Here is a 72,089-nt window from a genome sequence, read left to right on the forward strand (position 1 = left end):
CTGAGGATCACAAATGGCACTGCTTCCTGAAGAGCTCTGCTCTACCTCATCAGAAAACTACCTTCATACAGATTTTGCATTTATCATAACTCATCTTTTTTCATGGCCAAACCTCTCCCCCAATTCAATTAGAACAGTTTCAAGTTTATAGTCATAGCTCTGTAGCTGAATTGCCATTACTTTACTTAGTTTAACTAACTCCTATAAGGATTTTTAAGCAATGTCATTTGCATTTATAATTCATTACTTCTTTCCCATCCCTTTAAAATTACTTTTCTTTCATTCTTGCTTTTTCTCCTTGCTGTATATCAAAGCACATAGGAAACGAGGTCGGTGGAAAGGAAAAATTTCTCTCAGAAATAAATCTTAATAATTAAGATCTTGCTCTTAACATCCTCTTCTGTTAAGAAGATGATCTCTTCTATGGAAAAGATCCATAGAAAAAAATACAGAAAAGAAGTCACCTTACACTCTGTAGGGTAAAACATTTGCAGAAAGCTTATTCATAGATGCTTAATTAAAATAAAGATTTCAAGAGCTGTAGTGAGCAGAACTCATGTAGATACCTACTTAATCTCTAGTATCTGTTCAGGGATTACCTTGAGTCCACAAGTTTGCATCTCAAAGCACAAAACTAAAATTTCACTTCTGTGTCCAGCTCGTTATTCCTAGTCCTCCCAAGCTATGATTGTGGTGGCAGAATCCAGGGCCGAGCTTGGATAGTGCTTCTAGCAAAAACAGTAACAATTACCAGGAACTTTGGAATCTTGAATATTAAAATTTAAATTGTGCTTCTCTGCAGATATTCACATTTTAGCAGGTATATTATAGAAGATGTATATAAAATTTAACTTTTATTATTAGGAGGCTCTTGCCCTGACTTGTTCGTTATATTAATAATTTAGTGCACCCACCTAGGAGTTGCATAATGCCAATTCTTTTTCCAGCTGTGATTCTACACATCTTATAGGGGGTATAAATAACTGTGTGCAAATGGATTAGCCCTGTTTCCTCTCTGGGTAAGCAATTTATAATAGGAAAAAAAACAATGCTGCAGGACTCTTTTTAAGCGCACACAAATGACACGCTTTATAACATGATGATCTTGCACAGTCACTGTGTGGCATTTTAAAGCCATTGACATTTACTTAAAATCTGACTAGAAATATTTGGAAGCTACACCTTACTTCCTATGTGACACCTTATCTCCGTTTCTGCAAATATAGTGACATAGATGAAGATCAACCCTGTAATCAGAGACATGCTGTTAGAACTATGCTGGAATCTGATGATAAACTATCTGTTCCATGCACAGAAATCTTTTTCATTCAGATTTTGTAATGATCAGAATTGCTCAAACTTTTTTTTTTTTTAGTTAAAAAAATTATGTGATCTATTAAAACCTAGTTTCTGTGAATTAGCGTTCTGTTTTGCTGGAACTGTTCCCTGGAATAACACTGGTGTTCATTCCTTCCCTCCCCCCCCCCTTTTTTTTTTAAACTTTCACCTCTCATATAGTCTACAATGAGCAAGATTGCACAGTAGCACCTCTTCATCTTAATAACTGATATCCAGTACCTCAGGTTCCCTGGTGTTTCTTGATTTTACCTGGACAAAGAGTAATATGCTCTGGCTTTCTACAGAACTATCTGTTCTTATATACTGATCAATCAGCAAACAGCAGAAAATGACAAACAGCTACAGAGTTGGGACAAATGGGTTAAAAGTTACTACAGGGAGTACCAGATAGACAAAAAAATGGCATTAGCTGTGTTCTCTAATAAGAGAAATAAAACTAGAGTTATTTACTGAGAGCAATAAAATGCTGCAGGGCATCGCTAGCGTGAAATTTGGCTTCATGAGTCAAGTAAGTATTGAGATGCTGCTCTGAGAGCCTGCAATAGTCAAATAGAGAGATGCAGTCATCAGAAGTCGGGAATGCCAAACAAAAAGTATAGAAGGGTCTACAGCACAGCCCATCCCTCACTGATCAATTTTCTATCCATCAGGATGATGCACACTTTGTAGGCTCTTCATTAATTATATAAGGAAGTCTGAAGGGACTGGAGATGTATCCAAGGATCAGATCTATCTTACAGGAAACACAGGCTCAAAACTTCGCAGATCTATTAATTGCAATTATTTTTGTTTTGACCTTACTTAATGCCAAGTATCCTAGAAGCTTCCAGGTGAAAAATCCAGACAATAGTTGATGCAGCTCAAAAGCAGTATTAACCCTTCTTTATGGTTGGCAATGCTCTTGGGGAAGAGGATACTGCACAGTTTCAAGGATGGGAAAAAAAAATAAAATTAAAAAAAAATCACACATGTTCAGCTGACTAGCACGATTACAGACAGAAGTCCAAATTGTATATTTTTCTGTCTGAATCTCTGTATTTAGAACATTTACTTCCATCGCAGATCTGTAGACTACAGAGTTTGAGATCAATGCACTCTGGAAGTTGGTGAACTAGTAACTTTGAGAACATTTTTTTTAGTACAATTACTGACAGGTCTTAACAATTTTGAAGGAATTAACAGGAGAGAAATAATTTTGTCTTATTTTTCACCCAAGTAAATTAAAACTAGAACATATGCATGTCATACTCTGAAATCAGAGATGTGCCTGAATTCTGGCAGCCACTATGTCACAATCAATACTCTATCATCTGAAGAATCCCGTTAAAATATTTTCACAGCAACTTGCAGCCACAGATTTCACTAGATATGACTTGCATGGGAAAATTGCGAGTGGTATCCAGACCGCTTTCTGTCTTGCAGATTTGATAGCAGCTGCAGCTCCTGTTATTCTCACCAGCTTTCCTCTAAGATAGCAGTGCATTCTTACTTAGTATACAGGGTTGAAATGGGCACACACTTTCTTTTGCTTTGAAACAGTTCCTGACACCTCATCCATATAAAAGATGGTGACAGCTTACAGCTGATGAAGAGATGCATTTTACAGGAAAGATATCAGAAAGCACACGGGGTGAGTTCAACTGAAAATCCTTAAGAGACTATTTTTTGGGGGAAAAGGATTCAAAATTATAGAACTAGGCAACGTGTACCTACATAGCTCACAAAACCTTCAGAGCAGAGAACAAGCCAGCAGCACAGCCTTTCACTCCTTGGGGAGTTCTACCTTGGACCGACCATTTCTCATTGTAACAATTGTATTTGTTCGTAAGTGTTTGGACAACAACCATATTTTAATTTTCTTTTTTAAGCTACAGATAAGTAATATCAAAAGAGAATAGAACAGAAATGAGCCTGAAAATCAGCTCATTTTACAATGGTAATAACAATTTAATGCTTTACTTAAGTATGACTCAAAAGCAGGCCAGGCAAAATCTCTTTCTGCCCTCCTTGTACCTCAGGGATGATATCATTGTTCCAACTCAGTCTCTTTCACTTGATCTAATTCTCTCCTAGCAAAGCTTTTCTTGCATGTTTGCGATTCTGCATTTCTGTGCCTGACAGTAGTAATGAAGATATGCCACAGTTAGTGACAGGGCAAGTATTTTAGAAAAACTCTACCAGAAGAGATGAAATGAAATACCAAATACTTGACATTAGTTTTTGGAGGTGATCACTAACTAGTAAGTTTGTGTCATGCTCTGTAACTTCAAGGAAAAAAAATAAATAAAACCACTAACAGTTATTTAAAGGTCACCATTAATTAAGAAATAAAATAAAATGGTGAAAAAAACTTAAAAATGCATGGGAAAAGTAACTTGCTGTTAAAAAGATAAGGATCCATAAAGACAACACGGGAAAATACAGCATGCATTTTTCTCCATTTCAGCACCCACAATAGCTGAAAAAATTGTTCAGCATTTTTTAAATCTTGAAGTTGTGCTACCCGCTGAGAATACCACATTTTTTAAAAACAAATAATTGTGTTTTCTTACATTCTCTAACAATGAATGTCTGTATATATTCTATAATCAAATTTGATGTTTCTCTTCAGTCCCCATTCAATTTCCTGAGTTTAGGCCCTTAACGTACAGAAGTACATATAAATGCCACAGTATTCATAGCTACACGCACTACTATACCGATCCCCCCATAGGTCCCTTAATATGTAGCATAGAGTACATAATATTCTCAGTGCTCCAATTTCATGGAGTCAAAAGGATAACTTGAGAGTAACTCAGTGCATTTTTTCCCCAGCTGCGTAAGCAGTCCTCATCTTCCTGTCCCTTCTGAGCATCACTTACGAATGATTTTGTCCATTTGTTTATATATCTTTATATAAGTCTAGTAACAAGAAGTGCCTTCTGAGAGACGATTTTCTAATATTATGCACTATCATGTTACTAGCATAAAATTCCCTGAACTAACTTCTCATTACATATTCTGAAACAGGCAAATGTGTTTCAGCAGCAGCAGCATCTTTTGCCTGTTACTTACATTATTTTATAATTATGGAAGTGATTGGAGCTACAGGTACAGGAAGGTCACAGAATTTGTATCTTTTTATCCTAAGAATTAATGCAAATAACGTGCGATTTACAGTAGCATACTGATCTTGATTCAGAAGCACTGAAAAACAGGTATTGTCTTCCACTGTCTTTGAATTGCATCCATTGTGTTTTAGATAAATATGCTTGAGATGTGATAGTGTAATTTGTATCAGTGTAATACTACAACAATTGCAGAAATATAATACAATAAACACTATCATTGTTTATATAATCAAGATATTCCCATCTAATAACCCAAGGATGCTTTTAACAATCTATTATATCACTTGTGCTAACATTATTACCTACTCTGGGTACACTGAAATGTAATTTAAAACAGCAACAACAGAGCGCTAGGGATAAGGAAATGCTGATCAAAACCTTAAGGATTTCTGAAGGTCACAAACACTTTTGCAGTCTGTCAGGCTGGGAACTGCTGACTGAGGAGTGCTTCCCACTTCCCCTCCAATTCCCAGTTACTAAAAAATAAAAAATAAAAACAAAATACGCACCACAAAAATAATTCTTCGAAAACGTTAAGAATCAGTACCAATTTGGATCTCCTTTCTGGAGGAGAATGGGAGATGTACAAGCTTTCTAGGATGCATCATACTTCAAATAAGAGTACTGAAATATTTAAAGGAAAAAAGACAATGACTATCCAGGCTACTGTATTAAATCATACTGAATAAATTAGTACACCTGGCAGTGATGGCTCAAAAGTCAGATAAAACCAAGTGCAAGAAAGAACTCCTACTGGTATGGACATAGGATCTGTAGAAATTATTAGTAAGATAAACAACCAAAAGGCATCAATTAAATAGAAAATAGAGCTTTTCACATCTGGATCCCCTGTTTAAATACAGGCATAGTACCAGTTCAGCAGTGGCTAGTTTGTACGTCTGCAGCATAAGTTATCCATCACTAGATTTCTAATCCTTTGAGCATTAAATATTCTAGAAAGAAACGAGCCTGCCAGTGTTCTTAATGGTGTCAGTAACCTGCTCTCTTAAGCAGACAAGCTTGCTAAAAACAGAGATGAGAGTGTTCATTAGCAAATGTTTAATTTATGAACACATTTAGTCCTAAGGAATGAAAATAAAAGTCTCACTAGAACACAGAATTGAATTTTGGGTAGAATCATTACTTTGGGGAGTGAATTCTGGGATAGGCTGAAGAGTAGCAGGGCTGTCAGGTACAATGGGAGCCGCTGCATCCTCAGCTCTCTCACTGAGAAAACATATTTAGGGCGTAACATATTTAGACTCAGTGGCATACCAAAGTTCCTTTACTGTGGGAGAAGGGAAAAGCAGATGGGCAAGACAGTGATCCACCTGCAACGTGCTCACGTTGGTCAGCTTCCATCTTTCATCACCTCTAAGCTACAAAATGCAGCACGTAGGAGAGCTGCATCTTTATGAACTGGCTTCACAGTCATGAATAAATGAGTTTTACAGATAGGACTTTATCGTAGATCATAGGCCTATAACTTCACCCAGCAGTTTCTATCACCAGTATGTGGGCTGTGAAGCCAAACTGCTGACTGACCCTTCTGTACTGAGTGTTGTATTTCTGGGACTTTTTTCTTGGATGATGAATGCTTGTTTCATTTATCTTTATTTGCTTTGTTATCACACAATATAATACAAACCAAATAATACAAACCAGAACTGTAAAATATGCTGATAATCCTGAGAGTTCTGTTAATCCCTAAGTACTACTAAGAAAAGGGAAAATACTCACAGAAACAGAATATATTGAAGATTCTGCTTTCATGTGAATGCAACTAAAGCTATTTTCTGAAGCTAATAGCTCAAGTAACGATATGAGAAAACTCACAGGCAGTGTGAGTGTGAAGGAGAGAGAGAGAGTGTTGTTTGCTCCATGTTCAATGGGCCTCGTGTAATAAGCTGGCAGTTTTGTCTGTTTCTTAGCAGACAAAAGCCTACAGTAGGAAATCCTGATTCTCCCCTCTGCTAGCTACACACCTGAAGTTCAGCAGTGAGACTAAAGGCTGAGTTACAAAAGGCAGGACTACCCTTTCAAAGCTATTTTATTTTTTTATTCTATAGACAAATATATGCACATAAATCTCATCAGTTAACTCCTTGAATATCTCCATGACTTATCAACAACCATGTTTTTCCTGAAGTATTGAGAATTATTGATAGTTCTAGAACTTTGATCTTTTAATAAGATTCACAAACTGATACAAACAGATTAATAGCATGGTTCTTGAGAGCAAATTAATGCTTTAGAGTTTTCAGTAGTTACCCTAATTTATAAGTCATAGACAAGAAATAGAAGACACAGTTTTAGTTAATTTTTTAAAAGAAATCAAGATGATTCCTACATACTGCTAGTTTATCTATAGCAAACATCACATGTACATGGCATAGCACAAACAAGTAGTGAATATGTGGTAGTTTGGTACGGCACAGCTTTTATTACCATTAACTTGAGGTGTCCAATGATTTTTTGCTTGCATAAACAATGCATTTTAAGAGCCAAGTTGATAAAACCTCTGCACACAACCACAGTTATGAATAGCTTCTAAAGAACTATTTACATTTACCAATGCCAGGAAAAAAAACCAACCAACCAACCAACCAAACAAAAAAAAAACCAGAAAACCCCAACAACAAAAAACAGTAACTCTTGCTTTGATCATGTATTTTAGCTTCATGTTGGCCAGGATAGGAGCCATTTATTGTAGCTGTAACACTTTAATATGATAGAAAGTACAGCAGTAATAGAAGAGTAGCATAAGCCTTGGCTACAGCAAACGAGAATAAGCCCTAACACAGCAACTATGGACATAAAGAAAGAAAAAATTGCTTACCTTTAGAAGGCTCCAGGCACATAGGCATTTCCAGTGAGATCCTCTCACCTTCACTGCCAACCGTTAAATGAGGGCTGCAAGGGGTGGGTGGATCCTGGTTCCACACTTCCATCACTCAGTGCATTGCACTACATGCACCTGAGCTCCTCTGAGCTGGCCCTGCCTTCCCACCAGGTGCTCCATCACTGGCTCAGGCCACGACTCAGCATTTCCACTAAATCCAGCCCTTCATGGTGTGAACCAATGATTGAGCTGGTTGAAGGTAAGCCCTTTCCATTACAGTGATCCAGTATGCTGCAATGCTTTGTACAATTTGCCCATTACAGTGTAGACTGACAAAATGTAAGAAATTGATGATTCATTCACAGTTGAGGTTCATTTCCTTTGTGGGCTGGTACTCCATGGTTCTTCTGGTGGTGCATGTTTGCTTGGACCAGGGAAGGTTCAACTCATGGCAGCACACCTTATACAGACTATGGACAACAATGTCAGTTGGCTTGGGGTGAGAGGAGGGCCAGGAGTTTGGTGTAAGTGACCAGAAGTTCCCATAACAGTAAAGGCTGCACAGTACTTTTTGGGAACTGAAGTGAGCACCAGTCCTTGAGATTGCACGTCCTTGAACAACAAGAGCAGAAAGTTGTCACAGTCGTCCTTGTAACAGCAACCCCTGGTAGACCTGGATCCCACGAGGAGCCATGATGGCTGGCATTCCTTCAGGCTGCTGTACAGCACATTTTGTCTGAAGAAAATAGGATGTAAACCAGGATGTAAACAAAAAACTCTCCAGGTTTTCCTTTAGTTATGGTCAGCCCTTAATAACAATCTCTAAATGCTATGTGTAAAGTGCTACAGATTTATGAGTCAACAAAAGGTAGTAGCAATTTTTTTTTTTAATTGCTATTTTTAATCTTAATACTTCAGTAAAGCAATACAATTTAAAATAATTCTTAATGGAAAGGCTCTTTTCACATAAGACAACTGCAAGCGGTATTTGTGTTCTTTTTCATGAGACAATTTCTGACAATTTCTCTAGTATTTTCTCTGTCTGGTGTCTAGATCTGTTCAGGTCTATCTTTTTTCTGTCCTCCAATCCTCCTTCCAGTGTACATGTGAGCCCTTTGTGCATCTGGTATTACTGATCTAATTCAGGATTTGTTTTTTTGCCCTCCATACTTTCAGGATGGAAAGCATTTTTAACATAATTGGAATGAGGGACGTGAGCATCATCGCTACCCTTACTGCTGTAAATGCATACTGCAGGAATGGTTTTAGTAGTGGGCACTGACTGTCTCTAGTTTGATTGAAAGCTGCTATTCTTGATACATCTGTTTTCCTTGACTTCAGTCAACTTAGGATTGGGCTCTTTGAGAACAGATAAAAGCTAAAAAGATTGCAGTGCCAAAACTGTGTGTAGTCAGTAGAGTAAGATGATCAAATTCATCATTACAATACTCAGCAGTTTGCAAACTCATTAACATTTGCAGAAAACATGCTGTTTTACCTGTGACCTATAGGTTCTGGAAAGCTCAGGAGAATTGCCACTCTGAGAAATGTAGATGGCAGAGATACTGGGGGGAAGTAGGATGAAACCAAGTAGTCCCATTCCATAGCATGTATGGCAATAGTTAACACAAGCCACAGGAGGAATGTCTCCTCCCAAAACTTTTACATATCTGCCCAGAGCTCTTCCTTAAGTGAACACGTTGCATAGCCAGCAGTTCATATGGGAACTTCTGCTGTTTCATATGGGTGCACGTGCTCCATTCAGTAGGTGCCAGTGATGCCTACACTGACAAACTATGCAGTATTCAGTAGGTCAAAGGGAGAGCAATTAAGCTAGAATGCAAAACTTTTGGTGTAAGGCCATGTTTGTGTTGTGTTAAGAAAGTCATCCTTCCCATATTCTGAACCATGGATGCTTCTTCAGCTCTTCCTGCAAAGCTAAGCAGAACTAAGCTTTTTGTGGCATAGAGCATGATGAGGGGGCAGTATGCCTTCCATCTGTAGCACACCCACAGGTTTGTTATTGCTCTTCTATTAACGGCATGACAGAATCATTAGCTGTGCAAATTATTTTCTTATGTAAGAAGAGAGTGTCATGCTGTGATGGCTCAGGGGGGAACAGCAGCTCTGGGATCGCTCCTGTATTGGTGTCAGTACCGCCTCTACCAGCCGGGCCCTACTGCTGCTGGCTCACCCTGCCCTCACAAGGCTTCATAATCACCCAGCTCGCACTGTTCTGCCATGAAAATTCAGTGTGTGGTGCAAACTGTCTTCTAGCAAATCCTGCACTTCTGCTGCTTTTTCCTACTTAGTTCCAGCTGTCTCAGAACCGAGACCTGACTGGTGTGTTTGCCATACACCATGCTCTCCTCTGCAACACGCTACAATTACAACAATCCACTGAAGCTCCTTTCAGCATCTCTTTACACAAAATACAAAAACAAAACTATTAGAACTACACAAGCTGTGTAGCAGGCTCATTTTTCGTAAGAACTCAGTGACCCACATGCTTCAGGTACATCCCAGAGAGCCTGTAGTTCAGGTGAGATGTGTCTTCCTGTTCTGTGGGGCTGTGGTGTCACCAGGCATCTTCAGCAATTTCACTGGCTCAGTGTGCTCATTTCAGCCCCTACCCATTTAACTTTTCCTGCCTCATTACTAAGGAGTAACAACTTCCTCCTTTCCAGCCATTACAACAGCATAGCTGCTTCATGGCTATCTTCTGAAGAGCTGTTAGGACTTTAACATGACAGAAAAAAACTGTTTCTGTAGTTTAAATCAGATGACTTTCTCTCAACTTCTAAAGTTAAGAAAACAGGGCTGGAAAACACTGGGGCAGATGGCTACAACGTGGGGCTATGAGCAAGCTGTTTTCTGGCATCCCTTCACTTGCAGCTGCAGGCAACTCATTTTCTGTAGACTAAGGTTTGTTTTCAACAATTCTGTGTCCTTCTGACAATGGAATATGAGAGAAATAAGCCTGCTAATGAGATCTGAGCCAGGAAGTGGGCACCCCTAAAGTAATGGCTTTTTTCTTCAGGACTTTTAATTCCTTTAAGGACCTCTGATTTTCTTTCTTGTTAATTTCCCAATTGCTCAAAAGTACACAAAGGAAATCCATTCACATATTTCAGTGTACCGACAAACTTGCATAGTGATAAAATAATCGTACACTAATCCTGTGTGCTTCACATATGTATACAGACATACTAAATCAGGAAATTCACCCTAGAAGAGCTAATCAAAGGTTTTAATATGACTAGTTCATTTTATGTTCATCTTGTCTGTTTTTTCAGCTTAAGACAAGTAATAAAAATTTAATCCTTCATTGTTTTAGTAATGATGACTATTTCAGTCATAGCCAAACAAAATAGTATGCCTGCTTGCCCTTGCAGGAATTTTAAATAACTGTTTCAATTCTATGCCTTTAATAAAATAGTTTATTTCCTCAACAACGAGGAACAAACAAGAGAATTGTGAGGCTTGTGCTGGCATTTTTCTCAAGTTTCTGATGTTGTCTTAGAAATCTTTCCATACAAATAATTCTTTGTACGTGCATAAATTGTCTCCTGTGATGAGGTGTTCCTGAGTCTCTGAGGAACTCTCTGAGGTATGGGAAAGGCAGGGTTATAAAATCCAAACCCACCTTGTGTTTTCTAACTGAAAACCATGAGCCCTCATCGAACTGTCAACAGAAGTGAGGTATCATTCCAAAAAGCATAAGAGGAAGAATGGGAAACAAAGTGGTGTTTCTTTCACAATCATTTTTCATTTATGACCAGCAGAGTACCAGCAATGGTAATGCAAGCCCTGCCAGGGGCAGAGGGATCTATTCTCCAGGGTGACACTTTGCCATCAGAAGTTTTCACAGAGCACAGTCAAAATAAGCAGATGTTCCCCTTGCCATGGAGCCTCTGGATGAGAAGAACTTTTTACATTGCTTCCTTTTGAAAGATGCAAACACAGTCCTTTAAAGGTGTGCATCTGTTTTTTTTGCATCTGTTTTTTGTCTTTTTTTCTCCCTTTTTTCTTTCAGCAGACAAGCAACCCTCAAAGGGACTGAGCAGTTGCAATGACCACACTGCGCAAAGCATATATACCCAGCTTTTCCATAACAATTCTATCTGAATAAAAACGAAAGGCTCCATTTCCCTTTTTCTGTCCTTTTTTCCTTTTTTTTTTCCTGTCAAACATTTCTAATGACATTTTTAAAGACACGTGTAACTTCTGAACTTCTGTTATAACACCATTCATAGCATCACCACTGTCGCCATGGAACACACCAGTGAGAGAGTACCTTCTTTCCATGCAGCTGTCCTAATAGCAAATTTCAAAAGGATATAGATTTTAATTAATTGAAAAGATTTACAGTAGAACGTTAAATAGAATCATCTGATGGATTAGAGAAAGCCCAGTAAGCCATTCATAACGTATGCCAAGAACCAGACTAATTCAAGACCTAGAGAGCTGAAGACCTCCTTCTTTGTTCTGCACATTGTCAGGCTACAAGATGAAGCACTATGACAAAAACAGAATTATAAACCTGCTGCATGTGTTGTCTGGAAAGCTGCCTGCAATTCAGATCTTTTGCCACCAACACTGACAATAAGATTGGAAATAGGAATACTCAATGACCTTGAAATGAAGTCAAGTATAATTATCCTTCAGAATCAAAAACTCCTTGCCTTGAAAAGTTTTTGAATATTTGATGCTTTTTATATATATGTAGTTACTTGATGTATTAGCTCTATAAAAAATTAAATCACTAAATATTGTACTATAATAGGTGTATACATAAATATATGTAAATCCCACGTAGGATTCAAAGATGACTTTAATTAGATTTCAGAGAAGTTACCCACCCATGATCACAACATGCCATTTTGTATGAGAATTTTCAAACTGTAGAGTAGAGTAAGGATACGGCACTTGAAAATTACATTATAATTTGTCTGTCGGAACCAGCCTGACATTGAAATGCTCTTAGAGACTCAGACTAATCCATGAGAAAATTGTCCCAACGTAGGACTGACGAAAGCACGCTTTCTGGGGTGTGCCAGGACAGTGTCACCATGCTAGAGTACTTGAGATTGCTGAGACGAAAAGAAGAAAAAAAGGAAAAAGGCATTACAGATAGCTGATCACTGCCACTATGCTTCTGCACTCCCTTCTGAAAAGCTAGAACTCTTCTTAGAACTGTATGCATGGACTGTGAATACAAGGTTTTATCATTTGAGGTGTTCTTGGTGTTCTTCTTACTAAAGACAATCCATCTCCAACTCTCTCTTTTCTGTGGATTGTCCTTGTTGCAGAAAATACCACTGATAAAATACACAGCACTGCAATCCAGGCACATCAGCTAGCTGAACAGACCGAGATCTCTAAGCGTCATGTAACAGTTTAACAGTTTTGTACAGTAGGTGCCATATAAGACAGACAGATGACCTAATGACTTAGAGGAAAAAGTCAGAAAGCTTGACTCAATTCGTAAAGTTTTATAACTGATTTCCTAGGTTCCACTAATGTTTAGCTTGTAATCCTATTGGTCAGCTCCATTTCTCATGCTTCAGTAATTTAAAGTCTTTTATTATTTCTTCCTTGAATATGTGGGTTCTGTGGGCACAGTGTCACATGCTGTCCCAGTGCTCTAAGTGGCTGTGCTACTGCAGCTGGAGATGAGAAAGTAGGTGTGTGGTCAGCACATTTCCATGAATCTGGGACCCTGGCTGCCAGAAGATTCCACAGGACTTCTGTTTGCCAACTGTAATTAACTTTAAATCTATTATCCTTTCACAAGGGGAAAAAAAACCCACAACTGTCCTAGGCTGGACCTAAGATACAGCTATATATACAAATAATGTTTGTGTGTCACTGTGTCTCCTAGAAGGGGCACAGAAACACACTGATCCGTATTTAAGCGAGAAACAGAAATTCCAGTCTAGAGCTGAAGTCAATGAAACAGTCCTTTTCAGAGTGGGAAGAATTTTCTAATTCATAGAAAAATGGTAAAATGATAATGCAGTAGCTATCTTGCATAACAATTGTGCATAATAATTACCTAAGTTAATACAACTTAAAAAAATGCTGTATTTTTCAAAGTCTTCATGCACACACAGTGCACTACATATTAAACAATACTGAGAATCAAAATCTAGGATGCAAGGGAAGTTCAGAGGATGTCCATCCCAACCCTGTGCTCAAACTAGGTCTAAATAGATGAGGATGTGCAGGGCCACATCCAACTAAGTCTTGGATAGCTCAGTGAATTCTGTAACCCCACTGGGAAACCTGCTGGACTATTTAACCACTTTTCTGCACATCAGCACGCTTACTGCTTGCACTGATGCATGGGAGCCCTTTGTGTATGTATGAACTCTCACTTTCTCTTGTAGAACTTCATGAAGTTCTGTTCAGCCCATTTTCTCAGCCTGCCCAAGGTGCCCCGAGTAGCAGCCGTGCCCTCCAGCACAATGAACATTCTCTTCAGCCCAGTGTGGGTCAGAAACTTGCAGCAAGTGTGCTTCATACCATGGGTAGTTCAGGCAATTGTTCATGACATTCACCCACCTTGTCTGCCTACTAATTTGGTGATGAGGAGACTATGGCAGAGTGGGCCAAAGGCTGTTCTAAAAATCAAACATCCATTGTCTCTCTCTTTTCTACAGCACGGTCTATCCAAGAAAGCAGTGAGGCTAGAGAGACATCACTTGTCCATTTTAAATTCCTGCTGGCTGCTCACAATCACTTTCTTGTCTTTCACGTGTTCAGAAATGGCTTTTACAGAGATTTGCTCCATAACCTCACCAAGGTCCGTGGCAAGGCTGATCGTGAATTTTATTACAATAAATGGTGCCCTCTTGCATTCATATAAAATGTATAAAAAAAGTCTGACACTGAATAAATTACTACAAAAATGCATACTAAGTTTTCAACAGAAAATCTGGCACTGCAAGTCTGTGGTTTCAAATATGGGAATAAACTATAAGCCAGGCTGTAGTAAGAAACATCTCAAAAACTGAAGAGGGATGGAAGAAGCACATCACCAAGTTCAAGAGATAGCCATGAGTCAGTTAATTTCACAAACTGCTATAATGGAGTTGTTTTGCTGCTACTGTGCAAAAGTTATTGAGGTACTTTATTAAAGGCAGATAAATAGCATCTCATTTCTTTTCTGAGGAAGTACAAATAAGAAACTCAGTTACTAAACGGACCTTACACCACTGTTTGTCTTTGGGACTCATCCATTAGAGTGCTGAGCAAACACTTTCTTTGTCTTAACTGAATAAAAGTCTAATTAGAGTAATTGAGCTTTGATAACTGCTATGTCATTAAATATAAACTGGCTTTAAACTAATTGTGTTTGCACTATACTATGATTTCCATTAATGAATGTATTAATGCTTATATTCTACAAACACCTTTGAAGTTGAACATTAAAATCTATGCTGCTTAATTTGAAATAAAATGTCCTGTGAAGACAAACCAGGCAAAGCACTACTGTAATGGTCCTGCAAAGGAGTACGGTCCACACCCTCACTGTCTGTGACAAACAGCAGGGTAGAGGTGACTGTCAGCTCTTCAGACTTCTGTTCTGGAGGAGGGAGCTCTGTATTGGTTTCTGTGATGTAAAGCAGAGCTTGGTGTGGATTTCTCTAATTTGGGCCAGCTGCTATCAATCCTGCAAAGTCTATGACACAGCCTTGCTAAACTGCTTGCTGTAATTGTACTTCTTGTCCCAAAAGCCAAGAGCAGAATGTGACTTATGTATTTTGGATATTATGAAACAGCATCTCTCTGTAAGTTAGAAAAACTTCTAACCTGCCTGTTTGCTCTGGGAATTCAACTGCGCAGACAGATCTTCCTTTTGTACTCTTGGTCTTGCCTCATTTTGTTTCAGCTGCTATCAGCAGACAATAATTAACAAATAATCTTCAGAATTTTTTGCGTAGTTGGACTCATAAACGCCAAGTTTGTTTTGCTGTTATATGTATGTCGCATATCTTACCTCTATTCAATTTCCACTATAAAGCACAATACAAAGTGGGAAAAAAAAGTACTAATCCTAACAATCTTATTCACTGGCATTTATGCAGAAGGCAAAACACTGAGAAATGAAAAAGGAAAAAAAACTTTAAAAATTCACATGAATATATATCTATGAACAGCTGGGTGCTATTTTATTGTTATTGCTGCAGTAGGAAAATGGTGCACGTAATGCAAGGTAGAGTTCAAAGTAATAAAAGTATTGGGAAAAAACTGAGTTTATAATCTGCTGCTTTTCCATGCAAAGTCTATTTGCCTAAAACTTATTTTCAAGAGTTTGCATTTACAATTTAAAGTAGAACAAAACAAAATAATCGATTAATTACATGTCAGCTGACCAATAATGTTTTTCATAATCACTAATTTTCTGATACAAACATGTTGAATATTCAGTGCTGTCACAGTTCTGGAATGGGAGGCAAGGGCAAAAAGACGACTTTTTATCCTAATAATTTTGAACTGCTGGAAATCTGAAACTGTGTTTGTCAAAAGCACTAGCATATTTCTGATAACTTACACTAGTTTGCATACTATGGATCAGATCCTGTTTCTGTCCTTAATAATTGCTGGTGTTCAATTCTGAGACAGTATTTCTGCTAAGCCTTCTGAGGTTATCCAAGTTTAAGTCACTGACTGACAGCAGACTAGTACTGATATTTGGGCTTTTAGAAATTTTGAGTCTTTTTACTTAAGCATCTATTTTACATAACAGGCGTAGCTGCACTGTAAACTTAGACCAAAAATAACTTCCCATACAAAATGAGCTTTATCTCCACGCTATGGGTCAAAGCTGAACTTCTCCAGGGCTCAGTGCTTGCAGGGAGGCCACATATTTGTAACACGCACTTGACCTGCACAGTGTGAGTAACCCTCAGTACTTCTCAGTTTTGTGTTTTTGGTGGCTTTACAATGAAGTTTAACTCATTCAAGTCACTGCATGATATGGTGTCCAAATGAGGGGCATCCACTCCCCCAGCTCCCTGCAAGGAATGATGCATCACGCTTCAGGCATGCAGATAGTTCTCCTGGAAACCTCAGGTGAAAGGCAAAGATGGAGACACTGCGTAGCGTGTCCAAGGCTCTTACAATATGCTGCACTCACAGTGCAACTTCTGCTCATGGCCCCGCTTTTATCTTAGCATCATTAGACTTACTGTGTGACATCTCCTACTTGACTGCCAGAGATCTGAAAATCCTGGATGATATAATAAATTACTCTTTTCCTGCTTAGATAACAGTTTTCAGCATCTTCATGGAAACAGTGGTATAGGAGTTCTAAAATCTCCAGGTGGATGTTAACATATAAAGCAGTGGTACAAGTGAATTCTTCACACCTAATGAAAAGTCAGGTGGTCTCCATAGGAAGACTTTTCCAGAATTATGCTGTCCGTTCTACTAGAAAACTTTGCATAACTGCATATTATCGACTCTTCTACGTAAATTCAAAACCATGTAAACAAAAGTAATACTGTAGTTGAACAGGTTATTTCTATTTTTTCTATGTGCAGCATCTGTTCTGAAGTGCTGTCTGTCTGCATCAATGCCCAGAAGTTCATTTTCAAATGAGCATCTGCATCTGCAAGTCAGAAACCAAGTGTGGCTTACTTAGTTTGCTGAAGTGCTGTATGGATGTCTCCTTAAGTGATCCTTCAGGTGTTCTTCAGGTCTGCAAACAGCATAATCCTTGTTTTTAAAGAAATAACTCATATATTTTAGTTCCAGATAAAAATGTAATTTAACTGCTGTAATGAACTGATGAAAAATATCAAGCCTGCTTCCCTGTAGTATTAAATTTTCACCACAACTGAGTTTAAGTTGCAATTAAAACAAGAATAGGAAAAAAAACTGTGACAAGCATAGTTAATGCAATATAGATGTAATAACTTACAAGTATTTTTTTAAATCGGGAACGCCTGACAACAGAGGTGAATCTAGGTACTGCCGCTTGTGAGCTGGCCACATCAGGGCGAGGTGCTTCAAATTTAAAAGGTGGAAGACCAAGAGAACAAAGGTAGATGGGGTGGAACATAACACTGTAAAAAGAACTTGAGAGAAGAGAGAGTACAGGAGTTGAAAAGCTGTTCTGGTGCACATCAGCCATCCCGTTGCATAACATACAAAAACACACAGAAAAATCTTTTTCTTCTGGAGTGTACAGCTGTCTGGTAGTTAGATAAACAAAATTCTTCACAAATAAAAATAAAAACTTGCTATTTTGAATAGTAGTACAAAAATGGGAAACATGAATGTTCTGTACAATGTTATACAAAGATTCAAGGTGACAAATATTTTCAAGTTCATCTAATTGTCTTAGGGTGAAAATACTCCTGAGCAATAGTTTAAGTGCCGAATAAAATGATTTGTGACAGAAAGTTACTACAGAAGTAAAATTGAAGGAGGCATGTTTCCAGTGCAGGATGCATACGGTTGACATACTGTAAAATTAGTAAGTATTTAATTACCTTATTCATAACATACATACAGGCCATATGAGGAGCGGCTGAAGGAGCTGGGAGTGTTCAGCCTGGAGAACAGGAGGCTCAGGGCAGACCTTACTGCTCTCTATAACTACCTGAAGGGAGGTTGTGGTGAGCTGGGGGTCGGCCTCTTCTCTCGTGTAACAGTGATAGGACCAGGGGGAATGGCTTCAAGCTGCACCAGGGGAGATTTAGGCTGGAGGTTAGGAAATACTGCTTCTCTGAAGGCGTGGTCAGGCGCTGGAATGGGCTGCACAGGGAGGTGGTGGAGTCACCAGCCCTGGAGGCGTTCAAGGAACGTCTGGGTTTTGTGTTGTGGGACAAGGTTCAGTGAGTACTATTGGTGATGGGTGGATGGCTGGACTGGATATCTTGAAGGTCTCTTCCAACCTTGGTTATTCTGTGTTTCTGTGAACATATATGCAGTGAGCTCTCTGCAGTTTTCAGTCAGTGTCCCATTTGAGTTCATTATTTCAAGCTAAATGTTTCAAAATTTGCAGACAGCTTTCACTGTGTGGTTTTCTATAATCAGGCACAGTTCATCATCAGTGACTCCAATGGCTAAAGCACTACAATCTGGAATATTTACCCCTTAGGGCTTTGCTCATGCTCACAACTTTTTGCCCATTTGTAAGGGCAACAACTTGTGGGAGCCTCAGCTCTTACTGAACAGTCATAATTTGATATTGATCAACATTATTGGTATGTGGTTTGGCCTCTTTTAGTTTAATGTTTCTAGCACCCTTCTATCATCTATATTTTAGGACTATAGCCACTTCTATATAAGCACTGTTATTTAGCACTACAAGGTCTGCTAGTATCTCCTTCTGAATCTAACAGGTACAGCATTATGTTATCACCCAACAGCATGAGTTGGTAGACGGACTACTGCAGCTTTTCAGAGTTCAGCTGAGGATAACTCAGGTGGGATTGAAGCCAGATCTGCTGGTAAAAGTGAATTTTCATCTGCCCTTTGGGTACTGCTCTTACCACGTGCATGCCTTTGGGAGGAAACGAGCATAGCAGATTAAAAAGAAAATAAAGTACCCACCCACAGATTTTCTGCCTTTTATAAAGTATGTCTATGGCTGGTGGACTCAGATGTATTGTTTAGCAAATGTAACTATTTTTTCATATCAGCATTAAAAAGAAAAGCAAATTCAATCCAATTTGAGACATGCGAGAATATGATTTGAAGCAGACTGATTAAAGTCTCTCAGTCCAAATTACGGTATATATAAACTATATAATATGAAATATTAATCTGCTGCTTTCAGACCAAAGAATCAACGCAAGTTTATTTTCACAGACAATAAGTGAAAACAGCTTTATGTAGATTTAGGAAAGTTCTTGGATTTGTCAATTAGAACAACTAAAATCCCACTTCTCCAGAACAAGACCAAGAATCTTATGAACTACGCACTTGGCTGATTTTAATTGAATTTTTTAGTGCAACCTATTTTTTAGCTTTCTTCTTTCAATACTGAATAAAAGCATAAATAATTTAATTAAAAAATTAAATTAGGAGTAATTGATTTGTAACAGATTTATAAAAGCATATAATTCCTCTTGCACAATATTGACTGGCTACACTTCAGTCCATTTAAAAGACAGATTTCCTACATTACTGTAGTAAGTGATTCTAGAAATAGCACTTGTTTTACTTCCCTCCTAAATTAACAGAAATGATAGGCCCTGGCATTTTCTCTTTTTATCAACACACAAAGCTATAGGCACACAGCTCTGCCTGTGTCTTTCCCTGTGGCAGGTTCTGACTCAAGCATGGGACTTCTTAGTGCACACAGAAGATGCTCTCTGTGCTTTAGCTCTTACACTTGCAGCCCATTTTTTGGCTTAGGAATAAACTTTTCTTTTATGATGCTTCTGGGCATTGAATAAAGGCTTCATTCCTTGCTTTCTAGGACTTTAAGACTTGAAGTTATGTCCCAGATATATTGTGCTCTTTGTACTCTCCCTGGACAAACCTTGGAGCAGCAAGCATAACCCTACCTGCAATGCAGAACTGCCTGCAACATGTAGTATAACTTCTCACAGAGAGATCAACAGAACTGAGGTTCAAGTTTCTAAAACACATTTTATGATCCAGTAACTGAGAAATAGAACTTCAGCGTGGCTTGAAATGGTAGAGAAAGTGAGGCAGGAGAACGCAGACAAAGCCAGCAACAAAGGAAGTCTAGACTTTTAAGTGCTGACAAGTCCCATAAACCTATGGCTACTAGTAAGCTGGCTTGATATCAAATGGTATGGCAAGGCACATAGCCACAGAGCTGTTTTCATATCCCAAATGGGGTGGCCCCAGCCAAGCTGCTTTCAGAAAACATTTTGTCACCTATGCTATTACCCAAACATGTCCAGATCCGTGGGGCAGCACTGCTGTATCAGAGACTGTACAAACTGGGCAACTGTGTGCTATGCTGCAGCTTAGACAGACACTCCATTTAATTTACTATTACTGTTTGAGAATCTGAAAGATTCACACTTAAGTAAAAAGGAGTTTCAGTCAGGTATCAACCAATGCATGTTGGGCCAAATTATTCAGATTTGGAGACAGCACATCATTCATCTCCCACTTTGGAGCAGCTGGTGCTGCTACATTACTCTACCAACACAAGGGAATTACATGGCTTCCACTGCCCTCTGGGGCTGGCAATCACAAGAAATCACAGAGACATGACGACTGTGTTAAGCATGTTTCCTCCAACCTGCTCCAGTCCCTGCTCTCCTCCTGTCTGTTTACTGCACCATGGCTTCTCTGAAGGTCAGCCATCCAGTCTGGAGGGCACAATTTTTTTCTGATTAGAATTTGGCATTTAAATTGCTTTTATCTGTGAGGCAACATTTTTCCTTTTGGTCTCTGAGTATTAGCTATTAAAAAAATGTCACAAACAGTAGCCGGCAAAAAAATCTTTCTTTTCCTCTGTTTCTGCATACACACACAGTAATTTTTCTTTTCATACTGTTTTCTTGTAAACATACAGGTTGAGGTTACTGGTTCATTTGTTCAGGCTGTTTTGCAGATCTCTCCATGACATTAGGGGAAAAATAATTATTTCCAATTAGCAAATCAGAGACAAAAGAGATAATCCAATGCTGCATTAGATTTGCAAGCAGTTTGAAGTCTTATCAGCCTTAAGTATCTTTTTTTTTCAAAGAGATGTAGAGGGTTCTCAAAGAAATATATAGAATATTATAAACTTGAAGTAAGAGTTTTAAAAGCAGAGACAGCAGAGGCTGTATACCATTTCCTTTCAGATTCTGACAATCATGAGCAAACAGTTCACTACTGCTATGTCTTTAAAGACAGTAATTGCCTCTACATATCTTGATTAAAAGAAAAGGAATTTTGATACTCATTTATCAATTACATGGAAACACAGGCTAACATCAGCTCCAAATTAGGAGTCCAGTTTAAGAGATGACAATACATTTTCCATCTAAGACCTTTAAGCCAGTATAGGTTTAATGATAATACATAAAGAACAGAATCTTGTGTGTAGGGTAAGAGCAAGCAGCAGTCTGAAAACCAACTGAGTCCTGAAATGAATGATATTCTCTCTTTCCTGACTTCCACCCACTGCAACATTTTCTTTGAACTTCTAAACATCAAAGAGATGAACTTACAATTTAAAAAGAAGTGGCAGCCAGTACCTGTTCTTAATCTATACGAGCAGCCTTACCTCATTTGGGCAGAAGTCCCATTGAGCCATTCAGTGTGAAAAAGACAAGTAGGTACTGTAAGAGCTTTTGCTTATACTAATCATCATAAGGTGTGTGCATGAGTAATTCCTCAAGGCAGGTTTAGAAGGAGCTGAAAACCTTCACTGCTGGCAGTGTCTGGCAGTGTGAACTCGCCAGCTGTGGACCAGTTCCAGCCAGGAGCTAGGTGCTCCATGCATATCGTCTGCTATGGCAAGTTCCTAGTTTACACACACACACTCCTTCTCTTTTAAATATTTTTAAATAAAATATCAAGCCTTTTAATTTTTTTTTTTAAATGACACCTCACTTACAACGAAATAAATGAAAATTAAGCCTGAGGTGGGAAATTTTACCTCCCCCTGTATGATTTTCTTCATTTTCCAATCCCTTTCTAAATAGTCTTACTCTTTCTCACATATTTATTCAAATAATAAAAACCAGCAACAAGAGTGTACATCAAGCATTAGCCCACATACCAAGCAGCCAGAATTGTACCTCATAAAGCCACATGTATCTGCTTCCAGGAAAAGGAGATGAATCAGCTAAATAGGGTTCATAAGGGTTCACTTGCTTTTGTTACATCTCTATTGCTGTTTATAATTCTCAAAGAGCAATATGGAGAGTTCTTTCCCCTTATTCAGGGCTGCATATTTCAAACACAGTAACTGGAGTTTTAAGTTTTCCGTGGTTGCTTTGGTCCCAATGGCCTGGCTCCAACTCATACTTTATGTTATCCATGTATTTAAAGCACTCAATTCAACGTAGACTTAAACAAGAAATCTTTGGCTAAGAAAGACTCATCCGATTTTGCAGCTATGGAATAAAACAGGTCTTACATCTGCCCCTTCTCTTCTGAGAGACAGAAAATTCCTGTTTCTACTTGTAAAGAGAGTGATACTGTAGAAGCAGCCAAGGAAATGAGGATCTGTAACAAAAGATAGTCTTTTTAAGCAGAAGGTCATTGTTAAGATGACAATACAGTTTCCAGGTCTCTTGTATTAAGCTTTTCAGGTAAAAACAAATCTTTCTTTAGATTTTCCCAATTTTAAGAAGGGCCGTCAAGTTTGTCATCCGTGCATCAGGGCCTGACATGCATGGTGCAGATATGTAAATCCAGAAGGAACTGGAGGTTTAAACTCCTTGCTGCAAAGTTATCCTAATGCACTTTCGCATGCCATATGAAATCCAATTTGGATCCTAAGAAACTCTGGGATTTAATCAGAAAATGTAATACTAAATCACATCTACAAGTCAAAGCTAGAGTTAAAACAAACAGCTTTCACAGATCATCATCTGGTGATCTTCAACACATTTTTGGTCCTCTTATGTCCACCCAGGATCACACCTAGGTTTTAGCCAGCTCTTTGCTTCTTCTGCTGATCCTGGAGTTGTTATTACTTTCAAAATCATTGTTTGTTTTCATCTACAAGTAAGTTAAATAGTGACACTCTGCCACAAAATCCCATTATGTGCATCATAATATGGACAAGTGGTGAAAGTTCTGCTGGAGACCTCGTTCTGGTTCTTGCCTTTTTTTGGTCACTTGGTGACAGTATGCAACTCTGAGAAAAGCTGTGGGTCTCAAGGGCAAGGAGATATAGTTTGTCTTAACGGTTCCAGATGGTTTCTAGACATTAGTATTGCTTAGGTACATTGTGTTGATGATCATTGTCAGAGCAGGCAAGCAGTAATTAATTGATTCATTCTGTGTCTACTTCTGGGCAGAAAGTAATTTCTAATGCCCATTCCTACAATGAAACAGAGGGCGTCAGGTCATTGCTGCTGGGATACAGGTATGTTGAGAGACTGTCTCTCTTTGTAAACGCTAATATAGAAGATAAGCTATTGTCATGAACTTACTATACCTTGAAGTCTGAACACTGAATAAACAACCCAGCTACACTATAAAATTTTAAGCGTTATTTCATGATAAAATTCACCCAAATACAGTGACTGAAAATAGTGCCTTCTCTCCACTCCTGGCGGAAACATTAGGTCTTCCTGAGTTTGAAGTAACATACACTTTCTATGCATGAGGATATAAAGAAATATATTTAAGTGGATTTAAAATATAATTTTGATTAAAAAACGAACTAAACTAAAAAATGCTAAGATATTATCAGAAACTGTATTATACTGCCATGCAGAAGAACCTCAACAAACTCAGAAAGTGGGCCCATGTGAACCTAATGAGGTTCTACATAGCAAAGTGCAAGGTTTTGCATTTGGGCTGGAGTAAACCCAGCTATATATACAGACTGGGAGAAGAACTCCTTGAGAGCAGCCCTGCAAAGAAGGACCTGGGGGTCCTGGTGGATGAAAAACTTAACATGAGCCAGCAGTGTGCGTTTACAGCTCGGAAAGGAAGTGGTATCCTCGCTCCATCAGAAGAGAGGTGGCCAGCAGGGACAGGGAGGTGGTCGTCCCCCTCTACTCTGCTCTCATGAGGCCCCATCTGCAGCACTGCGTCCAGGTCTGGGGCCCTCAGCACTGGAAGGATGTGGAGCTGTTGGAGAGGGTCCAGAGGAGGCACTGAGATGCTCAGAGGGCTGGAGCAGCTCTGCTACAAAGACAGGCTGAGGGAGTTGGGCTGGGCAGAACAAGCCCAGCCTGGTGAAGAGAAGAAAGTGAGAAGACATAATTGCAGCCTTCCAGTATTTAAAAGGGGATTGTAAACAGGAGAGGAATTAACTTTTTATACAGGTACACAGTGATAGGCCAAGGGGGAATGGTTTTAAGCTCAAGGAGGGAAGGTTTAGATTGAATGTTGGGGAAGTTCTTTACACAGAAGGTGAGGTGCTGCAACAGGCTGCCCAGAGATGCTGGGGATGCTCAGTCCCTGGGGGTGTTAAAGGAAGGCTAGGTTGGATGGGGCCGTGGGCAGCCTGGTCTAGTACCAGATCTGGAGGTTAGTTTATGATTCTTGGGGTCCCTTCCAACGCAAGCCATTCTGTGATTCTGAGATTCTATCATATTAACACGTTGGTAATACGTTTCCATTGAAGAAAGACTTTTCTTCCTTATAGATCCCAAATCTGCTCTCTCGCAGGCTTTTCATGCAATGCCCAGGGTTAAATGCACAGCTGATTAACAGCTGTGTTGAAGTCTGGCACCACTTAGAATTCTCCTAGAGAAGAAATAAAAACCACCTAGTATTTGTCTTAGTATTGTAACTGCTTTTTCCCTTCCTTTTGAACATTTGACAAATAAAATACTATTGTGTAGTTTTGGTTGGGAGGTCACATCACCTCAGAGGAGAAAGGCACTTTTGATTAAGTTTTACCATCTAAACCTGAACTGGAGAACCTCTGTCAGTGACTTATCTTAGGAAATCCTGAATGCAAGGTGCTACAACGAGTATGCTGAAGTTGTCTTTCATTATTATTTTTGGAATATCTGTTACTCTGACGGATTATTACATGTTCACGAAAGAACAATACACCTTTTTTTTCCTCACTCTGCCACAACAGTTCCAATATTTAATATAAGTGAGGATCTTTCAGAGTTCAAAATCCAGAGACTGTTCAAAACTTTGTCTCATACATCACCACACAAGGTCAGAGATACGATCCCTATCATATAACATTCATGTTCCGGAACTATTTTGAATCACTGGAGTTATGTAAGCGTCTTTATAGAAACTCTGTGAGAGCTCTCTGAAGTAGTATTTTCAGCAGTTGTCATCTTGGCTGTGGGAATTAGGAAGTCCACCACAGAGCCCTGTTCTTCAAACTGATTCACTTATTCAGGGCAAGATCTGTCCTTACTTCTGTAAGGTAGTTTCTAAAATACAGAATGACACAGTTTTGATTCATTTCATTGTTTGCTTCCATAGATGCATCTCATGGCATCACAAAAGAAGCATTTGAAGGAGAAATGCAGATTTTTTTTTCTCATTAGTGAGGGAAGTGTTGCCTCAAAGGATAAAACCTGCAAGTTTTAGTACTGAGCGCAGTCACTGGCCCCAGCCTGACAGGTAAATTTCTCCTTGTGCAGGTTTGCCATCACGGTTTAAGTGAGTCTTTCTGGATACTCTGTACATTTTGAATAGAAGCCTAACCAATTCTGTAAGTGGATTCAGTTGATCACAAACCTGTTAAGAGCAGCCAGGTGGAAATCCAATACTTGAACAAAAGACTTATGCAAAAGCCAGCATTCTTTTAGCTCATGCTACTGTTTGCCACTATTCTGCAGTCCTCGCCTGAAACATGTGAATATAGTATTTCACTGCAGGCCTAGGTACAACTGAAAGAAACTTGCAAGTAATCTCTTCTGGCTATGGTGCAGGAACAGCTATCAGATTGAGCAGCACTTTGTATATCACCTTTTGTTTAACAGGTGAGTGCTGGATATATAAGTACACCACAAATGCATCACAAAGGATCTTTGGTGATTCACAGACAAAATGAGGAACATAGTATGAGACAGACAGGAGAGGAAACTGCCCACTTTCTGGCAGAACTATTTTGGATTCCTCACACTACTCCAGAGCTGGTCCCAACAGTACGAGCATGACCAGAGACTGGACTGCTCACTCTGCCTAAAAACCCAGCTCTGCTGAAGCTACTGAGTATTCTGCATCCTTCCTCTCAACGCTTTTATTTTTTTTAAAATAATAAAAAAAAGAGCCATGCTTTCAGTGAAGGCTTTTGAGATTATTAATGTACTGTTGATTAGAGAAAATTAACATACAGCAAGTTTGTGTTGAGTGCAATAACTCAGGTTTTCAATTTTTATCAAGAATAACAGTTTTTATCTATTTCTGAACCACCAGGTACCACTCATACATATGATACAAGTGACATATAAGTTTTTGTTAAACACGTTGAAGAAAAGACAACAGGAATTACCTCATTCTGTCAAACATGCCTAGAACTCATAGAATCATAGAATCATTTAATGGTTTGGGTTGGAAGGGACTTTAGAAGATTGTATTATTCTAGCCCCCCTACCATGAGAAAGGACATCTCCCACTACACCACGATACTCACAGCCTCATCCAGTCTGGCCTTTAAAACTGTGCAAAGCTAACTGGACAACTGTAATCCCACTGACATAAGAATTTCTACAAAATTAACAAAAAGCTGAATAATTTTTTTTAAGACTATCAAAATATCCTCAATATCCAGTGGCTTGTCAACTCATAGAATAATTTATAATTATTACAGAAATAAGCACTTTTTTTCTTATTGCTCTGTTTTTTTGTAATGATTTGTAAAAGGAAGCATCTTTCATTTCAGCCTCAAGGCTGAACATGTAAGTTGATTTAGCATAAATCCTTCATAACATAAGGTAGGTCTAGATGAAAAGATTATGGTACCAGATTGAACAAGAAAGCAACGGAAAGCAGGTGTTTTTTAATAGTAGTAATAAAAATCAAATTCCATCTTTTAATTAGAAGCAACCCATAAGAATCCCTAACTAATAGCACATTATTATTTGTATTACTTCAAAACCAGTAGGGATATAGCATTCTGTCACCTAAAACCATTAAAAACAATTATTAGAATCATTCCTTGCCATTGAGTGAACTTAGTTTTCTGTGGTTAAGAGTAGTTTTTACTGTAATTACTGGAGATGGCAGTGTAGATAACTTAAAGGGCAAACTCCACCACCGCCAGCAAAAAGTATAAAAAACTTAATCCAGAATTTCCAAATTGAAAGCAACCTTGGAAATAGTATCAAATCCATAATTTATTTATAACCATTAACGTTTTCATTACAAAATAAGAGACATGGATACAGCTATTTTCCTTATTTCTTTTCAACCTTTTTCTCAACTTTTTTTTCCTGCTTTGCTCATGTTTTACAGCAACTCTCTTGAGACTACAAGAAATAAGTCTTTTAAAAACATCCATAAAACCTTATGCCATTATCTGACAGCTGATGCAAACATAGCCAGCTTGTTTAGCATAAGATTTCATCACTTGTTGAAACAATAGCTTGGTTGCTCTTGGCTAATATAACTAGTGTCAGAAACTGCAAGCTCCAAAAACACTTTAAACCATGCAAACAGAAGCAGGCTTTAGAAAGGCAGACGTAGTCAATCAGCTCCTGACAAAAGCAGACCATCTAAATGCTACGTTTATTTAAATTCTTCACACTCTTTCTTTGACATGAAGAGACAACATTCACATATCCTTCACCGTTCATAAATCTTACTGGGATGCAATAGCACATTAATCAGAACTAGTGAAAGTAATGCAGTCCACAGCTAATATTCAGAAGGCACTCCTCTGCATTTCTGTGCAGAAGGATGCTTAACCAGCAGAGTATTCTTAAAGGATCCCCCAAAGAGGAATCCCCACCACTTGCCTAAACAAAAATGCAAAGAATCTTTTATCAAGGATTTCTCTGTTTAAGTAGTTTCATTGTTAAAACAAACGAACAAACTTTGGAGAATTCCCTGTTACATCCTTTCATTTAACTTGAGAGTTAATTTATAGCTTCAATGAAATGTGAGAGATGAGATGGAGACATCTGCTTACTGAATATCTTGAAATTAAACTAAAAAAAGAATGTGAAAAAGGGTAGTGGAAAACAGAGCATTGGTATAGCTTGACACAGCATTCTCTGCAGTTAGTGGGTAAACTACTGGATACAAGTTTGGGAAGAATAATGGCAATAGATTCTCTGGCTAGGTTTTCATCGTTCTGACTGATCACTAGAAATCACTCTCAGCTGCCACAGAACGAATTCCACTGACAATGTGCTCATTGCTTTTTAAAAAAATCTTAAAGAATTAGATTTTTAGAGTTACACATGATCAATCATTGGCTTAATCACTGCTTTGCTGTTTTGTGGTTTCTTAGGCAGTAGATACCGCCCTTTAAACTTTTTAATTTTTAATGCAATTTTAATTCATAATCCAATGATACGTGTTTCTGTCATACAGTTATAATTGCAAACAGAAATTGTCCATACAGCAGATCTAGAATGTTTACATGAAGCAGCCAGCAACACAGGAACCTCTGAAATTCTTCTTTAGAACAAGTACATTTTAAATATTAAGAGGCTTTAAGTAACATAATAATAATTTAGACTTCAAAGAAACAGTAAGCATACTTAATTCTTGCAGCATTGTACTCCAGTCTGGGTCTTACTTACTGTTTAAAGTATTTCTGTTCGTGTCCTCTCCCTTTGCAGCGTATTTCCACTTTGCTGCATCATTGTTAGGAATGCCAACAGGTTTTGAGCATGTCTTGCTTACAGTCACTCTTCAAATTGTGATTTTCTATGTTAACTGCACATTTTCATTGTATTAAAAAAAAAAAATTACTTTCACTTTTCAGAAGAGCTAAATCTAGGTGTAAAACTCAAAATCCACTCAGAATCAAGGGCTGTGCTTCAGCATAGGTACTGCAGTTCTAAAAACAGGAAAGTAAGAATGAATACAAGAACACCTGTGATTTCCACATAGTATTTCCTATTTAGCAATTTTGTATTCATTGGGTTATCAACTGATTATTACCTGGCAGCTGCAGTGCTAACACTCATCAACAAATTTGTTAGTTGGAAAATCACAGAATCACAGAATGGTTTGGGATAGAAGGAACCTTTAAGATCATCTAGTTCCAACCCCCCTGCTAAAGGTAGGGACCCCTCCCTCTAGACCAGCTTGCTCAAAGCCCACCCAACCTGGCCCTTGAATGCTTCCATGGAGGGGCATTCACAACCTCACTGGGCAACCTATTCCAGTGTCACACCACCCTCAGTCAAGAATTTCTTCCAAACATCTAGTCTAAACCTACCCTTGTCCAGTTTAAAAGCATTTACCCTTATCCAGTTGCTACCCACCCTTATAAAAAGTCCCTTCCCAGCTTGCCTGTAGGCCCCTTTAGGTACTGGAAGGAAAAAATACTCTTGTTCTTTCCCTGTTGTTGCGCCACTGGTGACAGCCAGAATTCCTTCTGTAAGAATTCTATGAAGAAATATTTCTAAGTAATTTTTCTAAAGAGAAGGTCTCTCGGCCTTTCCTTAAGCTGAAAATGCTTAGATTTAAGCTAAAATGCCAAGACCCTACTGCTACAACAGCAGCTGAGGGGACGCTGCTCCTAAGAGCCACACTTTCTCACATCCTATTAATAAGGTTACAGCATATGCTTCCTAAGGGGCTTGACAACTCTCCAGTCTGCTTTACCTTACAGAAAAGTGGAGAATGAAGCATGTGCTGATATGAGGGTGAGGGATAGAGGAGCTGTCAGCGCTAGGACTACTCTGGGTTCCTACTCAAAGAGCCATGCTAAGCGAGGGTGGAGGGGGTATTGACCCCTTCCTTAGGCATTCCAGTAAACAATTACATTTATTTAACAAACTGTAGATTAACACCAACCTGTAGTTTAATAATTCCATAGAAAAACACTGTGATTCATATGAATAAAACATGAATTGACCATGCTCACATTCCTTGAGCTCTTGCTTTGCATTCTTCCACTGCAGTTGCATTACAGCGCTCCTTAGTACTTAAAAAATCTGCAGGGGATAAGAAATAAACACCTATTATTATGCTGAAAAGGCAAAGTGGCATAGTAGCAAAAAGTTTTGAGTATCTATTAATTCTCAGAATCTTTGAATTCTCAGTAAAGTAAGTGTGAGCATAATGCAATTTTGATTAAATTAATGCTTACGTACTTCACTGTCTTCCCATTCTAGGTTGGCTAGGATTGGCTGAGTCTGATTTAAAACCATGGCCCCACCTAGCTGCTGAGTGGTGGTGGTGGGAAGAGTTTTTTTTGCAGGGGGTGTGCAGGAGTTTTCTCAGTCTATAGCAATTTATGGAAACAGTCAGAAAAGCAGCTAATACCCATCTCTGGCAGGGTATGTTCTTACATTTCTTCTTTCATGCTTAAAGACTGCAATACCTGTGCTGAGGATTTGATTACTGTGAGGCTACATCTGTTAAATGAAAACCTGTGAAATTACTCAGGAAGTTTTTCTAACGTGAGAAACAAAGTTTGATTTTTTTTTTTTTCCATTCACAATCCAAGAAAACAGTTTCTCAGATTTAAGTTACTCCTTTGGCTTTCAAGCATCAAATACAGCCACATTCATTCTGATATTAGGGGGAGATAATAAATGCAAACATACTTTTTTAGGTATTAGGACACTAGGAACTACTTGCCAGAGGTAAAATGGTTTACCACAGACTGCAGAGAATTTAACTGGAGTTTAAATTACTCACAGGGGAATCCTCAGGCTCCAATTCTGATTGTCCTTTCTGCTGTATAAAAATTTATTCTAGAATGCAAATGAAAATTGGTCACTGCTCATCTTTTGGCTACCAGATACTCTTTATTGTATCCTTCCTGTTTTTTTTGGTTTGTTTTGCTTTTTTGCTTTTTTTTCTCATTTATTTATCTAAGCCAAAAGTTCAAAAGAATGAAATAAGAAATCTCTTATTTTGTGAACAGGAAGTGTAAAATGTTTCTTTCCACCCACAAAGAATCGACTATGTCCACTGCAACAAATCCTTTGAATGTGCTATCTTTATCACTAGTATGTACAAAGAACAGTGACAGAAGAAGGAAGAAGGGGAACAAAAAAGCTAACAAGTAGCTGCTGTTGCCCAGAAACAGGCTAACAAGCTACAGAAAGGGAAAATTCTTAAAAAGAACACACAAGTCAGATGTTTCAGGTTTTATCATCTTGGGCTTTTTTATTTAGGGTGAAAAATGTTTTAGAAAATAAGACAATGATAAAGTTGCCTGGATTCAGGGAGGCTGTTTGTCAGTGATTGGTTTTCGGGGGGTCCTCATGTGGAACAGCCGATGTGGGTGGCTGTTACCCATGGCAGCAAACTGCCAGGGACTGTAAAACAGCCGTAGCTTTCCTGCTTTTGTTTCCTCTGCCAGAGCTCTGAAAAACACACAGGACTGCTACTACCACAGATCTGAACATTTTAAGGATGCTGCTGACATCCTCCAGTCCTCGGCCGCGGCACCGCAGCACTGCCCAGCAGCACGGCTTCCCAAGCGCTGGGTGCCCGGCCCCGCCCTCCTCACCCGCTCCTCGCCGTGCCAGCCGCGCGTTACCCTTAATCCTCGCCACTGAGGTGGCCACCTCCCCTCAGCTTTAAGGAGGCTTTGGCTGGCTCTGGTCACCCCTCACTCTTTTTCTGTTTAAGTGCTACCCAAGGGCTATAAGATGTAGAGTTCTGGGAAACTCTTACTTTGCATAGGTTCTCTCTTACACAGGTATTTAAAAAAAGGCATTGATGGCATCTTATGACTAGAAAAATAGTTTATTTCTCTTCATCTTCAAGTTGCCTAATTTTCTGTCCTCTCAGAAATCCTGTATGAAGTGGACCTGTAGATTCTGATTACTAGGGTCTCCTCTAAAAGTCACTGCATGGAAAGCTTCTGATTGCAGAAACTTTTGGATCTGACTGGCCAATAAACTTGAGGTTTTAGTAACAGATGTGCTGTGTCCAGCACACAGAATGCCCTTCCCTTCCAAAGGGAAAGGAATAAGGCCATAAGAAGGAGGCGGATAAGTCAGTTTGAATTTCCAGCTGGCAGCTGGCATGCAGACAATCCACTTTACACCAGTGTGGTACTCAAAAGGAGGAGTGAGCACCTCATTTAAATCTGCATCATGCTAGTAAAGGAACATGAACTGGTTTTGAAATTGTTCTCTAGCACTGTGGAGGAAGACCAGGAGTTTGGGATCCAGTTCAGAGCACAGGCCGAAGGAGGAGACATTTACAGCATCTGAGAGCAGTTCCCAGAAGAGGAGACAGCAGCAGTGGGGCAGGAAGGTCTTAAGCTGTATCTATTAAATCAGCCATCCAGCACAACCATTGCAATTCCCCTTATGGTACTGACAGTATGAAGCAAAAGGATTTCCTCCTGATCTTTTTCCAACAGTAATTTCACAGAGCTAGGAAGTGGGAATGTGTCAGAGGATGGCTCTTCTTGTGTCCCACCACACTGGAGCATGGCTGGGTGGACCATCCCTCAGGGTCTTGGGAAGGAAAGAAGAGAATGCTGAAGATATGCAACATCTATGTTTGTACTTTTATTCTTTCCCATGTGATGACTCTGTATATCTCATGGGAACTCCCAAGTGATGAGCCACAAACTCTGGTTGATGTCTGTTTAAAACCAGTTTGCTGTGCTCCTGCAGACTGTCCTTCAAGCAAAGGTAGTGCAAACAAAATACGACGTATTTACTGAAAATGTGCCTTTTTTCTTTGAAGCTGCCTGTAATCACATAGCTAGGGAACAGTCTGATGTTTAGATTTTTAAGTGTATGGCTGGTTATGCTTAGCATATTTGTCATCTTTTCCCTTTCCTGTTGCACTGCTTGTAGTCACAAATTATGTTACAAAAAGAGTGAGGTCTGAGAGCAAGTCACAGCAGCCCTGAAACAATAGGCCAAGAAACTAGTAAGGGACTTTTAGGTGGTGGCCATATCCTCTGAGCCTCGTAAGAGTGACTTCAGATGGCTCTCTAAAACAGTTGCCACTCAGAAGAGAGTCTGGCTATTTCCCATGATGCTGAATGCCCAAAGGGATCTGGTGATGAGCCTAACACATCTTCTTGGGAGAAAGGCTGGGCCAGCTGCCACAGCTTCTCCCCTGTGCAGCCAAACTTAGTCTCCTGCTCCAGAGAGCTGGCTTTGAGCCCATCGGATAAATCCTTCTCTTGGATATGGAAGCATAAATTCTGAAAGTCTTAGCTGGTTTCAAAGGAGGTATTCCAGATTTACACCAGTTTTCCTGTGGTCAGAAGCCAATCTGAGGTCTAGAGAATAAAATGAATTCACACTTTTTGTCAAAATTTATAAGGATCCTTTACAGAGCTTTCAAACAGGATTTATCTTCTGGTTAAAAATACATTTCAGTTGACTTCATCCTTGTCAGCTATTGAGCAACATCCCAAAAATCATATTTTGCAGGATTTCTTTACTTATAAATGCTTATATATGTGAACAGTACCATGGAAATAATTTAAACTATAAATTTACTGTCAACTTATTAAAAAAATACTGTCGTTTCACTATTTTTCTTGAAAAATTTTAATAGAGTAGTTTATATTCTGTTAGGTTAGACTAGTAATGCAACTCTACAGTTGCAGATATGAGCTCCAAATATTGGCTTCCAGCAACTATGCACTGATGCAGTGGGATTCTGCTGCTAAGTGTCACTCTATGTTAATTTTTGGGCACTATTTGTTTACAAATTTTGTTTTTCAATATTTTAGTCATTAAGATTAGGAAAGTGTAATGATAAATATCGCTTCAGTATTTTCTTTCATTTCCCGAAGAAAAATCCTTTTTTAAATATAAGCTATTCTGTGTTATAGTTGACATCACCTATGATTCTGTTTGGGACAGTATTTGAGAATCCTGGACAGTTCAAAAATATGCTATTGCATGTTAGTGGGTTTGTCCCTAAGGTCGCTTAACACTTCATAAAATCATATTTTCCGTTGCTTAAAGCACCGATAAAACTTCAACCATGTGAGCTGCATTTTCTGTGCTTTCTGCTTCAGGCTACTCTTATTTATCTACAGAAAGTTTCAGATGGAGCACTTCAGCCCGGTAAAAACATTTAGTTTAGCTCAGTAAAACAAGTGGGGCATAGGCACGGGAAGAGGCAATGGGAATGAAGTCAGAACCAAAGGGAAGGAAACTAATCTGGGATGCAGCTACTAGGAAGGGAAAGACAGTCCAGGGAAAGAGGATGGAGCAAGGAATTATACTGACTGGTAAGGTCTCTGGAGAAGGGAATGACAGAACTGAAAGACGTCTTGAAGACTGAGCTGATAGAGACAGAATAGAATTGGATAAGGAAGCTGGAAGTGTTTCTTGTTGCCCTTCAGAATTGCAATCAGATTCAACTCTTGGTGGGCTTTGGCATTCCTAACCCCATCCTTGCAGGTTTGGACACCTCTGTTTTCCTCCTGGGCCACTCACCTCTGCCTCCATGTCTCGCATGCATTTACTTTATGGCCAAGGTCAGTCAAGAGATCCTTCACCCATACAGGCCTCCCACGGCTTTTCCACACTTTCCTGCTCATCAAGACGGACCACTCTCGAGCTTGGAGGAGGTGATCTCTGAAAATGACACAGAAGAGCTGCTGGAGAAGAAAACATCCTGAACATTAAATGCTGTCTGAGATTATAGTGTGCCATCACATTATAGCCTTGCATCTGTGAAAACTTTTTTGCCGTCCTCTCACCCTCTCACTGACTGAGGCAATTATAGACAGCATATTTTCACAACTGTCCATTTCTTATTTTATGGATATCTGTCCTGAACTTAGACTCTAATTGACAGAAATGCTGAGCACGATTTATTCCAACTAAGACAAATAACAATTTGTAATTTGAACATAAAATGCTGTATTGTTCCAAACACCATGCTGAGAGCATCTCAGTACAGCACTTCCAAGTTTGGAGAAACTTTTGACCTTCATCTCTCTGTGCCACAATTAAATGCCATCCCTTATCTTGCAAGAGTTTGTGAAGTTAAATTAATTAGTCACTGTGAAGCCCTTAGAGACAGTCGTGAGTGATAAATGAGACAGAAAAGTCTGTGAGATAACTATTTCTCTTCTGAGATGCTTTGAACAGTGAGAAACAAATAAGATTAGTGCCACACACAGCATAAAAAGCATACCAGAAGGTGCTGGGCAGGTTTTTATGAGACTGTTTACCCTCGGCACTGAAAGAGGCAAGTATCCTTCATCAGACAATGAGAGACATCAATGCTGCAAGAAAAAATGGATTTCATTAATAGCATAGAACATATTTTCTATAGAATTACGGTACTGTAATCACTGCAGCTTTCCCAGGTATTTTGTTACATCCCTCTTCACAGAAACAAAGCTAAAACATGAACACTCTCCCCTGCTATCTTTCATGGAAATCAGATTATTTAGTGCCAGATTTTCAAGTCTGCTCTTTCTAGAAGATGGGGTATGCATTTATAATTCAACAACTGCCATTCTGGCAGCAGGGAAACTTCTCTCCTAACTGCTTCAGATTTAGAATGTATGAACTTTAAAGCCAAAGATGTAATCCATTCAGTGAAAAATTTGTAGTGGTCAAACCCCAGCTGTAACCATGGAGTTCCTGTGGCTTTACAGCACAGTGAAACTGAAGCAAATGGGATGAGTTGGTGAGCATAAAATTCTGGACCTCTGGCACCTCTCAAACCCACCTAAACCTGTTTCTGCCTCTGACACTCTTCTGTGAGTTCTCTTCACAACGTGACTTCTCTTCAAGTTAGAAGTCTGCTTCAGCTTTATCGGTGACAGTGGAATTTCCAATGGCCAGCTGGAAAACACTTTATTGGCACTTGAAACCATGCACTACCTACCGAAAGGCACACAAAGCTTTACAGATATCCTAAATTTAACATGCCCACATCTGGTATTCCAGCAGAGATGAGTTAGGCTGGGAGCAAAATTGCTGGGAGCACAAACAATATGCACTGGAAGCTGGAACTGGATGTAAAGTCTTCACTTCAGAGTCACAGCAATTCATTCTTTATTACGAACACATCAACAAACAAAAAGAAACAAAAAACAACCCAAAAGCCAAAAAGAGTACAAAAACATATAAGCTAGAGGAATATTCTGTAATAATTAAAATTCCTCTTAAATTACGATACTGCCCTGTCAGACAAAGAGCAAAATTGTAAAAATGAAATGAGCTTACAACAAGCCAGTCTCATTTCCACCAAATGCACCAGAGGGGTGAGGATGGGAGAAGTGGCCTTGCTGTGCCTGGGGCAGGAATGCTGCCGCCCGGCCCTCTGGCAGCGCCGGGAAATCGGGAAGAGAAGCCGAGCGAGGCTCTGTGCTGAGGGCGCAGGAGTGACTGCATCCTTCCTGTGCCACTCTGCAGTCGCCATCACAGGAAGCTTACACTTTTCCTTGATGTCATTTGCCCCACTGAAATCTATTTCTCCGAACTGTGACAACTGTCCATTTCCACACAATTAAAGAAGACTTTATCCAGCAGAAAAAAAGCAACATTTGCTCTTGTGCTCACTCCCCTCTGCCTCCATCTGACAACTGGACCAAACACTTGGTAGTGGGACAAAGGGAATGAAAATGCAGTACTTGGAAGAATCTGGAGCCTGCACCTTCAACTTATTTTAGATGTGACAGGATCAAAAATAATTTTTCATTTAATACAATAAGCATTTGGTTGACATGTCAGATACTTTGCAGTCTGTAAGACATTGTTAAAAATGTAACCAGCCATGGAGGTTTCAGGAGGAATCAGTATGTATGGCATGTTCCGGTGGATGACAGAAATAAATCCTTTACATACAATGTCAAAGGCAGAATTCTTCAGCCTACACAGTCACAATGAAAAGCAGGATGATCCTGGGTGAAAAGATATTTTTAAGTCTGTACTACTGTTAAGATTACACAATCACCCATTTGGCTTATGAAAACGGAAGGTACTGAGATGAGAAGACCAAGGAAAGGTCTTCACAGCTTCTCAGTTTATTCCAGGCAGCAAAATGTTGTCTGAAAAGGCCATATAGGTAAGAGGACTAAAGAGCAGTGATGTTATCAGACCATGAAGAGTATGGGGCATGAAATGCCCTGGACATGTCTCTTAACAATTGCACGAAAAAAACACATTCTTTAAATCCTTTGTGGGGCTATTAACAATTTTTATGAATATTTACAATTTTATTCCTGATAAGCTGTTGTAGTTCTTCACAGCTACCTGAACATCACCCTTGTCGCTGCAATTTTAATGTTGCCATATTCTGAACAAAACCACACCAAAAAACACGCTAAAAGTAACGCTCTTCTTAAACCTGCTTGGAATTTCACTGGCACGAACATTTTAGAAATTTCAATCTCTTATTACTATCTCTTATTTACACTGGGCTGAGGTACAGAAACGGAAATGAGAAAAGACAAAAATAAATGGCATCATCTTATCTTCAGAGCTGCCCCACGACTCTCCAGCCTGCCCAGAAGACAGCTGGGCCAGCACGGCCAGCCCAGCACCTCCACAGCACGGCGCTCACAGACCTTCCATGGGGCAGCGGGGCTCTGTCAGAGGGGTGGCTGTGCTCTGCCTAAAGCAAGGCTGTTCCTTAAATGAAGTCAGCTTCAAGCTCGATCAGGAAACTCCAGAAAAACGGTTCGCTGGTAGGCGGGAAGACTGACGTTAGCATGGCGTTAGGGGCCACAGATGAAACAAGCTGCCCCCGGAGGTTAGAAAGGCCTGGAAGCTTTGATGTAGCTGGAGCATGGCTCCTTTGTTTGTAAAAGGCTCCCCTGTGGAGTTTTTGTTTGGGTTGTTAAGATCTGTTTAACTCAAAGAGCTGACAATAAGCACTTGGGAGCAAAATCATCTCTTTGAAAGTCTTTTTGCTGCTCAACTGCATTGGCCAGCCCTGCCAATTTATAGCTTTGCTTGCTCTGACAGCTCCAAAGGCTGCTTAAGCAAACAATTAAGCTTTGCTGATCACTCGGGGCATCAAAATGGCAAAATATGCACTTTCTGCATAGCCAAGAACATACTCAGAACAAAAAAGCTTTCTCTCTTCCTCTTCCTCTTTCTCGTGTCTTGTATTAGGCAGCTCAAGGTTTCAGGTTTTAGTAGTCAAGGGCAACCTACCCTCAGCAAGGACTGTACTGGTGTGTGAGAGCCCTGGTCTGGGAAATATTAGTATTAAAGGAGGGTGTTGGTTTACGCTCAATGTTCCTTATGTAAGGCCATCCCTTCTGAATACCTGAGACAGTTCTGATTGCTGATCAAGGTTGCTGCATGTTCCCCTGCACAGACAGATTTGGTAAGTGCTGCTCATTATTTCCAAAACAAACCAGTACAGACCTTGCCTCCTGCTCACTGCATTGGCTGCCTGTTTCCTCCCATGACCTAAATGATGGGCACGACGACTTCCTCATCACCATCTGCACTCTGTGCATTTAATTCTGAAGCAGCAGCAAAGTCTAAAGGCAGAGAATATTGATGTGCTGTTCCTACTTAACACAGCTTTGCAGTGTAAGATTTGGGTTATATGTGCAAGCAGAAAACATTTTGCTCCAAGTGAGTGCCACAGTGGGATCATCGTAACTTACTAGATTAAGTGCACAGATCAGGAAGCTGTTGTGCTGGGTTTGGAGTAACAATAAAGAATTAAGATGGTTCAGGAAGTTTAACATGTTGAAAAAAATGTTCCATTCTGAAAAGACTTTTGGGGAACGATCGAAAAACCTGCTCTATCAGAGCACCTGATTTTATAAAGAAAATATCTTTAAGAGTAAGAAAGGAAGCCAAACTTGAACAAGTTCACTGTCCGCTTTTAAACTTAATGTCTAGCAAATTCCATCTCTGACAAATTTTAGACTTCTGTCTGGCAGATGTAGATGTCATCACTCCAGCCAGGTCTTATGGCCTCACCTTCGAACTCTTCCCTGTTCCACTTCACTCATGTTGCTGTGGGCAGAACACTGATGGACACAATGTAAGGATTGAACATCTATTTGCTTTGGTATCAGTACCACATTTGTTTCTCTATGAACAGGATCACAAAGAAGTGATTGAGAACGAACTTCTATTCTCTAGTCCTTCGCATACATGCACACAAGGGCCCTTAAATCTGTCCCACTGCTCAAGCTCCTGTACAGATCCCAGTTTACAGCATTTTCTCTCTTGGCAGTTAAAGGATTTATTTCCACTGCAGAAGACAATGGGTGAAAAGTCACTATATAGTAGTTTTTTTGTGAGAAAAAAGGAGTTTTGCTTAATGCAGTTATTTTATCCTGCCTTTATCTACCTAAAATGGCAGCACTTTATAGAACATTTGGAGAATGCAGGAGGTGTTTTGTGGGAAGTATTAATGAATAATTCACGAAGGATTAAAAATACTTTCTGGTTTTAATTCAGAATCCTTTTATTTTCCCTTGGTTTCCTTCCCTATTTATATTGAACATAAACAAGGAACTTGTTCTGAAATAGTTAGATGAATGGGAATGAACTGGAGTGAAGTAAGTCAAATAATTCCTAAAATAATTAGATGAATTCTAGACCTTGTATTCATACCTAAGTAAAAATGACTGCTTAGACATCCAGATCATCCACACAGTTTGCCACAGCTGCAAGGAATTTGTAGGTGGTGAATTATCTAAGAATCTGCCCATTTTTGGTGGCCTGAGACACTGCTGTTGCCTTGAGCTGTAGCTGAACCTTTCGCTGAGATTGGGCTCATCTTTCAGATTCAATCATCAAATGTTCCTATAAAACAGGGCTGTGGAGACTGTAGGGGAATGGGTAGGGATGCAAGAACAGATATTAGAGCCAGGAATCAAATGTTGTTCTGAATCATTATTTAGAAGATTCTTCAGCTGTGGATAAACTGAGAGGAGCACTTACAGTGCCGTTCTTCAGTGTGGATATCCTTACACACCCTTTTCACAATTATTTTTCCCAATTTACCCGAGCATTTTGAAGATTTCAAAAGACTTTACAGAACGAAGGTAGCAAGAGAACAGGTAAAACACTGCAGCTCCGTAAAGCCCCGACAAGGAGGATTCCAGTCCATTCTGAGTCGCGTTTACATGGTACCAAAGTACAAGGAGGATGTTTGAAGGGGTATTTCCAGAGGGGTTTCTCCTCTGGCTCTCTGGGGCTATGCCTGTGTGTCTGACTCAGCATGGTCAGCTCTACGATGAGCCAGCAAACACACCATCCTTTTTCTAACTTTCTTCTGTTAAAAACAAGTTGTAATTGGTCACAGTGTCTTGGTATTTTCATATAAAGCTAAAATCGAAAGGAACATTCTGCCTTTACCTCTAGTTCTTATTTCTCTGGTAACGTGATCTAAGGATCAGAATCTTGACTTCAGATACCTTTCAACCCTTAGATTTCAGAAAGGTTTCAGGGTTAGTATTATTTTTGCTTGTTTTCTTTTTCTCACTATAAATACGATGAGCAAAAGGATGTTGCCATGGAGACATTTCATAACGTAGTTAAAGGCACTTGTTACAGTTATGTGCCACAGAGTCATCCTCATTTATGTCTGAATTATAAAGATGTGCAAAAAATCACCACAAAAATATACACAGTCTATTACCTTTCTCAGATGTTTAAAATTCTCATTTAATTTTCAGATGAAACAAATTATTTGGCACACTGCATTATTTGAGACCTACACAGTTACAACCAGAATGGAGGATAATAGCTCATTAAAACCAATACACTTTACACTTACATGAGGTGTCATCACGACCTGAAGTCCAACCTTGCAGTATGCTGAACTAGAGACTACAAATGAAAATTGCTGAGATCTTGCAACCCAATTTTTCCATGGCTACGCCATGTGCTTGTGGTAGACCTGTGTAAAATTCAGTGGATTTGCTTCGTCTGCTTTCTGCCTTCACAAAAGGCAGGGTTTTTCATGAACTATTGACGTACAGTGCCATAGAGCCTTCTCTCAGGCAATTAGCAGCCTGGCACGTTAGCCAGGTCTGTGCTGCTCTGAAAGCAGCCGAGGTGTTGCTGTCCTCCACCTGACTTTCTCCCTGAGCACTGGAAGCTCACCTGCAGGCCATGTGCCCAGGCCCTGCTGGGGCTGCCCTGTCCCCTCGATGTCACTCAAGCACACGAGTACATAGCAAGTTCTGCTCTTCCTTGAGTTGGAACTTGCAGGCTGTGTGCACCGCCTGCAAGGTTGAGAAATCCAGGCACTCATCTGGAACAGACAGGATGGGCCTCAGTGTGGAATTTCTGCAAGAGCTTTTGAGCATGTAAGTCTCTGGCACACCTGCAGCACGTCCATACTGCTGGTTTGTCAGGATGGAGCTGAAGGGCTTCCACCAGAGAGAATGAATTTTAGTCAGAGTCTTTCTGAAACTAATGCTTCAAGTGGTCATAGTAAGGCTTTCTCACTAGCACCAGAAGGGAATATAATCAGTCCTGAGCTTACCATTGCTAAAATAAAACTCTGTGCTGTTCTGAATCCAGTTGGGAAAGAGGAAGCCAAGGTCAAAATAGTACTTTCAGGGCTGAATACAGTTGTAGTCTGAAGAGGGCTATGCAATCGCTTTCTTGTCAGGTGACTGGTAGTGTGCACCAACCAGAGTTACTGCAAATGATTAATTGCCTGAAATAAGGTAATGGATCCTATTATGCATCCACACCAGCTAGTGTAACAGCAGACTATGTCATTCCTTGCGTAGGCTCTTCCACCTTAACAGTGTTTTATTTTGGATTGAGAGAGGGGTCACTGATAGCATTCCTTCAACCAGGACTAACTGCTGGCTCCTCAGCTGCCTCAGAACCCCAGAACACAGAAAAGCCCTGCAGTAGCCACAACCTTTTGCTGCCAGCCTCAGGGACTTCCCAAGCTCTAGGAGAACTGCGGTGATCTGTATAGAATTCATGTGGAAGATGCATGGTGACCCTCTGCATCAAAAAAAAAACAGGTGTGTGCGCACAAAAACACATCATGTATTGTTGGCTACAGTTCATCTCTTACTACCAAATATTAAACGTATTGCAGACCGAGCATTTAGTAACAGTCTTCAACTAACATAGCTGAGAGCCAAATGTACAAAAAAATGACACACAAACCCTATTACTTTTCTGAATATACGAATATATCATTAAGAAACCTCAAATATATTTTGAAATATTGTCAGAACATCCACAGCTTCAGACATAACTTTTATCATGTCTTTTTAGTGACAACCGTGGAGTAGCAGTCATTTTCACATAGCATAAAAAAGACAAATCCATAGCAGATGTGCATAATTGTTTGGTGAAAAACTTGCACATAATCCCGGTAAACTGTCTTGAACATTTGCTATAAAAATTTAGCACAGTGAACTCCGAGAAACAAAGGAGGTTCACATTGCATCTTGGCCAAGGTCAAGAGTACTATCTGAATACATACAGAGACCACAACAGAACAGCAACAGCCCTATAAAATTAAATAAAAAATGTAAGGAGTAAGGAAATATCATGGTTTAAAGCTGTGCGTGGGGTTTGTTGAGTGATATTTTCAGGTCCAAACACTTTTAGACCTGCCTGGTTATTTGCAGCCTAGGTTCGATCTGAATACATCCAATTAGTTTTACACTGCTGTAGCTGAAACACTAGCAGGCTGGACCACATTTTTTGAAAGTAACAGGAAAATATTTTTAAAATGCCAACTGAATGCAGAGCTGCTGATTGGAAAGAAGCAAATACAAATGAATAAATAAATTTTTAAAAAGATGAAGCGACAACAATGGCCACAAAGAAGAGAACTTACTCAGCACAATAGAAGTTTCCAAACATTCAGAACTTTGTATTTCCTTAGAAACATATGTAAGCCATAACAACTCACTCCTCGCTATGCTAAGCTACATTTAAAGTATTAAACCAAAGACACTCTGGAGTTAGAACAGAAATGATTAAGATGGATCTTCAAAGGTGTATTTGTGATATATTTTATCTAAGGAAGTGAGTCTCAAGAAGGGTTGCTCTGATTTTTCTCAAAATTTTCAGTGAGAACCTTTGGAAAGGGACTCTTCCATACAGCACAGAGCAGCAGTTCTGCAGCTTGAGGGTCGGTCGAGCCAGCCGCAGAGCCCACATGGCAGCAGGACACCGCCGGGCTGAGGCGATGCTGGGGCAGAGCACAGCAGGCCCTGCAGCCGGCCCGAAGGTCTGCTCCGTGTGCCAGGGACAAGCCGCCTTTTACTCATTTACAAACTGCCTTCAAATTATGCCCTTCTGCGTTCTGACTACTGAAACCACTGAGGTATAGTCAAATTGAATTACAGGTTAGGATTTAAACAGGCTGTAATTTCAGTCTTCTAATTCCAACTTCCTACATAATCCTCTACATGTACTTGACAATGTGCCTTTGTCAAACTGACTGTGGCCCAGCTCCCCAGGAAGAGAAGGCAGGAGAAAACCCCTCGGCCTGCTGCACTGCTGGGCCCTGTGCTCCTCTCCCCCTCTCCTGGAGGACAGCGGTGTGAAACCCTGCCCACCTGCAACAGGTGCTCATGTCTCTTCTTCCTCTGCTGTGCAGATACAGCAGATGTGTACAATGATGTGAAAACAAGAAATAGCCCAACGGCAATTAGAAGAGCAAGAAGGAATATACATTCCGCATTGCAAAATGTCAACCGTATTTTAAGATTACTGTTCTTTAAAAACTAATAACTTAAAAATAGACTACTGAAATAAGCACATACACGCATGCATTCAAACACACACAGGAATAGACACAAAAGAGAAACGGGTTACATATAAGGAATTAAACCACCCCATCTTATGCTAACTTTTTTCAGTTGCATATTCTAAATTGAAAGCATGAGACACAGCGCGCTATATTGCTATTCATGGGCACACTCACTATTCCCACTGTGACATACATGTGTTTTTGTACTCATAATTTCTACACATATGCACTACACATGTCCCCTATTTTATTCTATTTTACAAGTAAAGGGAAAGATCATCATGAAGGCATTTCCCTCTCAAATGCAACAGCAAAGACAAAAACACTACAATCTCAGCAGCCATCCATCTTGTGTGTTATTCAGCAGAAATGGCAACGCTTTTCAATGCTGCCTTTCCTTTCTCTTTTTTACAATTTTTTTTCTCAATTTCCAAGTGCTTTAACAAGTGGGATTGCCGCACGGGTTTGGGCCGGGCTCCATCCCGCGTGGTGCAGGGAGTTGCCATGGTGACGCCATGTGTGGTTGCCATGGGGACGGAGGCGGCTTGGCCGCGCTCTGGCTGACACCTGGGGCAGGGATGCACATGCAGCAGGCACCCAGCAGCAGATGGGCTTCTTCGTGGTGTGCCAGGAGTTCTGCTGAAAATTAAGTCGCTTCTTTGTCTGAAATGAGTTGTGTGCTAGTAGATTAATTCTGCAGAAGCAACAGAGTTCTGGTTGCAGGGAGACGGGAGGTATAAGAGATCAACTGACTGGAAGTCATGTGAGGATTCAACACTGGTGCAGATTTCTGCACTGCAAGGCTTTCCCCAGTTCTACTGTATTGACTGAAAGCAGGATTACAGTGGAAGGCTCCAAAAAGAACTGGGGCAGTGAGCAAAAAACATCTTGGAAAGCAGGTTGAAAGGCAGCAGCACTAGCATGTAGACTGCACTGCAGCAAGACTTTGAAACAGAAAGGCTGTGGCACGTCATCTGCCACTCCGCACACAAGTACTAATCCGTGAGGCAGCAGTGCTCTCAAAGTATGCAATTTCGTTCAACGCACCAAACATTTGAGAGCTTCAAGAAACCTCATCTCACCAGAACAGCTGCACAATCACACAATGCTTCCCTTGCCCTCAGGTTTCTCTTCTCTGTGAGTAGTTCCATTTCTTCCACTAACTTTTAGTGGCTACTAAACTGTGGATGGATGGTAAACTCTTGCAGAAGACATCACTAAACTAAATGCAATGAGCCTTTGAAATGGCTCAGGACTCCTAATTGCTCCGACAACACTTGTCCTGGTATTAGGAATAGTAATAACAACAGATTGAAAATGCTTTTGAGCAGAGAAAGGAAAAGAAATAACTGCTCCAAAAGGCACAGAAAATAAATGCTGCACTAATAGCCAGTGCTTCAGCTGTGAAAAACATTGTTATTACATAATTTTTCCTTCTTATCCAAACAGACTGTTTCAAACGAGAATCTGCACTGGCTGACAATAATCAATATTCACGTCTCCAGCCTCCATTACAGGTGCTCCAAAGTACAGTGGTTAGATAACAATTCTTCCTAAGAGTTACAAAGAAATTCCACGGAACCACTGCAAGTCATTATCAAACCAGCATTTTGCCAGCCTTCCACAAACCCCACCAAAGCAAGCCCTGGCACATCTGCACTCTGTTGGGGAAGCATCAGAGATTTTTTAATCCTTGCAAACACCTTCCCCAGTGGAATTTCTGGAACCTTCTTCATTCTATTTTTATCACCTTCACTTTGAATGCAAACTGTTCACTAGACGGTTTCCAAAGCACACAGAAAAGACCGTCCCTGTTTGAGAAGTTTGTAACTGAAGGATCACTTCATCTGTTTCAGAGACACCAGCACTACAGAGTTTATAAACAACTTCTTTTTAATGTAATCTCATGTAAATTAAGAGTCAAATTAATTTCCTGTAATTAGAAAGCACAGCACTACCACTGCTACCACTGTATGTGTTTCTAAAGTTGGAACATTGTCCTTTTAGCATCCCTCATTTTGGCTTTGACAAGGCAGCGCAGCTCTCGGAGCAGCACTGCAGATTCCTTTGTGCAACACGACCCAGCCTCAAACCCTGCCACTGCCTTCAGCAATCAACAGGGAAATAAATGTATACACATGACTCAGTATCATAACTGTGACTAGCGTGCTAACCTCACTCATTCGTTCTGTCTATCGTAGTTATTTCTAGGGCACCACACTATCTGAATGCCAAAAATTGTCCTTGCCAGGAGCTGAACCCACACACGCTCAGTTTCTGAAGGAGTGCAATTTCTGGCACCAGAAAACCACTTCCGCTTAGGGAGCAGAAAATTACTGCAAATGGAATAGTGACCTGCATGGTAGCTGCCACCCTGAAGTGGGCTCTACCCAAAATTCAGTAGCACTATTAAGGTTCTTAGAGCTTATCCACATTTTTCACTTTTTTCTCCCACCCCCACAACTAGTTTTTCCATTTTCGTATCAGAGATAAGAGCCAAAATAGCATGAAATACATTTTTCTGGTAAAACTAAAATCAATACAGGAAATCTGAGGAATAGTGGGCTCCAACTTTAAATCTTACATTTAAATTGAGTCATTTTCTTGACATTTTTGAGATTTTCACCATAATACTTCGTAGCAAATCTGAATTTTAAATTATACTCAGAATCCTAAGTTGTGTTACTTCGAGTGTAGCAGACACTGGAGAACAAAAACCATGCTTAGCAGTAAAAATAATTGGTACTTCATACAAATATTCCCCTAACTTCTGCTGCGTTCCTATTTTGAAGACAGTGGAAAAGAGGGATGGAAAATGGGCAGAGGCTGTGCTCTTATAATGTAAGTTGCTCTAAAGACAGCGATGTGTATGTCACTGCAGAGCAAGAGGACTTGGCTTCACAGGCCTTGCCCACTTGAAGATGACTTTTTACTTCAGGATTAATATAGTAAAGTTTTTGTGCATTATAACATTACTGGAGAAAGGAAACTTGTAGCAGGGGAACATCTATTTGTTTCCAGCAGAAATAAAGTGTGCTTTGGGCATTTTTCCTGCTGGGTTCACTATTCAGTCAATCTGTAGCACAGCACACCTTTTCTAGCTTTTGCAAAAGTAAGCGCTGTCCTAATTTTCACATAAAGCAATCATTAAGGAGGAAATCTTACGCAAATAAACTGGCATTTCATATATCCAATGTAGTAATGTCTCTGCTACACATATGGTGTGACTATTTTAAAAATAAAAATATGCATTCTAAGATACAATGAAGAAAAGCTAGTAATTTTGTTCACAATTTAAAAACTGAGCATCTCTGAACATACATCTTGGCTGAAGGTTCTTTCTCTAGCCTGCAGAGAGTCCTTAAAGCCTTGATGTGAAACTGAAGGGTTTTTTGGGACAGATACACTAGAATTCTAGAATGATGGCTTTGAAGTACCATAAATTTTGACCTCTGTTGCATGTGCATCTCGTTATTTTTTTAACCCTCCACATAAAGTTCAGATGGCACTGTTACAATCAAGTGGCAGCAACAGAAAGATCTATTATGAAAACACAGCTCTTAAGTTTTGATAGAATTTTTGAGATTGATTATGGCAATTTTTACTTAATAATGCACAGAAGTAGTCTATGGAATCACAATCCAACTTGAGAGCTAATAATCAGACACAAGCAAATGTAAGAGGAAAAAAAGAGGTTTTCTATATGCATCTTAATAGACTGCCTGATTACAATCTGCAGTTAACTTTCCTCAATAATGAGGAATGCTATGGTATGAAATCCACACTGCTGTGTTGCCCGTGCACTGACGCAGCACTGTGCACAGCATCGTGTTTGCACGGCGCGCTGGGCTGCAGTAGGTCAGTGCCTGCACTGCACAGCTCTGGGAAAGCCTACCCACAAACACAGCTCACCAGGGCACAGGTTGTTCTTCAGTAAAGCTGGCATAAGATCAAGTGCCAGGAAAACTGACGAGGTTACTTGTGCTGATTTCAGTGGTTCCACGAGGAGAATCGGAATTGGCACAAATATAATTTACTTTCTTTTTTTTACCATCATAATTTTTCTACCTTAAGTTGCCTTCTTTTTTACTGATACGCTATCAAACCCTTAGAATTAAACATAGTACTGTCCAACAGCGTTGAAAAAAAAAAACCCAACAAATTAGAAAGAGTAACTGAAGTTAAAAGAGGCAGTTGGAAGTTAATGGGTGAGCCTTCTTCAGGTGGGGCACTGATGCCATGTGGGCCTGAGCTCGTTCCAGGGCCATCCCTGAGGTGTGACCCCAGCTGGCACAACAGAGGAGACTGAAAGGGACAGCACGGGACCCCGTCACTCTGCACTGACATTCAAGTTCATATACAGGTCTGAATGCTGATCAAGGAAATGTAACCAACAAACATCACTGTTATATCAAACACTGTATAAAGCAGCTCCAAACCCTCTTATTACAAGAATGAGTGAAATTTCCTTGTATTCTTAAAACAGTGTAAAATATTACATTGAATTTTACTTTGCTATGCTCAATAATGTAGAATATATGAATTTAAAAACTACTTAGTATTTTTCATATGTGCATACACCAGGATTACCTGGATACTCCAGGAGAGGCAGTTCAGTGACATCAGACAGTGATCCCACCCAGATTTTCAGATGTGGTTGCTCATAAAAATATTCAATTCAATGCAAGAGGCTGAATAGACAGTAGAGTGAAAATCAACAGGACACAATTACAGCATTAAAGAATATACATTATGCACCAGGTCCAATTCTCTTAACCATGATTATAAAGCAATCTGTAAAATAATGAGTAGTAAAGCAGCCAATATTTTTTTCAGCAGGGAAGCAATTGCTCCATGTGGTTCTGAGTGCCTTTCAGCACTTCTGCTCTATATGTTTAAAAATTCATTTTTTAAAACCAGACAGCTTCCTCTGTTCTTCAGCAATGGAGATTTCACAATGAGGACAATCACTGCTGATGGAACAATCTCAGCTATTACTTCAGCTCTTACTTCATAAATAGAAATTCACCAAGACCATTCTCTACTTGCATGTCCATTACAGAAATGCAAAGAAGACAGTCGTTTGACTTTCTAAAATTCTGTTATCAATTTGCCTAAATTCACTATAACTGTTGCAGACATTTTAATTACTGATAAATTTGAATCCGAAACAACGTGATGCAGGCAGTCACGGAAAGACAGAAAAATGCAGGATGGTCAGAGAAGGGTAGAAAGGAAGGTAGTGATGCAAATGCTACTAGGAAGTAAAAAAGAAATCCAACAACACTGTTAAGGAAGATGCTTTCAGAGCTGAATACATACAAGGAGGAATTAGCAACAGTTGCCTTAATTTGTTACTGCATAACTTCAGAGAGAATAGTTTTATAGCAATTGTGTCACTTTAAAAGCAATTTTTTTTTTTTCAGAGGACCCACAGTCTCCATTATTAGTTATTCTAGTTGATATTAGGTTTATTTATACACAGCGAATGACATAACAGAGTAAAGGGAAAAAAAAATCAAATCCCAAGAAATCCAAACTAAATGAACCTCCCACTGACCAAAGCACAGCTCTGGCCAAGGACAGACTGTCACGCCAGGCAGACAGAAGAGACAGAGCAAAGCCGTGATGCTGCAAGAACTCGTCAGAGGCACAGCTTCAAAATGCAGCTGAGATCTGCAGCTGCTACGCGAGGTGCAGGAGGCTGCCAGGGTGGGGAAATTGAGCCCTCGTTCCTATTCCCTGCATGCCTGGTACTCCTCTGCAGCACACACCGACTGGGCCGATGCATCTTGCTGCTTTTTCATCCCTGCAGCCTCCTGCACTGAAAAGAGGGACAGGTGCGGCTTCCCTCTTGCTTATGTACAGGAGAGGAGAAACCCTCTGCAGAGGGCAGACACCGTGGCTCAGCAGCAGAGAGATCTGCGTGCTCCTCCCTGCTTAGATGGGAAGACTTGAAGTGAGCACTGCTCTCCTGGCAGAAGGGTACAATTCATGCAGTAGGTTTAGATCAACAGTAACAAGTGTGTAAGAATGAGGGATTTGTTAACAGGAAAAGTGTTAGAAGGCTGTGATGTCAGCCAACATTTGATCTCACAATTCCACAAACTTCCCAATGCCCTGAGCCCAGGGGTGGCAGCCCAGCACTTCTGGACAGCATCCTTTCTAACTTTTGCACTCTAACAAGGAAATTCGTGATTAGCACAGAAAAATGCAAGATGTAATTTGAGTGTGGCATTTCCATGCATGCTGATTATATCAGGTTGCTTTTCTCCCCTGAGCAATGTCACAGTTCTTCCCTCAAATATGCACTCTCCAAAAATAAGCACGAACTCAATGGTGAAGAATTGATTATGATTCCATTAGGAAGTAGCAATATCTGCAAGTCCTTCCTAATTTAAAGACAAATCAATTCTAAGTATATTAGTACTTCTAACACTTCCAAATTCTGAGTTAAATGCTGCACAAATTACAAAATCCTCAATTATTTTAATAAATCTTGTTTACAGATGACTGTGAAAATCAGTGAAAATGAATTCACTTAGACTAGTCTGCCTGCAGTGCTGACAAAAATAGAACAAATTTCTTTTTACTACGGCTTGGAAAACGGAGAAAAAAAAGCTGTAATTGAGTATAATCACAATATGCTAGCAGCACATGTTATTTTCCCACTATTAGAACCTGATATGTTTAAGTTTGAAAAAGGAATTACTTCCACAGGAAAGGTTTTTTTTCTTCCATTTGTTATGGAAAATAAATGTTGGATATAATTTTGGTAACATATTTTATTTTAGCTTAAAAGATTTATGTTTTAAACACTGTTATCTGTCTTATGTTATCAATATCTAAGACATTCACACTAGTTCATCTGTTGTAATCATTTGTTAATGGCTAGTTACCAAAATACAGGAAGATTCAGCCCAGTACAATGTGAAGAGCAGCCCTCTGGGCCATACAAACCAGTTAAAATGTTTGATCTTGCCTCTCTGGTACAAATCTAGCAGAAAGGCCAGGATGCCACTGAAGTGTATAAAGAAATGTAGCACGTGGCCATGAGTTGTTAGCAATGCTCAGAAATGAACAGGTTCCCTAATTGGTTGTATGCTGTCCTTATTTTTAACTGTCAAAATGCTACAGGAAAAATGATTCATTTCTATGCTCTCAGTAAACAAGCATGCCAGAGAGGATACTTATTCTTCATGGTCTTTGTAACTGAGTCTGAATCTTTGGGGGAGATTTTCTGATCTGGAGCCCACCACGCTCAGTTTCTCACTGCCTGCTGGAGTGCACCAGTTTGAGCAATGAGAGCAATGCAGCAGCACGTTAAACACTCATAAAGTAGAGGAACTGCTTTCCATTTGAACTCATTACTGTTTCTTCCTCTGAAGGCCAGTTTAGCTGAAACATACCATGCGTGACATAATACAGAGACAGTAAGAAAAATGTTGGACTACATGTATATCCATAAATGTGGTAACCAAACCCAAGAAAACTAAATTATATTTGTATTCTTTTCAACTTTCTTCCTGACATATGTATTACCAGTGCACTTAGAAACCCAGAGGATATCCAAGTTTTAAAAAAAAGGGTAGAAAACAGGCCTGCCTGGCCAAAACTATAAGCACCACCTCTCCATTAAAAATCCGTACAAACCTCAGGGTGCCCCAGGTATGTGTGAGGGCAGGAAACAAAGCCATCTGTTTATACCGACATTCATTAAGAAAATCCCTTTCAAATCTCCATCTCTCTTTTGGAGATACACTTTCTGATTCACGTCTCAGGAAGGAGGATCTCCCAGGAACAGCCTTTGTCATTTCAGTCATGCTGACACTCTTACCGTACAAAGATTTAGAAGGCTGAATCTTTCAGTTATTGTCCTCTGGTTTAAACTCTTCAATTATTTCAAATATTGACTTAGCAATTTCTTACTGACCTACTTCCTCCTGAAGCAGATCTGTTGCCAGCTCTGCGTCTTTATCAGGAGAGCTCCTTTTCAGGACTCAGTAAGAATGGTTATGAATATAGCTGGTTTCTTTCAAAGTATTTGGAGATTACTTCAGTATGCAGGACAGATCTTTTTCTTTCCAATATATGAAAACTGCAGTATCCAATTAATAGCTGACATATTATTGCACATTGTAGGGCACAGCATATACACACAACTGATTCCTAATTACTGCGCAGCGCTATTAACATTATGTTGCCCGTGATATATTACAATTCCAAGGCATTTTAAGCACTCTAATTTCTTCTAGGCTTGGCACATCTGTTTTCTTTTGATTCCTGAAACCTGAACCCTGATCTGCAGAAGTGAGGGCTTTGGACATTTCCAGTGTTCCACATTCAGGAAGAGGATTTACATTCAAATGAAACAAAAAGTGGAACAGTCTATAATTCAGACAGTGCACAAAGAGATTCGTTGATGAAAACTCCAGAAGCTGATGATATTTTTAATGGAGTATGTAACCAAATTGAGAGTTTGCACATGCCAGAGCCATTCCAGGTAAGCATCTGGCAGGATGCTGCTGAATGGCCCAACCACAACCACTGTGCTCAGCCAGGCTAACTCAAACAGATAGAGGGTGAGAGTTAGCTTTACGTCATGTGAGACTAAAAAGACCTGATAGCAGTGCTGTGAGAGCTGCCTCTAGTGTTACTATCACACTGAAAAGCTGGACTCCATATGAAAAATATCCTAGTATTTATGATAGCAATGATAGATAGCAAGAGAAAGGGAAGTCAGGGCATCCTGAAATAAAGGGCACTGTACCAGAAAGTTCTGAAACTCGATGCAAAAAGTCTTTTGATTGAATAAAACTCCATCTCTGAGGAGAAAACTCCACAAGGTCTCTAGAAGTGGGAGGAACCCTTAAAATAAGCCAAAGTGACCAAAGTGGTACAGAAAACTGTTCCCTCAATATGGTATGTAATAAAACATAATTATTAGGACCATACAGTTAATTCTACCAGATCTCTAAGAGACTATTACTCTGAAAATTAAATCTATCCAGAAAAACTGTGGGTCTGTTTGCATCAGACAGAAGGTGGAGTCACTGTGGGGCTGCAGACACAAATGCACACGGTGCTGTGAAAACACCACTCCAAGCAAAGACTGTGACATTTAAGGAACAAATAGGAATCTGAAACAACAACAAGAACGTTGATATTTAAGTGCTGATGTTTGATGATATTCTTCTTCCTTTTTTTTTGCTAAGAGGACTGCTTTCTGCACTATGCAGTATTGTGTCTGTGTGTGTGTCTTTGCTGTAAGTCTGTGACTGCTTTCTGTTGCATCAGTTAGAGGCTATTAAGCTGTCATAGTAGAAAGTCAGAGCATTATCTTTTAAAGAAGCGATTTTTTAACCATTATTCACGTATTTTCCTTCTCCCTGCTATCACCAGAAACACAGGATCCTGACAAACACTGATTTCTTGCAAAATGGACCTGAGAAACTAATATGGCCTGATTAATTTTAATGATAGGCTATAAAATTTTTGCAACAGTATTTTTCTGCTACTCATGGATTACATATGCTTGTTTGAACTTCTAACGGAGTCAGAATTGAAAAGAAGTAGATGTTGTCAATTGCTTCTATCTGTAACTGCTGTCATACTGACCGAATTTCATAATGATGACTCCATCTGTGCATTGGGCCAGTGGGCCCTGGCAGGTCATACTGTCCATGTCTACTGAACAAGAATTTGGTATTTTCTTTCCCAGATAAAATCCTTTAGACTTACACAATATCCATCTGTTAGAAGTTAAGACTTTTGAAATCCTGAAAAAATATAACAGAAGTTTCCCAAAGAGACATGAGCAGCCAGGATCTGCACAGCCATACTGTGGCACATACAGGTGGGCAAGTCTGCCACGCTGATAGAAGCAGGGAAGACTGCAGCCCAGCTTCATCTTGCTATGAGACAAATGCCTTGTAAATACATGCAGATACAACTGATAAGTAAAAATAATTATTTTAATAGAAATATCTGCAGAAATCCATTAAACACTATTTGACAATTGTGAAATTGTGAACTGTGATGACCTTCGTGGTCATCAAGCAATATCACTTGGAATAGTGCACACAGAAAATCTCCGTGTTTCAGTTAGATCAGATTTTCCTATTCCCAGACTACGATTTCCCAGAACAGTACTACACATTTATGCTTTTTTCTAAGAAGATATTGCAGTTTTATACATTACATGTTTGCAGTTGGAGAAAATCATCTTTTGCACCTCCTGTATCCGAATTATCATTGTTTCCCAAAAAACAGTATTATGGAACTCTGTGAACTGTTTCCAGGATTCTTCAGTCAGATTCAGTTACAAGCTCGTTTTCATCTTCCTGTGCTATAAATGCAGATTTTGATATGGCAGTTAGTGTGTCCTCTTGATCCAAACTTTAAAAGCTTTAAATCTAATTTAATTTTTCTGCTGAAGATGCATTGGCCAAAATAGCATAGACATGTTACTTTGGTAGGACTAAAAAGAATAGAATGTGGAAACAAGTTCCCAGCTTTGTTATTGAACTATCCTTGATTGTACTCTGAATTCCCTTCATTTTATTTTACATAATAACTGCTCTACAGAAAACTTGGCTTCAGGCAAACATGGGAAAGCTGAGACACCAAACTTCACACTGTCCCCTTCTTACCGGGGGACAGGGCTCGGGCTCGTCCTGGCCATTACCCATCTGGGTAAACAACACACATATATGATTTTCTTTGAGTGGTGTCTTCATAGTGTGCAGGAGAGGTAAAGAAGATCTGCAGTGGGGTCAGCACTCCTACTGCTGAGAACAGGTCGCACTTTAAATGGTTTAAGTTGCCCTCTATCCTGGACACCAGCTAATTACCCTTATTATCAGACTGCTATTTGTCATCTCCATCTACAGCAATCACTTTGTTCATGTTGGAACATGCTGAATACATCAAAATTAAACAAGGCTGTAATTTTTCATCAGAAAGCATTTTCAATCAGTTGTTATTTGCAAATTACTGTTGGGTAATTTGGATATGGGAGAGTTAAGTCTGTTCACAATTATTAAATGTATGGCAAAGAGAACAGAGAAATTTCTTTGACTATAAAACCATACCTTCTCATAGAAGACCATTACCTGTTCATCTAGATCTGGCTTTCACTGTTAAGAAAGTAACTCTGAATGCTCCTCACCGAACAAAAATCTACTTCCATCAAAGTGCAGCAGAAAACACTGAGACAGTTTTCTTTCCCTTAAATCCCTTCCTAATGCATGCTTACATTTGAATTATCCCACTTTTCAATTCGTTCAGCAGCTCTCACAGATACTACCCGTTAGTGGATTTATGGTAATCCCATACGTTATTAAGAACTCAAGTGTTATTCAGCAAATGAGATGTTAAGTATTGTGATATTTGGAATAATATAGTGCAGCAGCTTTGAACATCCAGTCTGATCTTCCATGAAACTGTTTTTCCAGTTGATATTGGAGGAACTGTACACAGACATTATCTGCGTTTAGTTTGTATGAGAACAGTGCATATAACAGCAGCACAATGGCAATCCATCTACATAAGGTACACATGGATGATTAGGAGCAGCAGCCCTGTCCGTCCCGCGCTGTGCTACTCAACTCATCAAAGACATGAAAAGTTCACCCTACAGGCACAAACAGACCTTCACTTTTATCTCTGCCCCTCCCTCTCGCTTGGCACCTGTAGCTGAATAATACCATTCAGTTTCTTTGTGATATCTCATCATGCAACATTTCTGAAAAGATTGTGAAGATCTTCTTAGCTAATAAGTGAAGTTCTGCTTTCAGGGAGGAAGAAAATTATTTTACTCACAAACCACGGAGCTGAAGGTATCTTATCAGTTCATGTAAATCAGTCAAGCTCCATTAACTTCAGAGGAACTGGATCAAATTAGCCAAGTTGAGGACCAAACCCTTAATTATTTTCTCAGTAATGGACTTTGACCTTCTACCTTAAGACCACCAGGTAGTTGTTAAACAGCAGCTTTTCACAAGAAACTGGGATTTCACTCAGAGGAGCTTAGACATTAAACGCCAATTAAAATGTACACTGGGGATTCTCACTGTACATGTGAAACTTCCAATGCAACATTCAGACTTTTCCTTCTTGCTTAGTTGAAAAGAATTTTTTTCTCTACCTGTATATTTTAAGTGGGGTTACCTCTTCAACCTTATTATTTCTAATTGAAAGCAACAGTTAAAAGAATTCTGATGTGCAGAGATGCAAGATATTCATCTACAAAGGCAAAAAGTGCTTTTGCCTAAATTTAAAGTAAATTATTGTGGTCTTTTGGCTTTTCAGAATTAAATATCTCCTTCTATTCCTATTTCCATAACAGAAATGGCAAAGGAATAAGTGATTCTCAAAGGATTATACTTTAGATACATCTACTAGAAAAGCTCCTTGTGCCAGGGCCATGAGTTCCTATTTAGTCCATGAAAGTAGCTATCTGTTCTTCCAACAGCAGTACAAATAGGGAACGTACACTAAAAACTACATAGTGCCACAATGCATTTTTAAACCAAAGGCATAATTTATGCCACAGAAGGGTAGTGGGCAGTTTCTTTTGCAAAATCTGGGATTTTGTCTCTTTCCTCTTGTCAAGGTGAAGAAAAAGACTATAAAATGCACCTTAAAACCAACGGAATCCTTTCAAGATTTACATGGTAAATTTAAGTAGGGTCTGAGGAGAGAGAACAAGGGGAAATGGCTTCAAGCTTGAAGAGGATAAATTTAGGTTAAATATAAGAAAAAAGTCTTTCACAGTAAGGGTGGGGAGGCACTGGAACAGGCTGCCCAGTGATGTGGCTGTTGTCCCATCCTCAGACACTTCCAAGGCAAGGCTGGATCAGGCCCTGGGCAAACTGATCTAGCTCTGGTGTCCCCGTGCACTGCAGGGGAGTTGGACCTTTAAAGCTCCCTTCCAGTTCTAAGGATTCTGTGATTCTGTGACACCAAGCTGATCGGCACGTCTTGCTTGCTAGTCCTCATATTCCCATCTTCTCTGTGTGCTCGCCAGTTATTTAACTCTGACATAAGAAGTTGAACAGATACTTCTATTGCAATTGGACACTGTCGTTCCAAGAGGAAAGGAAAGAACAGGTGCATTCAGGCCTGCACGTGCCTTGTGTGTGGAAATAAGTATCTGGAAATACATGGGCATAGCAGCCCATGAAATAAATATAGCTCTATAAAAGCCCGAATTTAAAAAAAAAAAAAAAAAAAAAGTAAATTCTGTTTTCTGAGTTTTAATAAATGTACCTATCATGCTGCTTCTGGTCTTACGTGTACAAAAGCAGTCCCAGTTAGTTACAAATGATCCATACCAGCTCCTGTTACAACACACATCACTGTGATTCAGCCAAGGTGAAAGGAACGGGCAGTACCAGGCGCTAGACAACACAGACAGGCTTTACATCACATTGTCAAGGTCAGCCCCTTTGGGTTCACTTCTGTCAGCTGTGATGCTGTGTCTACATGCGGAAAGATAAGAAGAAAAGCAAAACAGAACTACTGAAATGGAGATGCAAATTTAAGCTTTTTGACACAGCCTTCAGCAGATACAGTGTGGATACTTTATTTGACAGAAGAAAAATAGATTTACTTCAAGGCAGTTTCTTTCTGATGACAGTATTACAGAAAGGCAGATTTAAATAAACGTATGAACACTGTAGTAAATTAATTGGGTTTAATTCGGCTCCATGTACCTGCCTGGTTTTTAACTTACACCCTGCAGTGAACATGCGGAGTGAAAGATCTTTCTAAATCTTTCTATGCATTTCTCAGTCTTTGAATAAGAGCAGGAAGAAGTGGTGGCAGTCCCACTCAGTGCCCAGTGACCAAAGCTGTGCCTGGGGGAGTCTGATTTTTAACAAAGGCCTGTAATTTTGTACGTGAAACTCTGTGTTGCCTTTTGCACTAACCTAAGTCAGCATTTTACCTTTGCAATTAAATGTGGGTTTGACCAACAACACGAAGACAGAGCCCTCAGACCACACAATACAGGAAGTTGCAGGAAAAAAACGCCAGAGTAACTGCAGCACTTCTGTTCTTCTGAGAGACAGGAGTCGTTCGCCACGAGCACAACTGCGCGAGGAATCAGCGATCACCTCACACTGCCCTTCAGGCCACGGCTTCACTTCCGTCATCTTGGCCACTTAATGGACTTCTGGCATTTTTAATAAAGCATATCCATGCTGCTTTCTTGCCAATGAATGCATATTGTGTAGGCACTGAGTAGCACTACCAGGAGACTACAGAAAGCAGCAACAAGACCTCGCAGGAGGCAGAAAGGCCACCTCAGCCTACCCTAAGGAATGGCAGCAAGCAGTGCCGCCCAGCTGGAGCGGGGCACCCGTCCCTCCCCAGCGCGCTTGTGTGAAGCCTGAGGAGTCCAAGAAACCTGCTGCAGTTGTTCCGTAGGGCTCGAGAATCTGTGATTCATGCTGCGGACCGCGTGCAGGATACTTTAAGATGCAACAATGAAGTGCTGAGCTTTGCTAAACCTCAAAAGAGAAAGTATCCTGTGTTTAGTACGGGCTGAGAGTCTGCAGTCTGATCCCATTCAGGCTGTTTATATACTCACAGAAAAATACCCTTTATAAAGAAAATTCCCTTGACCTGCCCGTGTTCTCATTTACATTGATTTGAATGAGAAATAATGCTATTATGACTTTAATGCTGAATTCAGTGCAAGCATGTAGAATATAATTTTTTTTTATTTCAACAAAAATGTTTAAGGCACATTGGAAGACAGGAGACTGCATCTTAATGTAATACATTACACATTGGCAAGGCAAACCAGAGAGAAAAACAGAAGGAAAGGAATAAAGAGAACGATCCTTATGGAAGCAAGGTCATTATGTAAGATCAATGCCCATTTGGACAACTCACAAATGCTCCAATGCTCATATTGTAATTCATTTGAGTGGTTTAAAAGAAAAGACACTCTCAAATCGATACGTGAACATTCTGTTAATGCTTAAATGGATATAAGGAGTGTGCAAGCTGTTCTCAAGCATTTGACATGGCAAACAGGCAAAAATGTGCTTCACTAATGCCACCAGGTAGAGGTGGACATCTATATGCACGGTCTCTCTTGATTATACTCTGGAAATGATTGAACTTGTCAAAGCTGAGATCAAGGAAAGGTCAAGACTACATCACCTACTATTGAATGGTATTAAATTACTGAGTGACAGAGTTCTTGGAATGGTTTTGTGTTAACTGCAAGGGAGACATGCTGTCATCTGAAAACTTGAGAGATAAAGTAAAATTGCTCTGTGTATTCATTTCCCTTTGGCTACTTCCATCATTTACCACATCTGTGGTGACATGGGTTTTCTTCAGAGAAAGAAAGAAAACTCCCAATGTGGCAACTTTTAGCAAGCTTATCTAAGTACAAAAAAAAGCTTTTCTTGTCACATTTCCAGGTCTTTCCATAGAGTTATCAGTACAGCAATGATAACAGCATGCGGTATGTACAACTGCAGCATGCAAGGATAAAAACATGTAACAGCAATTGTATGCTGAAAAATTTCAGCTTTTCCTGTCCAATCAGGCTGTGACATAGAAGCTCCCTACATCTGTAACAGAGGTACAACCACAATATTTGTAGATATTTGGAACTTAATTTATAGTGTAGATCGCTATAGGTTCTGTTGTTCCTGTTCCAGCTAGCTCTGTGACTCTGTTTCATTGTATACATTAAGAATATTGAAATAGGACCATCAAAAATGATTTTTTTTTCTTTTTTCTCTTTTTTTTTCTTTCTTCTCCTTTTTTTTTTTAACAGAAAAATAAATATGTTTGCCAGTCAGTACAGAGACCTAATTTAGCTCGGCTGTACCTATACTGATCCACAGAGAAGCCTAACTCCAATTGTAAAGATATTTTTTTGAAGTTGCAATTCAGACACACTGCATATAGTGCTTAGAATTAAACTGGGACAGGAAAAGCAAAGAACTACCAGTTTTGATTAAAATAAAACCAGTTATATTTTTAACTTCTGTGGTTAGTTCTACACTTACTTACCTACCACATTAAAAGGACATCACATGCTATGTGTTTTACCGTGGAGTGAAATGCTCTTTCTTAAAGCAACAATTAAAAACAAAACAAAACAAACAAGAAACAGATCAGTTTTAGCCCATGTCTGAGAGCATGTATGCAAGTCAACAGCTGCCCTGAATGAGAAATGCTATTCATGTGTGTACAGTTAGTATCTGCAAGCATTTGCAACACTGAGGGCTGGGAAGTCAATAATGGGAAGGTTTTCACTGCACATCAAAAAACCCTGCACACAAGAGTTGCTGCTGACAGTGCTCTGAATGCAGGTTTTAGTAGATATTGTGATCACTGCCGGAAAGATACAGACATCTGACAGTGGGTTTTGGACCCAAATTTTAAATGCAAATGTGTAAATATGCCAATTCCTTCAAGAAGCACATCTTTTGTACCTCCTGAAGACCTGTATTTTAAGATTTCATTCACTTTCAAAAAACACTGTTCCTTTTGGAGAAAGAGAACTGTAAACACTGTTTAGTAAAATAGCTGTTAAATACAGCAAGGCTGATTCATTTCTACCATCACTTCTGGCAGTCATTTACATCTCAAAATGTGTATTATTACTCAGATCAGATAATCTTCTACATCCACTTCACTGCACTCTAAAGAGTGGACCTGAAAACTATGCTCTTCTCTTGGGATTTCCTACTTCCTTTCAGTTCAGGAAGTTAAATTTTTTTTAACTTCCTGAAATCTGCTCATTTGAAGAGGCCATAAAAGAACATCATGTTTTTGTATCTTAACCACAGAGCCAGTAGGATTTAGCTTTAAATCAAGAGTACTTTTAGTATTCTGAAGGAATGGGATTTTTGTGATTGTCCACCACACAAGACTTCATCATTCACAAAATGGAAACCAAATACTACAGATTTTCTGTCTTAGATAAACATTTTAAATGACCAGGGGGAAAAAAAAAAAAGACCACTTTATGCGCAGAAAATTTCCAGATAAAATGTCACAAGCATTTTGTTAAAAAATATTTCAGCGTCCTCTAAGAGTAACCATTTAGTTGTGTATGGAGAAGAACACAACACAGAGCAAAAGTTCTATCTCTGATGCAAATGAATTGCCAAAAATACCTGATTCCACACAAGGCTAACTGAGGAGCCTTACGATCCTAGTGGAAACAAACGCATGAAAATGAAATTGCACTGATGTTTGCATTACATAGAATCACAGAATCACAGAATGGCCTGGGTTGAAAAGGACCACAATGATCATCTAGTTCCAACCCCCTGCCACAGGCAAGGCCACCAATCTTGAGGTCTGTTACTAGGCCAGTTTCTTTTTTCCAGCCACTGACTGCTGCCATTCTAGTGTCCTCTGCACCACCAAGGGCTCTGTCCTGCTCACTGCTGTGCATCAGGAACTGAGATGGAACACATTTCAGAATAGTGAGCATCAGCTACAGTTGGAGCCTGATTTGCTGTTATAGAGCTCTATAGCTAATACGTGTTTTCTTACTGTATGACATCTTTGACTGCATAGCAAATAGCCTACACTGCTGCTCCTCTTATAAGCACATAGGTCAAAGACATTCACAGAATCACAGAATGGCCTGGGTTGCAAAGGCCCACAGTGCTCATCCAGTTCCAAACCCTGCTGTGTGCAGGTCACCAACCAGCAGCCCAGGCTGCCCAGAGCCACATCCAGCCTGGCCTTGAATGTCTGCAGGGATGGGGCATCCACAGCCTCCTTGGGCAACCTGTTATTGTGAGTCACCACCCTCTGGGGGAAAAACTTCCTCCTCATATCCAACCTAAACCTCCCCTGTCTCAGTTCAAAACCATTCTCCCTTGTCCTATCACTGTCCACCCTCATAAACAGCCATCCCCCCTCCTGTTTAAACGCTCCCTTCAAATCGTGGAAGGCCACAATCAGGTCTCCCTGGAGCCTTCCCTTCTCCAAGTTAAACAAGCCCAGTTCCCTCAACCCTTCCTCATAGGAGAGGTGCTCCAGCCCTCTGATCATGTTTGAGGCCCTCTTTTGGGGAGACCACTTTAAAAAAAAAAACACAAAACAATTGCCAAACTAATTCAAATAATTAAATACTTGTATTGCAAAAGATTCTCATGAGCACAGAATAGCTGTCAGCAGTGTGCACATATCATGAGTGCTTTCCTTTCTCAGCAGGAAGCTTCATTATATTTCTCTCCTCCTTTTGTAGGCTTCTCTTTCTGGTCCCTGGAGGTGTTGAATACAGCTCCACTCCATGGTCAACTCTCATGTGCACTGTATGCTCCTTCTGCCAGATGATTAATGTTCACATTGTTAAAAGTAAATGCATTTCTCTAGTTCAAATTCTATACAAGGAGACCATATTTTTAAGAATGGCAGTTCTAGTTATTTGCAGTTACTAAATGCATTCATCTTTATTTTAAAGGACTGAAATTTAATAATGGTGCATGGTGGGGACTGAGAGATTTATTTACTTTGTTAGGCACGATTTATGACAGCCTTATTATGTGAGAGAAAGTGACTGCAACTGAAGATGAATTATTGTGCACAATTTAACCGAATAACATCTTAAGCACCTGTAAAAACGTACATGGAAGCTTTAAGGTTTTGATAGAAAGAAACAAAGTTTAGATAGCCAATCAGCTGGGGAAAGTAATGGAAATCTCTCTTGAAGCTCAAGCTCAAGCTAAACCTCTTCTTAGCTTTAAACCAATTCAAGGAGTGTTTTTCCTCTTTCTCCATCTCAGATAACGTGGAACGTTTCTACATTTCTAAACATGACTCTAGGAAAGATATATTTTAGGAGAAGTATTTCAAAAGAATCCCATGTCCTTGGTCACTGGAGCAAGCCAGCACTTGGGGACTGCTAAAATAGAGACATGTGAAGATTATTCCTGAGGCTACCTACTCTACACATCAATGATTAAAGACAGTTCTGTTACCACTTGTTATTGAAAGACTGATAAAAGAGAAACTCAAAACTGCAATGCAGTGACAGAGCACTGTATAAAAGGCAAAGTGTGGGTAAGAACCAGCTGAAGCACCAGCACTTCCCAAGAGCAGTATCTGAATCACTGGGGAGCAAGGAAGTGGATTCTCAGCACGGAGACAATCTCCAACAGCTGGAGCCGATCACAGCAGGACGCTGGTGGCCTGTTATGCAACAGGAGAGAAGAGTGGTGCAATGCAGGCACTGCCTGGCTGGGGCATTCCTAGGGGAAGTTACAGTCACAGGAATTTCACGTTTCTTAGCATCTGCTGATAGAACTTCATGTAGCTTGCTGATTACTTAGGGCCTCAGTTAATTAATGAAGTTCTTTATAACTATTATTACCTTGTAAGAGTACTACAACTGTACTTTTGAGCGAGAGCAGGTACTGCAGAAAGTCCAGAATCTTCACTCCTCCCATCTGTAACATCCAGAAGCAATGCCTGTTCGAGCAGACATCAATCACAGATGCCAAGGATAGCCTGATGCAATACACTGCACACTCCAAGGAATAGCACCACCTGCCTTTTCCTTCTTCCAAAGGGATTTTTATACTTTGTTTTGCTCTTAACACAGTACTTTCCTAGTAGTCTGCCATGTAAAGAAAATAGCATGGCATAACTGTTTTTGCTTCTGCTCTTACTTACAGAGGGTGCTTTCAAATGCTGTAAGCCACCAGAAAGACACAAAAATGAGCAAAACTGTTATTGATGCCTTTATTGTTCAATGACTTGGAAAGGACAGCAGAGGGAGTTTTATCATCTCAAAGTGTATTCATGCTGTCTCAGTCCTCCTTGCTGATACGTGCTTTATAGACTACCTTTCGTAAGGGTGAAGAAGTTTTGCAGAGAAGATGTTTTTGAAGAAAACAAATCTGGAATACGGACGTTAAAAAAGTAAAACAATATAATGTATGTGAAGTCTGCACATCAAGAGCACAGACTGCATTTTGAATAATGCATTTTGTATAGAAAGCGCTCTAAGTAACTCAGCAGAGATCACAGCGTGTAAACAAGACAGTTAAGCAGTTTTACCTATTAAGTTCTGGTCTACATCAAAATGAGAGTCATTATTTACAGCTGATACTGAACACTGATAATATTTATGGAACAACATGTTTAAAATGGACTGGAAGAAAACTATTTCCTTGTAAAGAGCCTATCAGTCTTGGGTGCAAAGGTAACAACAGACCAAAACATTCCAACCTAGATAAATAAAATGCATTCACATTCTAGGACCCCACTATCTAAGTGGATTAATTACATTTTACAAATCCCAGGGAAACAAAATGGGAGCTGCAATCAGCACTTTTGGAAGTTGTATCATTTTTAGCAAGGATACCTAAAATGTTATTTCTGAACTATAAAGGCAGCTTCAGAAGTTGCATCTTGAAGGAATGTGGCTACTTTAGCCAAACAGCAAGTGACTATTAGCAAGTCACAATTTCTGGCCCCTCTGAAACACAAATTTCTTGTGAGTGCAAAGCTCTCAATAATATTGACCTGGATGAGGGCAATAGCAAAACAAATAGCAAGAAAAAGTCACTGAATTCTTAAAGAGAGACAAAATGTGTCTTCCTCTTACAGTACGTTTAGATGATTAAAAAAATGGTGAGAACATGTAGACATGTGGGGAGATGATCGAGAACTGTGCCAGACATGGGGTTTCCATTTCAGCAGTAAATCAGTATTTCAGCATTTATTTTTAGTTAGCTTGGCACTGATACAAAAGTTCTGATGATTTTAATGGAACAATGCTGTGGACTAGCTAGAAAACAGCGTGAGCTGATTAATCAGTCAGAACGAAGAATCAGCCAGTCTTAAAGGCTTAAAAACCACAGCTTGGTGTTTAACTGCCACACGCCATGGTTGCACTCCAATAGCTGTGCACCTTCACATGCCACCTCTGCCGACCCGTCTTCACTCGGAGACGATGCAGCACGGAATAGTTCCTACAGAACACAAAATTATGAAATGAAACTCTTTCAATTCTGATAAGACAGTGGATTTTTCCCATTCCAAATTTTCTTTTCTTGTCAAAGCTATCTCTCTTCTGGAGATCTTCTGATTTGGTTAAAAATTCATTTTTTCCACCAAATGTATTTTGAAGAAGAATTTCCAATGGAGTCTGCAGTGAGGATACCAGAAAGATGTATGAAATTCACAGAAGACCAAGATTTATGCAGAGCACACTACATTTGCAGAAAATGTAAACGAACAGATGTCAGACTTACATTTAATCTTTCCATGATTTCACACAGTGGCAAAGACTAGAAATAAACTGGTACAAACAAACTATCATGAAACATTAGAGAACACCTGCTTCAGGACTTCCTGAACTGTAATCGTGGTTCTGAGATGACCTAACTTGGAAGTTCAGAACCAGACAGTGGAGTCCTTTTTGTCCTATTCTGTCTATCCGAAACAGCCCGTCCGTATGGCCAGAAGGAAGATGACTGCTTCAGCTGGGAAACTGCCACTTCTTTCTTCCTGTGGCTGGTGAAGGAGCCCAGTGGAAAGAGAAGAGGCATCTCCTCAGTGTTGCTGTGGCCCATGGATTACAGCCTACCTCTAAAGAGATGCTGACAGAGCCTTCCAGTTGTAATAACCACCAATTTTGCTGGCAGTAGCACTTCACTCAATTCATCTGTTTGTGCTATTATAAACTGCACTGGAATTTAGAAATTTATATTCTCAGTATCAAAAGGGGGCTGATTCCTCTCCCTTTTTTCTTCCAAATTTTTAATAGATGCAGTAGATTAGTAGATATTTAATAGTCACGTTAATAGCTGTCTTACTGAGAAGTGTTATCATGTCTCTTTGTCAAGGAGCAGTACGGGAGTTTTCAGTACAGCAATATTTTTGGTGAGGGACACTTACAAAACAATAAAAAAAATATGTATTCCAATGGAAGCATTTACTTAAACATTCCTCGAATGGAGGAGGTATTGAGGAGGAAAATCCTTTTAGCCAGCTCACAATTTAAGAGACTTCAAAAGGAAGTCTTTGAAGTTCAGAAAAGACCTTTGAAGTGTCCAAATAAGCAAAGAAGAAAAAAAAAAAGAAAAAAAAAAGAAATTAGTGTTTAGCACAAAGTACTGAACTTCATTAAGTGCTTTTTTGTCAGTTAGAAAATACTGCCATTTTTGCATAGTGAAAGAAGAAGTTAGGGCTATTCTGTTAATAAAGACTTTGAATATCACTTGGTAGAACTTCTCAAGCTACCTGGGAGCCACAGACTAACATGCTTCTCCATTAGGAACACACAGACTGGACATAACGCTTTCCTCGTGAAATGTGTCTGACTATTGGATAGGAATAAAAATCCATGTCCTTAGAACGTGATACTGCCCTTGGGACAGAGCGCCTGCTCTCTGCTATCCTTTGTTCCCTTGCTGCCATTTGTTCCGACTGGGGCAGCACCTGCCCCTGGCACAGACCTGGAACTGCGAGCTGCATATGGTCATGCTCTGGTAACAAGGAAAGCCTGCACTGAGTTCACTCGTAAGCACTCTGCTTAAGTGGGAGGTGTACTCAGAGGTGCATTATGTTCTGCATTTTATTAAATACATCTTTTCTCTGTTTTGTAAGCGAATAGATTTAGGCTTAAAGACCTTCCTAGACTTTCAAGTAATGAACACAGTGAAAGATACTGACAGTATCTGAGATGGCAGCAGTGTACGTTCAGTGTATGGATACAAAGAAAGCAGGAGCTAACTTCTCCAAGAGTAACGATGGAGACAGCCATTGGGATAAGCCTGATCACAGAGATGCACCACCTGCACTCACACGGCTGGCAAATACACTGTATGCCCCAGTACAGCAGGGCTTCACCTTGCCTGGTAGCAGCTATGCTAAATGTGAAGTTTCCGGGCCCAGCACTGACATGTTGCCCCCTTGCAGAGGGCAGATACCGCAGCGCTTCTTCCTGTTTAGTCATGATGATGTACTACGGGGGAAGAGGCGAAACAACCTTCCTACAAGAAACCTTTAAAAACAGAACGTAATTTACATTGACAGTGTCTGTCTCTAACTCATTGGTAGCTATGAATACATAAGTAGCTGGTGAATTATTTTGAACTGCAAATCTTTCCCACCCTGTTTTTTCTGCCTGCTTGATCAACACACTGAAGTTACGCGTTCAAGCTGTTTTGAGCAGCACAGCTCCTAATTCCTCCTCCCTTCTGCAAGACGGGATGACTAAATGAGACACACCTTGTGATGAAACTACTTCTGTTAACAAAGAGGATGCTTTGACTGATGGTCCTCACATTGTATTGTTTCAGCACCTACACAGCCATGCACTGGAGCTGTCATAAAGCTTGCCATCTAGGAATATAGAAGAGGAAACAGATGGATTCACAGAGTCCAACATAACAGCGAGACAGTATTTGGTGAGAAGAAGGGTCATAGCATATCAGCTGCATAATCACTCAAAACTTTCTGTCAACATATGGGAAAAGGCTTCAGGAAGGGATATGAAGGCAGACAATGCTGTAGCTCTGTGAGTGCTGTTCAGAAGCATATGCAGATCAGAGTTAATAACAGAACCAAATCTTGTGAAGATCAGATACACAAAGGTCTAGAAATTGAAGCTGGAAACTAAGAGGGTCGAATCATCAGAGGCGAATATTCAGCCCTGACAGCTGAATTAGGGCACAAATCTATTAGGCTGTGCAGCACACAGCATGACTGCTTTTAGGCAACAGCCCACCACACAGGCCTTCACTATCACCCACTCTTAGGCAGTTAGTCTTAACAAGTGGAAGATAAAGAAGATGGTAGAACGAAAATACTGATTTTGGTAATGCTGGAGGATTTTTTATCATTTCAATGCTTTTCCATATATGCATAACTTTGGAAGAGGTCGTTCCATGAATATTTTTGTCAAAAATAAGCTAGTTTACCAAGTGAACAAGGGATATGGCTATGAATTACATGTGATATAAATTATGTATGTTATATAAATTAAGAGAATTAGAGCCAGAATTTCAGCTAGTGTAAACTGTTCCAGGTCCAGTGACTTCCCATATTATATGCTAATGGAGTATAGGCAACTTTAGACCTTCTGGACCTCACCTGTTGTATTCCAAACATTTTGGAGGAGCCAGAAGTGGAAATGCTCAGCACTTGAATTTGGCCTATGGCAACAAATAGGTATTCAGATTCTTCCAGGCACTTGGATCACAGAGAACACATTTGAAGGACACGGATGATATGGTTTCAGTAATTGCCATCTAATTTCAATCTGCCTCTCTTCATTTACTTCTTTTTTATTGCATTCCCCTTCCCCTGTCATTCCCATCCCTAGCCTCAGGGAATTTTATACTTCTCTCCTTGGCTGGCCCCCTTTTAGTGAGGGCATGCCTTGTTACTTTATAACTCCTTAAGTGGTCCCCTGTCTTTAGGAGCATCTACTTTCCAAGTCTGATTGCATCTACTGAACCCAAAATAAGAATGCATTTGACAGGATTTGTTATCAAGATAAAAACACACGGTTGGACTGGTGACCAGTTGACTGCCAAATAAATAGTCATTTCTCATGTCATCTAATGAAAAAAATTACATCTTCTGTGGAAAAACTAGCCTGTTGAGCCTATTAATCTTAATGCTCATAAAAAGTTTTGCTTGCAGACGTCTTGATTCTTATGAAATACCAGATAGACCTGTTCATATTATTACTTGGAATATTACAGTCAAGTTTGACTTGGATTTAAATTATTTGCAGTTTCATTATTGATTTTAATAACTGCAGTAACAGATTGTGCTATACTTTTTTTTTGGTCAACCTATATACATATTTTCATATATGTGTACACAATATGTAACAGTTTCACTGAAATTGCATTTCTTTTTATACAGCTAAATTATACAGCTCTGACTGCTCAGTTCCTCCAATTTTCCAGTCAGCTATACCTATTTCTTGATTTTCTGAGCTTGCTGAATCATTGCAATGAATGAGTCATGGTCAGCATTATTGCATTACATTGTCAGATGTAAAATAAAAATAACATCATTTATCATAAACAAGCAATGATTATCTATTTTCAGTAATATAGCTCTATATCTGAAACCATCACACACAAAAACGACTTTACTGATTAAAATAAGAGTTTATACTCTAACCAAATTATTGACACTATTAATCCGCCATTTATCATTACTATAGCTTAGAAGCAATTCAGATCCCATGTATTTTATGGGAAAGTGAAGTTTCAATTTGTCATTCTAGGACACATTTTTTCCCTGCTTGCACTGATCATGTACTTCAGGTCACTCTACCTCTGGGAGGTGAGACAGAACGCAGACAGGGAAGAGAAAGTTACTTGCCTACATGTGTAAAAAGTTTGTAAGAGTATTTTACACAATTGGCATGCCTAAACTATGCCGTTTCCTTGAGACTGAACAGAAAAAACAGTCCTCAAGTGACTGTTCTGAGATCAGTGGCCCTGCCTGTGGCAGGGGGTTGGAACTTGATGATCCTTGATGTTCATTCCAACCCAAGCCATTCTATGATTCTGTGATTATAAATATCTCAGTATGCAATGGATGGTTTCCCATGCACCTAATTCTTTCCTGTTTTGCTTATTATTGTTTATTACTTTTGGAAATCTTTAAGCTGTTCAGATGAACTTAAACTAGTCCTCTAGTTCATGTTAGAATCTGGCTCTTGTACAGTGCAAAAATTCCACTGAAGATATACATGCATGTATTTTTAAGAAAAAGGCAAAGGAAAAACACACTGTGCTTGTCTAGGCTGAAGCGGCCTCATTAAGAAGGTCTTGTGTCTTAGCAAACAGAGATTTTGTATTGTAGGAGGAACACTGGCTTATGTCAGACCTACCTGCCCCATCTGTGTTACTCAGCATTTCCAGCCATTAGCACCACTCACATGCACAATCTTTGCTCATCCTCTCCACCACACAGCTGTGGGCATGGGACTGCCCACGCCAGACCGCAGCACTTGGCTTCTGAAACCACTTCTCAGGCTGCTCTGCTGTGGTTGTGCTCTCTTGTCATTTAACAGTCTGCCACATTTCTCGAGGAGGTGTAACACATGAGGGATATAAAAGACCAAAGAGATCCTTTAGGAACAAGAAAAGAGGTATCAGATTGGCCATCCTCGTCTTGAGGATTACTGGGGTGCAGAACTGAAAGGATTAACTGTTTCCTTCCTCCACTTGCAGATTCTCTATTTAACTAGTTGACACTTTACTCAGTCTTTACCTGAAAAGCTGAATGAATTGGGAACTCTGGAAAAACATAGAAAGTACAACGTAGGACTGTATCACAGATTATCTTACATTATACTCACACTAGTTAGGATAAAGGGCACCTCTTCTTCATTTCTGCATGCTTAGTTTAGCAACCTTGGTACTATTTTAGTATTTTTGCCTCTAACCTATTCTAAAACAAAAAATATCTCATTAAATGATAATTACCAAAATAAAGATGGTAGTACAAACACGTATGAGGCAAGCCAACCTATATTTACTATCTCAGTACATACATCTTTATCATGCCTAGATTAGCTTGAGATTTATCATATTACTAAATCATTCTCATCTTTTCACCATTTGACTTTCAAGCTTGCGCTGAACCAGAAGAGTGTTTTAGGTCTCACACTTATAAGAAGCATTTCCAAGAAAGATATTTAGTCATAGTCTTGTGCGCTGCCCAAAGTGACAGTTGTAATAGAAATACTGATATGAGCAAGCTTCTCAGACTTTGACTAATGGCTGACTGCTGACTGCTCAGTTTGTGAAGTCTGAGCTGAGCTACAAACATACAAAAAGCTCTGCAGATATATGAATCAGAGCAAGAGCAATTAGTTTTTAAAAAATCAGAAGCTGTTAAAAATAAAATGTGATATTTTTTGAAGTTAATTGCTCAAAACTATTCATCTTCAGTCCTTGCCCTGTATTTAACCATGCGTAAAACAATACATGCATCAATTTTCTTTCTGAAAATAGGCATTTCTGTCTAGCATCCTGATTTGCACGTGCCAGTTAAGGTTTGCATGCAAAAAATAGAAAATGGTATGTGAACGGGTCTGGTTACAGCCTGTGACTGAAGCCAGAAATCAACAAAGTCAAACGTAAGACTCGATAAACAGCAGAAAAGTAAATACCAAAATATTCATGAAAAATATAGTAGTAAGACGGAGGACAAACAAACAAGGAAACCACGTGATATTTAAGCACAGAATGACAATGAAAATAGGACACCTCATCGATGGGCTAGGACAAAACTGCACCCTTTGTAGACAGAAAAGCAATGAACCCCTGCCAGACATCTCTAAAAAGTTTTCTCTGCAGGCTCGGGAATCTGTTTGCAGAACACAGGCATAACACCAAGACAGGGTGGTGGAGGGCAAGGCAGACAGAGCAGTGGGTGGGTGGGGAAAGAATAAGCTCAGGAAATTCAGCAAGGATGCAGGTGAGGGACTGCACCCACAGCCCAGCCCTCTGCAGAGCTCTGATGGAAGGGCTGGGGACAGCAGGAGGCTGAGCACACACTGGCAGCGTGTCCTTGCTTGAGCAGGCCAGTGGACCCGGTCTATGTGAACAGCCACCAGTGGGCAGGGAAGGATTTTCCTCATTAAATCAGCACTCATCAGGCCACAGCGAGGACAGCAGCTGCTGAACACGCAGAACGCTTCCCGTTATGGGAAATAAATTTGTTATTCCGAGAACAAACCACCACCAACAAAAAAAACACCAAAAAGCTTGAAAGCTGCAAAATATGAAAGTATTATTGGAGATGTGAACATTAGTCCCTCTAGATATTTTCCCACTTCAGCCTCCTCTCCCCTATGTTTCCACAGACTTTCAGATGCTTTATGAAAAGAATGAAAAAAAACAAAAACCTTATAAGTTCCATTTCAGACTGAAAACTCCTTTCTTTCTCGTTGCCCCAGGATATGTTTGATTCCAATAAGCTACATGAAAAATCTCTTTGGTGTTTTCTGATACCCTCTCTGTCCTGACCTATTACCGCATCCTCTTTCAACATGCTGTGAGATCAGCAATACAACAAGCGGATATTCAGAGGCACCCTTGCATTCATGGAGCTGAGATGCAGCTGCAAACCAGCAAAGTTCAGACTGCTCCCATTAAGAGTGTTTTTTGTTTAGTTGTATTCATACAAGGCTAAAATAGTTAACAAACATCAAGGAAACAGGCCCTGGCCGAGATGACGGCTGCGGCTGTCACGACTGCTGGGCCGCCCCGCTCCCCTCACCCTCGGAGTCCCTCAGCGCTCGCCGACGAATGTCAGCAGGGGACATTTTCCCCGCACCGAGGAGTTCAGCTCCAACCTCTGCTTCATACACACCTCCCTGTCAGATGCCG

At 39.8% G+C, this 72,089-nt stretch overlaps 1 protein-coding gene and 1 long non-coding RNA gene across 2 annotated transcripts in view; one reads left to right on the top strand and one right to left on the bottom strand.

The window, feature by feature from the left end:
* Positions 1 to 7,827: 7,827 nt before the first annotated feature.
* Positions 7,828 to 42,455, bottom strand: LOC104913457. Its single transcript, XR_004161534.1, has 5 exons — positions 35,176 to 42,455; positions 34,470 to 34,610; positions 29,884 to 30,023; positions 28,659 to 28,918; positions 7,828 to 8,047 (listed from the first exon to the last, which is right to left on the bottom strand). It is a non-coding gene; the product is annotated as an uncharacterized LOC104913457 (long non-coding RNA).
* Positions 42,456 to 71,931: 29,476 nt separating this feature from the next.
* Positions 71,932 to 72,089, top strand: part of SHISA9 (shisa family member 9) — a 13,037-nt gene continuing 12,879 nt past the window's right edge. Inside the window, exon 1 of the mRNA XM_031555793.1 lies at positions 71,932 to 72,010. Coding sequence (XP_031411653.1) covers positions 71,932 to 72,010 — 79 coding nt within the window. The remainder of the gene's footprint in view (positions 72,011 to 72,089) is intronic.

This window comes from Meleagris gallopavo, chromosome 16 (genome assembly GCF_000146605.3).
Source record: "Meleagris gallopavo isolate NT-WF06-2002-E0010 breed Aviagen turkey brand Nicholas breeding stock chromosome 16, Turkey_5.1, whole genome shotgun sequence".
Lineage (NCBI taxonomy): Eukaryota > Metazoa > Chordata > Aves > Galliformes > Phasianidae > Meleagris > Meleagris gallopavo.